Raw genomic sequence first — 67619 nt, 5'->3', positions numbered from 1 at the left:
TCTTCTTTGGGAAGATGAAACTCCCATTGCCTGATCCAACAACTGGACACCAAGCAGGGAAAGGAGCAAACCATCTCTCTTGTGTCCTGCAACAGCCCCTCACGAACAGCTCCCATGACTCTCATCTGCAACCCTCTTAGACCCTCATAGTTTGCAAGCACATGACATCAAAGGACGAGGTGCCCAGACCTTTTCTCTTCAACATGCACCACCATCACACCACGGACTTCACACTGATATCTATACATCTCTGTAAGAAGAAGGAAGACATATTTCTCTGCTCACTACTGTTCTGGGAAGAAACAGCAGGGGTCTAAAAGTGAAAGAAGAGAGGTCTTCTGGGAGACACTGAGTCAGTGAACATCTGCAGAGGGGCAATATCCCCCTCCTTACATCTTTCCTTGCACCTTCAATCTCTCCCCTCCCACCCTCCTACGGCTCTTCCCATAGCATCTCTTTTCAAGCCAAGGCACATCCAGCTCCTTTTCCAATAAGTCAACCTTAAAAGACAGGGAGTTAGCGAAACAATTCTACTAAGCTCATGCTTACACCCATTCCACCAGAAAAAAAACAACACAAAGATACCCTCACATCTCCTGCCTTTCACGCCCCCTGTAGCAGGAGCAAGGGGCACTAGCACACGGCGCATTTCTAAACCAAGCCATGCTGATAATCACAAGTAAACCTACGTACGTATGAGACCAGGGAAAGAAAAACAAAAACATACAACAGACAAGCAAGGCAAGGAAGCATTAGAAGAGCAAGTGTTGTCAGAGAAACTCCCCAGCAAGTCTTCTTGGTCTTCAACTGTGGGTGTTGAAATTCATCCCTGAGACCACCTGGAAGTCACTGAAGTCTGAAGTCTGGCCCTAAAGTCTCCCTCTGGACTACATAGTAAGGGGCAGTCATTTTAAGAAATAGTCATCGGCTCTCATCAGCAAGTTTTCTCCTATGTGGCCTGCTCATCTCCCATAAATATGAAACCCTAAGTGTAAACACCTTATCATGGGTCTCTTTCTCATGCTATGTCTTCTCGGAAATTGCAACAGATTCTCTTTAGCTTCTGCTTCATTCTCCTCACACTGAAAATTCTGTTGCACGTGGCTGAACTAAGTCTCTGCTGCAAAACAGATACTCATAGCTTCAAATGCAGAAAGCACTGTCCAGAAATGGGGGAAAGGAGCCACGGCCTTCCAGGAAACAAAGGCCTGAAAGAAAGTCTAATTAGAACTGTGAAGAAACTCTACATCGCAATGTTACAGGGAACGACAGATGGATAAAGGAGGTTTCACACCGGAATTATGAGCCATTCTACACATGCATCAGTGTTGTACATGCACAGTTATTGCACAAACACCTTTTGATTAGAGGACTACCATTGCCTTTCAGGAGAGGGAATTCAGGATCACAGCATGAATGGCACAGGCCTTGGCACCAGGCATGGAATCAAATCATGTTCTCAAGTGCATAAGCAACATGGAATTCCAATAAAGACCCGGTCATCAAAGTATCAACTCAAAGATGCCATCATCCTTCTTTAGCACATGGGCAACTTGGAAGATACATGATGCTTGAATCTTCACCTAAAGTGTAACCTGTGCTCAATAACTACCATTCACAGGAAACATCCCACAACCGGAAAGGAAACTGAGGTATCCACAACTTGGCCAGCTGGAGTCTGAGCAATGTGATATTCAAGAATAAGACACTTTCAGACTCATGTGCTGAAGGCCAGCAATACACCCTGGGAACTGACAAAACGCATGCCATGTCTCCACCAGTATACCTTCACACGCACAGCACCCCCAAGACTCTCCTCAAACCCTTCACAGATCGCATGGTTGTCAATGACCTTCATCATTTGCAGATAGATTTCCTCCAGAGAAAACTTGGACAGACACCTTCTCCTTTACCATGGACAATATTTCACTTCTCACGGTTTGTATGTGATAAGCCAAGAGCATTTCTTCCAGGGACATTTTAAGGAAACACACCTATGGAAGGCTTTCTCGTTACAGCTGAAAAATGACAGGCACATACAGGACAGTCAGACAAATATATCAGATGTGATCTTCCACACATTCTCAGAGACAAAGGCCCACCTTCCGATCATGGGAACGAGCAAGTCAAGAAGTTAACCCATGCAGAAAGGAAGGGATCACAGCATACTCTTCTACATTATGGCACTTAGGGAAGATACATAACCGAGGTGCTTAGTAGGTCATGAATGCCCCGTTTGCTCTTCCCAAAGCTCCCATCACAGCATTTGTCATAATAAGTACATAATTAAGCTGTTTAGTTAAGAACTGAGGACAACGTGCAATCACAGAGGAAGAACCTCCCAGGGCTCCCAACACAGCTGGAAAAACATGCTTTCTAGCCAAAGAAGATTTTCTTTGGGAAGATGAAACTCCCATTGCCTGATCCTACAGCTGGACACCAAGCAGGGAAAGGAGCAAACCATCTCTCTTGTGTCCTGCAACAGCCCCTCATGAACAGCTCCCATGACTCCCATCTGCAAACCTCTTTCACCCGCATAATTTGCAAGCACATGACATCAAAGGGCCAGTTGCCCAGACCTTTTCTCTTCAACATGCACCACCATCACACCACGGACTCCACACTGATATCTATACATCTCTGTAAGAAGAAGGAAGACATATTTCTCTGCTCACTGCTGTTCTGGGAAGAAACAGCAGGAGTCTCAACGTAAAAGAAGAGAGGTCTTCCAGCAACGACTGGGTCAGTGAACATCTGCAGAGGGGCAATATCCCCCTCCTTACATCTTTCCTTGCACCTTCAATCTCTCCCCTCCCGCCCTCCTACGGCTCTTCCCATAGCATCTCTTTTCAAGCCAAGGCACATCCAGCTCCTTTTCCAATAAGTCAACCTTAAAAGATGGGAAATTGGCAAAATACATCTCCCGTTTCCTCCAGTAGCCCGTCATACGCAGCCACCCAGAGACTTCCTCCAATAGACACAACTTTTACGATTCTCTTTCCTCTTCACAACAGGCAGTCAGACACTGTCAAGGGACGGGTTGTTGCCCAGCCCGTTCCTCCACCCGGTGCACAAAGATGGCAGCATGGACCAAGGCAAAGACATTTCGTTGCTCTCCACATTATCATGAAGAAACATAAAGGCTGAGAAGAGTGGAAACGATGAGCAGAAAAGTTAGACACGGGGCCATTAACATTCCTCCTCAAGCACAATTGCTGTCGGGAAGATCCCTGAATTTGCTAATAACGCAGACTTCCATTTGCTAATGATGCAAGAGCTCCATGGAGAAGAGCTAATACTGACACAAAAAAACAGTACTACACGTCAGTGGATAAAATGAGAAACGACTTGGTCTGCGATAGAAACACAGAGCCCCACTCTAACAAAACTCCAGCCAACAGTAGCCTTCTTTCTCCTGCCTCCCACATCAACTGTAAGTGTGAGCCACAATCCCACTTTCACCTCCCGGGAGCAAGAGGCACCAGCACTCAGCTAGTCTCTCAATGACACATCGCCTTCCTTGTAACTAAAGCTCCTGCGCCGGACACAGGACATGGCGGGGAAGGACAGAGAAGCAGCAGAGGGAAGTGTTGCACATACTTCAAATAACAAGCCCCAAACCCAGAAACTCCTGACAAAAATACCCTCCCACGCCTTCCATTTCCACCAACTTTAATACCGACAAAACATCAGCAGTTCCTTCATATCAGTACAAGCCATTAGTAACATCTGAAGGCTGGTCAAGGCTGGGAAAGGCTTCATACAACCACGATGAAACTCTACATCACAGTCTTACAGGGACTTATAGATGGAAAAGTGACATTTCACACAGCAATTCCTAGAAATAGGACCCCTGAGCCATGTTTGCACTTTCATGGCTACTGCTTGCAGACAAACTTGTCAGAGGAGTGCAATCCCCTTTCAGCATGCAGGGAAAGGGGTCTTGGTGTCAGTGACAGAGGCCTTGGTACTAGGCATGATACTACAGCACCGCTCAGCCAGACAGAATAATACGACTTCTTACCATGTGTATTGGGCAAGCAAGAGCATTTCTTCCATTAACGTCTGAAGGAAACACCTCCATCAATGTGTGTTTCCTATGAAAACGAGCAAGGCTAAAGGTTAAACCATGCAAAAATGAAAGGATCATGACATACTCTTCTAGATGATGGCACTTAATTTATGTAGACACATAACTGAGGTATTTAGGAGGGAATGAAAACACTGCTGGCTCCTCCCAAAGCTCCCATTATGGCACTTCTCATGAGGACATAATTCAGCTGTTAATTGAGAACATCACAACAACCTGCAAACACGCAGGAAGAACCTCGTGGGGCTCCCAGTACAGCCGGAATCATATGCCTTAGGCCAAACTTACTTGAGAAGATAAAACTCACATTGCATGAAACTACAGCTGGGCACTGAACAGGGAAAGGGGCAAACCATCTCTCTTCTGTAATTCAACAGCTCCTCGTGCGCTGCTCCACCAATTCTCATCTCCAACTCTTCATGACCTACATGGTGTTCTTTAACCCTCACAACTTGCAAGAACATCTTACCAAAAGACCAGTTCCCCAGACCACTTCCCTGTAGCATGTACCATGATCAGGCCATGGATGTACACCAGGACGGGAGGTGCATTTTCTGAGAGGTTCAGAAGCACAGAAATGATACACAAGAACTTACGCCACTTCCACTACATTTACAGCTACTTTACATCGACTTCCCCTACGAGGAAAACGGAGAGAACACCAAGGTACCCGCACTTCTCCTACCTTCAACACCAACTTGAATGCTGAACAAAAAATACAGATACGTCCCTGAATGAGCAAGAGGCACCAACACAGAGAGTCTCTGTACACGAAGCTGTGGCTCACATGACCTGCACGCAGAGAGGAAAGGCAGCGGGAAGAGGAAAAAGAGCAGACGGCCAGGAAAGGAAAGGCAGGAAAGTCTGGCCAGAGGAACTCACCGGGGCGGCGGCGGCGGGGTCCTCCCCGAGCAGCGGCGTGGGCTCCCCGGGCGGCGGCCGGGCCGGGAGGGTGTCGCAGCAGCTGCCGCCCGACAAGCGGAGCTGGCTCCTGCGCGAGTCGGCGGTGAGCGACACCTCGTGCGAATAGGAGTGCAGGAAGGCGCGGACGCCGTCGATGCCCACGAAGTGCGAGGCCGGCACGCCGCGCAAGGCGCCGCTGCCCGCCGCCAGCAGCTGCGAGCGGCGCCAGCGCCGCAGGCGCAGCGCCAGCAGCAGCAGCAGGAAGGCGAGGAAGAGGCAGGACACGGCCGCCACGGCCACCACCAGCCACCGCGTCAGGCTGCCGGCCGGCTCGCCCGGCGCCGCCGCCGCCGCCGCGCTGCCCAGCTCCGACAGCAGCTCGGCCACGCTCTCGGCCAGCACCACCGTCAGCGTGGCCGTGGCCGACAGCGCCGGCCGCCCGTGGTCCTTCACCACCACCACCAGGCTCTGCCGCGCCGCGTCGCGGGCCAGCGGGAACCGCGCCGTCCGCACCTCGCCGCTGTGCAGCCCCACGCGGAACAGCCCCGGCTCCGTCGCCTTCGCCAGCTCGTACGACAGCCACGCGTTCTGCCCCGCGTCCGCGTCCACCGCCACCACCTTGGCCACCAGCGCCCCGGGCTCCGCCGAGCGCGGCGCCAGCTCCACGCCCGACCAGCCCGCGCCCGACGCCGACGCCGACGGCGGGTACAGCACCTGCGGCGCGTTGTCGTTCTCGTCCACGATCACGAGCCGCACCGACACGTTGCTGCTCAGCGCCGGCGCGCCGCCGTCCTCCGCCCGCACCCACAGCCCCACCTCGCGCACCTCCTCGTAGTCGAAGGAGCGCAGCGCGTACAGCGCGCCCGTCTCCGCCTGCACCGACACGTAGGACGAGAGCGGCGCGCCCCGCACCCGCCCCTCCGACAGCCGGTACCGCACGCGCGCGTTCTGCCCCCAGTCCGCGTCCGCCGCCCGCACCGTCAGCACCAGCGCGCCCGCCGCGTTGTTCTCGGGCAGCCGGGCGCTGTAGCGCGCCTCCGCGAACACCGGCGCGTTGTCGTTCACGTCCAGCACCCGCAGCGCCAGCACCGCGCTGCTCCACAGCGCCGGCGACCCGCCGTCCGCCGCCCGCACCGTCACGTTGTACTCCGACACCTCCTCCCGGTCCAGCTCCCTCGCCGTCACCACGCGGTAGTAATTATCAAACGACCTCTCCAGGCGGAACGGCAGCCGCTCGGCGAGGCTGCACCGCACCTCCCCGTTCGCCCCCGAGTCCCGGTCCTGCGCGTGCACCAGGGCCACCACCGTCCCCGGCGGCGCGTCCTCAGAGATCGCGCTCAGCGCCGACGACACTGTCAGTTCGGGCGCGTTGTCGTTGACGTCCGTCACCGTGATCGCGACTTTCGCCGTGTCAGAAAGACCCCCGCCGTCCCGTGCCTGCACCTCCAGTTCGTACGAGTCGCCTTCCTCGAAGTCCAGGCTGCGCACCAGCGTGATCGCTCCCGTCTCAGAGTCCAGCTCGAACATCTGCGAGGCTTTCTCTGTGATTTTCTTCAGCGAGTATTTCACGTGCCCGTTCATCCCGGCGTCGGCGTCGGTGGCCGTGAGGGTGACGAGGGCGGAGCCCACGGGCACGTCCTCCGCCACACGCACCGTGTACTCCGCCTGGCCGAACACGGGCGCGTTGTCGTTCGCGTCCAGCACCGCCACGCGGATCCGCGCCGTGCCCGTCCGCGCCGGCTCTCCGCCGTCGCTCGCTCGCAGCACCACCTCGTGAGACGCCGCCTCCTCCCGGTCCAGCGCCTTCGCCAGCACCAGCTCGGGACGCTCCTCCCCGCCGGGGCCCGCCTGCACGGCCAGCGCGAAGTGCTCGTCGCCGCTCAGCTCGTACCTCTGCAGGGAATTCGACCCCACGTCCGGGTCGTGAGCCTCCGCCAGGGGAAACCGCGATCCCGGGGCTGTCAGCTCGCTTATCCTCTCCTCCAGCTCAATCTCCTTGAAGCTGGGCGCGTTGTCGTTAATGTCCGTGATCTCCACTTCGATTCCGTAAACCTCCATTTCCCCCTCCACTATCACCTCACAGCGCAGCACACATCGCTGCATGCTCTCGGCACAGCTGCTCTCTGTCTATCCTCTCCGCCGTCACCAAATGTCCCGTCTTCCCGTGCAGGGCGAAATACTGCGTCCTGCCTTTGTCCAAGATGCGGACGCCGCGGTCGCGGAGCGCGGGTAGCTGCAGCCCCAGGTCCTTGGCCACGTCGCCCACGAACGAGCCCTTCGGCAGCTCCTCGGGGACCGCGTAGCGCAGCTGCCCCCACGCCGCCTCCCACGCCGCCACCAGGACGCACCACAGCAGGGCTCGCTCCCGCCGGCCCCGCCGCCTCCCCGCCGCGCTCATCGCCGCCGCCGCACCGCCGGCACCGCACCACCGCCGGCACCTCCCCGCCGACCACCGACGATCCGGCGCCCGATCCGGCTCCGGCTCCCGCTTCTGCTCGCCGCTCCCGGCCGCTGCCGCCGGCCCCTCCGCCTCGCTGCAGCACGGCTCCGCACCGCGGGGACGCTCGCAGACCGCCCGGCCGCCGAGCCAGCCAGCCAGCGAGCGAGCGAGCCGGGCCGCAGCGGGCGGGGCTGCCTGCAGCGCTCCGGCCTTCCTCTCGCTCCTCCTCGGTCAACAGCGGCGCCCGCAGCCTCCGCCCGGCACTGCAGGCACCGACCGCTGCCGACCGCTGCCCGCCCGGCCTTTCCCACGGGCAGCTCGTGGGGACGGCACCGTCCCCACGGACACAAATTACGGAGCTGGGCAATCACCAACCGTATGAAGTTTAACAAGGGCAAGTGCCGGATTTTGCACCTGGGACATGGCAACCCTGGATGTACATGCAGGCTGGGGAACGAGAGGCTGGAGAGCAGCCCCGCGGGAAGGGATCTAGGGGTTCTGGTCGATGGCAAGTTGAACGTGAGCCAACAGTGTGCCCTGGCAGCCAAGAGGGCCAACCGTATCCTGGGGTGCATCAAGCACTGTATTGCCAGCCGGTCGAGGGAGGGGCTTGTCCTGCTCTGCTCTGCACTGGTGTGGCGTCATCTTGAGTATTACGTGCAGTTTTGGGCGCCACAGTACAAGAAGGATACAAAGCTACTAGAGAGTGTCCAGAGGAGAGCCACGAAGATGGTGAAGGGTTTAGAGGGGAAGCTGTACGAGGAGCGGCTGAAGTCACTTGGTCTGTTCAGCCTGGAGAAGAGGAGACTGAGGGGAGACCCCATCATGAGCTACAGCTTCCTCACAAGGGCAAGAGGAGGGGCAGGCACTGATTTCTTCTCCCTGGCAACCAGTGATAGGTTGGTTCCCAACCCGAGGGAACGGCAGGAAGATATGCCAGGGGAGGTTTAGGGTGGACATTAGGAAAAGGTTCTTGGCCCAGAGGGTGGTGGAGCACTGGAACAGGCTCCTCCGTGAGGAAGTCACGGCGCCAAGCCTGACAATATTCAGGAAGCACTTGGACAACACCCTCAGACATATGGTGTGAATTTTAGGGTTGTCCTATGCAGGGACAGGAGTTGGACTCCATGATCCTTGTGGGTGCCCTCCGACTCAGGACATTCTGTAATTCCATGATTCCCGAGCCCATCTCTTCTTTGATCCTCCAGGCCATGGCAACCTGGAGGAAGGCAGAGGCCTCCCGTGGGTGTGGTATTGCTATCGCATAAGAAAAATTACTTGCTAATCATGACATATATGTAAAGCAAAATAAGTTTTCTTGATATTACATGTAAGATATTATTAGTTTTATCCCAGTTGTCCAAAAGCACAACCCCCCCCACCAAGTTTTGTAGCTGTCATGCTTGAATGACTGGTACAAGGACAGGAAAAGAAAACAGGCTCTGAAATACCTGTGATATTCAGACCACAGAGAACCAGAGATATCAGGCTCATTAACCAAAGCAGCAGGAACTTTTCCTTAAATACTGCAGTTAATACGGAACACGCTCCAGTTTAACTACTCCACCATCACTGACTGAGACCAGATATTTAACTATTAACTCTATTCCTTTTTTCATTCCTTCATGGAGACATGGATCAGCACTTCCCATCCACACCACCAGGGGAAACCCAGGAGAAAAAGGATGGAGGTTCAGAAAGGCCCATCGATCTCCTTGGGCCCAGAAAGGATCCCTGTTAACCATTACTAACGCATACCGTTTTAGACAGCAAAAGTCTTGTAGACAAAGCTTCTCAGCTGAGCCTGAATGCGTGATTAACCAAGAAGTGTCATCACTGACTTCTTGCTCTGAGATTGCTGCTGATTATTAAAGCAGTCAACTAATTAGTAAATCTAATTAGTAATCGATGCTGATTAGTAAAGTATTCATCTTGAGTCTTCATGTTGGTAGGACACCTTTTCAACAAAATACTCTAGGAGAGCAGGAGAAGACAAGTACAGCTGCACACCCTGAACGAGAAAGACCATTTGCAAATGTGCAAATGGACTTTATTTAAATGCCTAATTGCTGACATTTTGTGAATGTGCTTGTCATTTCAGAGACGTTCTCAGGATGGCTGTAGCCTCCCCTGGTAAAACAGGCAGGCACAACAACTAGCGCAAAAAGTGGCTGAGAGACCCAATTCCTCAGTCCAGTATTACCCTGTCAATGAGATCAACCAGGTCCAAGTACTTCTAGTTGGGAAAAGGGGACAGGAAAAGAAAATACTCTGAAGAGAAAAGGCTCTGAAATACAAACGGCGATTTTTTTTCCCTCTTGACATCTCATCGTACGCCTTCGACTGGGTACGAATGAGAGATCAGGAATGGTAAAACACAAGGGAACTACCACTCATTATGGAAGGAAAACAAAAAGAGAAAGAAAGGCACAGACAAACAACGCCTGGACAAATTAACCCGTCCCACCTGGGCTACCATTCCTGCAGAAGCCTTACCCCAAAAGATGGGCGACACTCTCCTCCTTCGTCAGGGAGGAACCTGTAACTTCTCCTTTCATGGAGAAAGAACGCACCCTTCAGAAAGGAAAACTCTCCAACACCAGGCGTCAATCCCATTTCCCCAACTCCGTCATGCACAATCAGCACATCTCATTCTACACAGTAAGGATCCGCGTTCACCCTTAAAATCGGAAATACCTGTACAAAGAACTCGGAAAAATCATGCCTGGGGAAAATTTCTCCGTCCCATTACTGCTGCCATTTCTGCAGCAGCCTTCCTCCAAAAGATGAGCGGGCACTCGGCGGAAGAGAGGTACATTCACTACGGAGCAACAACCTGCAACTTCTCCACTCATGGAGCCACACGCACCTTTCCTTTGGGAAAGCAACGGCTTCCCAGCACCCATCTATCAACCAGGTTCAAGTACAGCGGTTTCCCGACTCTGTCATGTAGAATCGTCAATTTAACGGATTCACCGCTACCAGCTCAAACGAGAGTTGAGGTCAAAAGCTCTCAGGTGAACCTGAACCCGTTAGCACCGAAGAAGCAAGAAGGGCCGCCGCCAGCTGCCTGTTCAGAGCGGAAGGGGGATAGTGCGTTGCTTTCTTCACGGAGACACGGATCAGCACTTGCCATTCACGGCAGTCGGGGAAAACGCGGGGCGATAGGGACGGGGGTTGAGAAAGGCTCAAGGAGAAGAGCGAGAGAGCGCGGGCTTACAGACCTGCGGTGCGTCGGGCTCCGCGGGCGGCTCTCCCGCGCCGGCGCTGCTGCTCGGGCTCCGCTTCCCGCAGGGCGCCCCGCCCACAAGCTCCTCCGCGGGCAGGCTGGGCAGCGGCGGCGGCGGCGGCAGCCAAGCGCCCTCGGCGACGGCGACGGCGCGGCCCGGCGCCACGCACAGGTTGTAGGAGTAGGGCAAGGTGCCCTCGCAGAAGTCGGCCGGGAAGGCGGCGCCGGCCACGGAGAAGCGCTGCGCGCCCAGGCAGCGCAGCACGGCGGGCGGCCCGGCCCGGCGCACCCGCGCCAGCACGGCCAGCGCCACGCTCAGCAGGAACAGGGCGCAGAGGAGCGCCAGCGCCAGCACCAGGTAGAACTGCAGCTCCGCCGGCGAGTCCGCGCCCGCCGCCCGCTCGCTCAGCTCCGGCAGCGCCTCCTGCAAGCTCTCGGCCAGCACCACGTGCAGCGTGGCCGTGGCCGACAGCGCCGGCTGCCCGTGGTCCTTCACCACGGCCACCAGCCGCTGCTTCGCCGCGTCCCTCTCCGACACGGCCCGCGCCGTCCGCACCTCGCCGCTGTGCAGCCCCACGCGGAACAGCGCCGGCTCCGCCGCCTGCACCAGCTCGTACGACAGCCACGCGTTGCGCCCCGCGTCCGCGTCCACCGCCACCACCTTGGCCACCAGGTACCCGGCCTCGGCCGACCGCGGCACCACCTCGAACGGCGCCGGCGCCGGCGCCGGGGCCGCGCCCGCCCCCGCCGCTCCCGCCCCCGCGCCCGCCGCCGGCCACAGCACCCGCGGCGCGTTGTCGTTGCGGTCCAGCACGAAGACGCGCACCGTCGCCGTCGAGCTCCGCGCCGGCGCCCCGCCGTCCTGCGCCCGCACCGCCACCGCGAACTCGCGGCACTGCTCGTAGTCGAAGGAGCGCTGCGCGTACACCGCGCCGCTCCGCGCCTCCACCGACACGTACGGCGCCGCGCCCGCGCTGCCGCCCGCCAGCCAGTAGCTCACGCGCCCGTTGGCGCCCGCGTCCGCGTCCCGCGCGCGCACGCGCAGCACCGGCGCGCCCGCCGCGTTGTTCTCCGCCACGTAGGCGCTGTAGGCGGCCTCCTCGAACACCGGCGCGTTGTCGTTCACGTCCGACACCTCCAGCACCAGCGCCGCGCGGCTGGACAGCGCCGGGCTGCCCCGGTCCCTGGCCACCACCGTCACCCGGTGCTCGGCCGCCTGCTCCCGGTCCAGCGCCATCGCCGTCACCACCTTGTACGAGCCGCCCGACGACGCCACGATCGACAGCGGCGCCTCGCCCGACAGCTCGCACGACACCTGCCCGTTCTCCCCGGAGTCCGGGTCGTTCACGTTCAGGAGCGCCACCACCGTGCCGGCCGGCGCGTCCTCGGGCACGGGGCTCGACACCGACAACACCGTGATTTCGGGCGCGTTGTCGTTCTCGTCCGTGACGTCTATCTGCACCTTGCAGTGAGCCGTGAGCCCGCCGCCGTCCCTCGCCTCCAGGCCGAAGCTGTACTTGCTCTTCTCCTCGAAATCGAGGGCCCCCACCGTCCTGACCTCGCCGCTCTCGCTCTCGACGCTGAACAACGCGCGGACGCCCTGCGGGACGTTGCCGAAGGAGTAGGAGACCCGCCCGTTGGAGCCCGCGTCCGCATCCGTGGCCCGCACCCGCAGCACCAGCGACCCCGCCGGCAGATTCTCCCGCACTCGCGCCTCGTAGACGCTTTTACTGAACACGGGCGCGTTGTCGTTGGCGTCCGTCACGTTGACGCGAACCTGCACAGTCCCGGACCTCACGGGGTCCCCGCCGTCCGCCGCCGTCAGCACCAGCTGAAAGGAGCTCTGCTTCTCACGGTCCAACGCTCTCTCCAGCACTAATTCCGGCTGCTTGCTTCCACCCGGGCTCTCCTTCACGGCCAGAGTGAAGGACGGGTTGCTAGTGAGCTCGTAAGTCAGCAGCGAGTTGCTGCCCACGTCCGCGTCTCGGGCCATCTCCAGCGGGAAACGAGCACCGGGAAGCGTCCATTCACCGATCTCGAGGTCCAGAGCAGGCTTGCTGAAGGCCGGGGAGTTGTCGTTGATGTCCTGGATGGCCACCTCGACGTGGAACACGTTCAGCGGGTTCTGCACCAGCGCCTCGAAGCTGACAGAGCAGGACGCCGACTCGCCGCACATCTCCTCCCGGTCCAGCCTCTCGCTCACGTACAGGTTCCCGCTCTCCCCGCTCACCGTGAAGGATTTCAGCTGCCTTTTAGTGGCAGACGCCACCCGCAGCTTGCGTGCCGGCAGCTCCGCCGGGCTCAGCCCCAGGTCCCGCGCCAGCGGCCCCACCAGCGAGCCTCTGCCCAGCTCCTCGGGGATGGCGTAGCGGATCCGCTCCGACGCCGCCCCGCACCACAAGCACAGCAGCAAAGCGGGCAGCAGCACTCGCCCGCCTGCTCGCCGCCGGCTCGCCCTCTGCCTCGGCCTCGGCCTGCCCGCCATCCTCGGCAGCGCTCGCCGCGCTCCTCCCTCCTGCCGCTGCCCTCCCTCCCTGCCAGCCACTCGCCGCAGCGAGCGCAGGGGCCGCCGGCGGGCAGCGATCTCGGCGCCGGCTCGGACGCCGCTGCTCCCCGCGCCGCGCCGCCTCTCGCCTCTGCTGCCCGTGCCGCTGCCGCTCCGGCCGGCGCCGTGCGAGCGAGCAGCCTGGGGGCAGGGCGCTGCGGCGGCTCCGGCGGCGGCGGCGGCTGCGGCTCCGGCTCCGGCTCCCGCGCCGTTCCGCGTCGGCCAACAGCGGCACCCGGAGGCGCCGCGACGCCACCGCAGCCGGCTGATGGCCGCGCTCGCAGGGGCCCGGGCTTTTCACCAGGGCTTTGCGGCTGCATCCAGCTTTGGGCTCTCTCCTTCATTAGAATCAGGAATTTCAGAGGCATTGCCTTGCTGCAACTCCACAGGCGTTTAAAAGGGAGACACGCTGTCCGGTACTTTAGGTCATCTCCTTGAGTCGCTGTGAGCAGTCAGAGGGAAATCTTCACAGCAGAGCAAGAAATAAAGAAACTCAGCTGCCCTTAATGAAAATCAAGAGGGAACTATAAGAGCAAGAAATGCTATTACAGCTAGGGAAGAGTTTAAGAGTTTTTCAGCACTCTGCCAGGTATTTTGTGTTCTCCTTTCCTTACCTGGGACAAATACCAAGGAGGAAATATTCATGACGGTGTAATCCATACGTACTCACAGACAGAAGGAAGCAAAAGTCACTTCAATCCTGTCATACCAGACCTGCAAGGGGCTTCTGTCTTCCCTGTCTTTCTTCCTGCTCATGTAAGTCTCTTACCTTTGCCCCACTGTTAGTTTTTGTTGCAGGGAGCAGAACAATTACACTGAGAAATATATCACCCCAAAGGTAACGTGTGTATAGCTCTATGCTAAGACAGCAGAATGACCTTTAGTATTTTGTTTCTGATTCACAAAAGAAGTTCCTTCTTTTGCGTCTTCATACGTGAAGGGCAAAGCCATGTTGAGTCTTTTATACAGTCATAGAATGGTTTGAGTTGGATGGGACCTTGAAAGATCATCTAGTCCAACCCACAGACCATGGCCAGGGACATCCTTCACTAGACCAAATTGCTCAAAGCCCCGTCCAAATTGATCTTGAGCACTTTCAATTGTGGCACATCCACAACTTCTCTGCGAAACCTGGTGCAGTGTCTCACCACGCTCATCATAAAACATTTCTTCTTTCTCTCCAATCTAAACTTACCCCCTTCAGTTTAAAACCTTTGCTCCTTGTCCTGTCATGACAGGCCTCGGTAAAACCTCTTTCTCTGTCTTTCTCAGAAGCGCCCTTTGTATATTGAAAAGGTGCAACAAGGTCTCCCCAGAGCCTGCTCTTCTCCAGGATGAAGAACCTCAACTCTCTCAGCTCTTCTTCATAACACAGATGTTCCACAGCCCTTTGACCAATTTCATAGTCCTCCTCTGGACCTACTCTAATGGGTCCGTATCTTTCTTTTACTGTGGACCCCAGAACTGCATGCAGTACTCCAGGTGGGGCCTCACAAAAGCAGAGTGGAGGAAGAGAACCACCAGACTGCTTGTGATGCAGCCCAGGATACGATTGGCTTTCTGGGCAGCAAGTGCACGTGGCCAGCTTATGTCCCATTTGTCACCCACCAGTACTGCCAGCACTGAAAGTCCAGCCTTTCAAGGTCCCTCTAGATGCCATCCCTTGCCCCAGCAAATCATCGGCACACTCACCACCTGGACATTGAGCCATTGACTAGAACTCTGGATGCAGCCATCCAGACAGTTTCTTATCCATCTAGGCACACGGTTGTGTTAACTATGACAAGCAAGGAAATTACCATCTCTTCGGCTATACCTACCCCCCACAGAGCTCCCCTCTCTTCTCTCCAAATCTACACAACTTGCAGGTTTGCTTCTGACCTTCTCATGAGTGGCAAAAACATATCGTCAGAGGGTAACGCACTACAATCACACCAAGAAGGGAGGTACAGTTCTCTGCTCACCAACATTCTCAGAAGAAACAGAAGGCTTCTAAAGCACACAAATGATAAACGGCCAGAATATGAGACGAGAGGTCATCCAACAGAGAATGGGTCATCAAATTACTGCTTCAGGGGGAATCTCCTCCCCTCTTTTATCACACACACTGTTCCACAGAGATGCCACTTCTACTAAGCTCATGCTTACATCTATTCCCCCCAACAAAAACAGAACACAAAGATACCCTCACATCTCCTGCCTTTCACGCCCCCTGTAGCAGGAGCAAGGGGCACTAGCACACAGCGCATTGCTAAACCAAGCCATGCTGATAATCACAAGTAAACCTACGTACGTATGAGACCAGGGAAAGAAAAACAAAAACATACAACAGACAAGCAAGGCAAGGAAGCATTAGAAGAGCAAGTGTTGTCAGAGAAACTCCCCAGCAAGTCTTCTTGGTCTTCAAGTGTGGGTGTTGAAATTCATCCCTGAGACCACCTGGAAGTCATTCCTAGCAAGCTGCACATGTGGCCCTAAAGTCTCCCTCTGGACTACATAGTAAGGGGCGGTCATTTTAAGAAACAGTCAACAGCTCTCATCAGCAAGTTTCCTCCTATGTGGCCTGCTCATCTCCCATAAATATGAAACCCTAAGTGTAAACACCTTATCATGGGTCTCTTTCTCATGCTATGTCTTCTCGGAAATTGCAACAGATTCTCTTTAGCTTCTGCTTCATTCTCCTCACACTGAAAATTCTGTTGCACGTGGCTGAACTAAGTCTCTGCTGCAAAACAACACTCATAGCTTCAAATGCAGAAAGCACTGTCCAGAAATGGGGGAAAGGAGCCACGGCCTTCCAGGAAACAAAGGCCTGAAAGAAAGTCTAATTAGAACTGTGAAGAAACTCTACATCGCAATGTTACAGGGAACGACAGATGGATAAAGGAGGTTTCACACCGGAATTATGAGCCATTCTACACATGCATCAGTGTTGTACATGCACAGTTATTGCACAAACACCTTTTGATTAGAGGACTACCATTGCCTTTCAGGAGAGGGAATTCAGGATCACAGCATGAATGGCACAGGCCTTGGCACCAGGCATGGAATCAAATCATGTTCTCAAGTGCATAAGCAACATGGAATTCCAATAAAGACCCGGTCATCAAAGTATCAACTCAAAGATGCCATCATCCTTCTTTAGCACATGGGCAACTTGGAAGATACATGATGCTTGAATCTTCACCTAAAGTGTAACCTGTGCTCAATAACTACCATTCACAGGAAACATCCCACAACCGGAAAGGAAACTGAGGTATCCACAACTTGGCCAGCTGGAGTCTGAGCAATGTGATATTCAAGAATAAGACACTTTCAGACTCATGTGCTGAAGGCCAGCAATACACCCTGGGAGCTGACAAAACGCATGCCATGTCTCCACCAGTATACCTTCACACGCACAGCACCCCCAAGACTCTCCTCAAACCCTTCACAGATCGCATGGTTGTCAATGACCTTCATCATTTGCAGATAGATTTCCTCCAGAGAAAACTTGGACAGACACCTTCTCCTTTACCATGGACAATATTTCACTTCTCACGGTTTGTATGTGACAAGCAAGAGCATTTCTTCCAGGGACATTTTAAGGAAACACACCTATGAAAGGCTTTCTCGTTACAGCTGAAAAATGACAGGCACATACAGGACAGTCAGACAAATATATCAGATGTGATCTTCCACACATTCTCAGAGACAAAGGCCCACCTTCCGATCATGGGAACGAGCAAGTCAAGAAGTTAACCCATGCAGAAAGGAAGGGATCACAACATACTCTTCTACATTATGGCACTTAGGGAAGATACATAACCGAGGTGCTTAGTAGGTCATGAATGCCCCGTTTGCTCTTCCCAAAGCTCCCATCACAGCATTTGTCATAATAAGTACATAATTAAGCTGTTTAGTTAAGAACTGAGGACAACGTGCAATCACAGAGGAAGAACCTCCCAGGGCTCCCAACACAGCTGGAAAAACATGCTTTCTAGCCAAAGAAGATTTTCTTTGGGAAAATGAAACTCCCATTGCCTGATCCTACAGCTGGACACCAAGCAGGGAAAGGAGCAAACCATCTCTCTTGTGTCCTGCAACAGCCCCTCATGAACAGCTCCCATGACTCTCATCTGCAACCCTCTTAGACCCTCATAGTTTGCAAGCACATGACATCAAAGGGCCAGTTGCCCAGACCTTTTCTCTTCAACATGCACCACCATCACACCACGGACTCCACACTGATATCTATACATCTCTGTAAGAAGAAGGAAGACATATTTCTCTGCTCACTGCTGTTCTGGGAAGAAACAGCAGGAGTCTCAACGTAAAAGAAGAGAGGTCTTCCAGCAACGACTGGGTCAGTGAACATCTGCAGAGGGGCAATATCCCCCTCCTTACATCTTTCCTTGCACCTTCCACCTCTCCTCTCCTGCCCTCCTACGGCTCTTCCCATAGCATCTCTTTTCAAGCCAAGGCACATCCAGCTCCTTTTCCAATAAGTCAACCTTAAAAGATGGGAAATCGGCAAAATACATCTCCCGTTTCCTCCAGTAGCCCATCACACACAGCCACCCAGAGACTTCCTCCAATAGACACAACTTTTACGATTCTCTTTCCTCTTCACAACAGGCAGTCAGACACTGTCAAGGGACGGGTTGTTGCCCAGCCCATTCCTCCACCCGGTGTACAAAGACGGCAGCATGGACCAAGGCAAAGACATTTCGTTGCTCTCCACATTATCATGAAGAAACATAAAGGCTGAGAAGAGTGGAAACGATGAGCAGAAAAGTTAGACACGGGGCCATTAACATTCCTCCTCAAGCACAATTGCTGTCGGGAAGATCCCTGAACGTGCTAATAATGCAGACTTCCATTTGCTAATGATGCAAGAGCTCCATGGAGAAGAGCTAATACTTACACAAAAAAACAGTACTACACGTCAGTGGATAAAATGAGAAACGACTTGGTCTGCGATAGAAACACAGAGCCCCACTCTAACAAAACTCCAGCCAACAGTAGCCTTCTTTCTCCTGCCTCCCACATCAACTGTAAGTGTGAGCCACAATCCCACTTTCACCTCCCGGGAGCAAGAGGCACCAGCACTCAGCTAGTCTCTCAATGACACATCGCCTTCCTTGTAACTAAAGCTCCTGCGCCGGACACAGGACATGGCGGGGAAGGACAGAGAAGCAGCAGAGGGAAGTGTTGCACATACTTCAAATAACAAGCCCCAAACCCAGAAACTCCTGACAAAAATACCCTCCCACGCCTTCCATTTCCACCAACTTTAATACCGACAAAACATCAGCAGTTCCTTCATATCAGTACAAGCCATTAGTAACATCTGAAGGCTGGTCAAGGCTGGGAAAGGCTTCATACAACCACGATGAAACTCTACATCACAGTCTTACAGGGACTTATAGATGGAAAAGTGACATTTCACACAGCAATTCCTAGAAATAGGACCCCTGAGCCATGTTTGCACTTTCATGGCTACTGCTTGCAGACAAACTTGTCAGAGGAGTGCAATCCCCTTTCAGCATGCAGGGAAAGGGGTCTTGGTGTCAGTGACAGAGGCCTTGGTACTAGGCATGATACTACAGCACCGCTCAGCCAGACAGAATAATACGACTTCTTACCATGTGTATTGGGCAAGCAAGAGCATTTCTTCCATTAACGTCTGAAGGAAACACCTCCATCAATGTGTGTTTCCTATGAAAACGAGCAAGGCTAAAGGTTAAACCATGCAAAAATGAAAGGATCATGACATACTCTTCTAGATGATGGCACTTAATTTATGTAGACACATAACTGAGGTATTTAGGAGGGAATGAAAACACTGCTGGCTCCTCCCAAAGCTCCCATTATGGCACTTCTCATGAGGACATAATTCAGCTGTTAATTGAGAACATCACAACAACCTGCAAACACGCAGGAAGAACCTCGTGGGGCTCCCAGTACAGCCGGAATCATATGCCTTAGGCCAAACTTACTTGAGAAGATAAAACTCACATTGCATGAAACTACAGCTGGGCACTGAACAGGGAAAGGGGCAAACCATCTCTCTTCTGTAATTCAACAGCTCCTCGTGCGCTGCTCCACCAATTCTCATCTCCAACTCTTCATGACCTACATGGTGTTCTTTAACCCTCACAACTTGCAAGAACATCTTACCAAAAGACCAGTTCCCCAGACCACTTCCCTGTAGCATGTACCATGATCAGGCCATGGATGTACACCAGGACGGGAGGTGCATTTTCTGAGAGGTTCAGAAGCACAGAAATGATACACAAGAACTTACGCCACTTCCACTACATTTACAGCTACTTTACATCGACTTCCCCTACGAGGAAAACGGAGAGAACACCAAGGTACCCGCACTTCTCCTACCTTCAACACCAACTTGAATGCTGAACAAAAAATACAGATACGTCCCTGAATGAGCAAGAGGCACCAACACAGAGAGTCTCTGTACACGAAGCTGTGGCTCACATGACCTGCACGCAGAGAGGAAAGGCAGCGGGAAGAGGAAAAAGAGCAGACGGCCAGGAAAGGAAAGGCAGGAAAGTCTGGCCAGAGGAACTCACCGGGGCGGCGGCGGCGGGGTCCTCCCCGAGCAGCGGCGTGGGCTCCCCGGGCGGCGGCCGGGCCGGGAGGGTGTCGCAGCAGCTGCCGCGCGACAAGCGGAGCTGGCTCCTGCGCGAGTCGGCGGTGAGCGACACCTCGTGCGAATAGGAGTGCAGGAAGGCGCGGACGCCGTCGATGCCCACGAAGTGCGAGGCCGGCACGCCGCGCAAGGCGCCGCTGCCCGCCGCCAGCAGCTGCGAGCGGCGCCAGCGCCGCAGGCGCAGCGCCAGCAGCAGCAGCAGGAAGGCGAGGAAGAGGCAGGACACGGCCGCCACGGCCACCACCAGCCACCGCGTCAGGCTGCCGGCCGGCTCGCCCGGCGCCGCCGCCGCCGCCGCGCTGCCCAGCTCCGACAGCAGCTCGGCCACGCTCTCGGCCAGCACCACCGTCAGCGTGGCCGTGGCCGACAGCGCCGGCCGCCCGTGGTCCTTCACCACCACCACCAGGCTCTGCCGCGCCGCGTCGCGGGCCAGCGGGAACCGCGCCGTCCGCACCTCGCCGCTGTGCAGCCCCACGCGGAACAGCCCCGGCTCCGTCGCCTTCGCCAGCTCGTACGACAGCCACGCGTTCTGCCCCGCGTCCGCGTCCACCGCCACCACCTTGGCCACCAGCGCCCCGGGCTCCGCCGAGCGCGGCGCCAGCTCCACGCCCGACCAGCCCGCGCCCGACGCCGACGCCGACGGCGGGTACAGCACCTGCGGCGCGTTGTCGTTCTCGTCCACGATCACGAGCCGCACCGACACGTTGCTGCTCAGCGCCGGCGCGCCGCCGTCCTCCGCCCGCACCCACAGCCCCACCTCGCGCACCTCCTCGTAGTCGAAGGAGCGCAGCGCGTACAGCGCGCCCGTCTCCGCCTGCACCGACACGTAGGACGAGAGCGGCGCGCCCCGCACCCGCCCCTCCGACAGCCGGTACCGCACGCGCGCGTTCTGCCCCCAGTCCGCGTCCGCCGCCCGCACCGTCAGCACCAGCGCGCCCGCCGCGTTGTTCTCGGGCAGCCGGGCGCTGTAGCGCGCCTCCGCGAACACCGGCGCGTTGTCGTTCACGTCCAGCACCCGCAGCGCCAGCACCGCGCTGCTCCACAGCGCCGGCGACCCGCCGTCCGCCGCCCGCACCGTCACGTTGTACTCCGACACCTCCTCCCGGTCCAGCTCCCTCGCCGTCACCACGCGGTAGTAATTATCAAACGACCTCTCCAGGCGGAACGGCAGCCGCTCGGCGAGGCTGCACCGCACCTCCCCGTTCGCCCCCGAGTCCCGGTCCTGCGCGTGCACCAGGGCCACCACCGTCCCCGGCGGCGCGTCCTCAGAGATCGCGCTCAGCGCCGACGACACTGTCAGTTCGGGCGCGTTGTCGTTGACGTCCGTCACCGTGATCGCGACTTTCGCCGTGTCAGAAAGACCCCCGCCGTCCCGTGCCTGCACCTCCAGTTCGTACGAGTCGCCTTCCTCGAAGTCCAGGCTGCGCACCAGCGTGATCGCTCCCGTCTCAGAGTCCAGCTCGAACATCTGCGAGGCTTTCACAGAAATGGACTGAGATGAATACGTCATGTATCCGTTCATCCCGTCGTCGGCGTCGGTGGCCGTGAGGGTGACGAGGACGGAGCCCACGGGCACGTCCTCCGCCACACGCACCGTGTACTCCGCCTGGCCGAACACGGGCGCGTTGTCGTTCGCGTCCAGCACCGCCACGCGGATCCGCGCCGTGCCCGTCCGCGCCGGCTCTCCGCCGTCGCTCGCTCGCAGCACCACCTCGTGAAACGCCGCCTCCTCCCGGTCCAGCGCCTTCGCCAGCACCAGCTCGGGACGCTCCTCCCCGCCGGGGCCCGCCTGCACGGCCAGCGCGAAGTGCTCGTCGCCGCTCAGCTCGTACCTCTGCAGGGAATTCGACCCCACGTCCGGGTCGTGAGCCCTGGCCAGGAGAAACCGCGATCCCGGGGCCGTCGTCTCGCTCATTCTCAGCTCCGTTTCTGCCTCTCGGAAGCTGGGCGCGTTGTCGTTAATGTCCGTGATCTCCACTTCGATTCCGTAAACCTCCATTTCCCCCTCCACTATCACCTCACAGCGCAGCACGCATTTCTGCACCTGCCGGCACAGCTGCTCTCTGTCTATCCTCTCCGCCGTCACCAAATGTCCCGTCTTCCCGTGCAGGGCGAAATACTGCGTCCTGCCTTTGTCCAAGATGCGGACGCCGCGGTCGCGGAGCGCGGGCAGCTGCAGCCCCAGGTCCTTGGCCACGTCGCCCACGAACGAGCCCTTCGGCAGCTCCTCGGGGACCGCGTAGCGCAGCTGCCCCCACGCCGCCTCCCACGCCGCCACCAGGACGCACCACAGCAGGGCTCGCTCCCGCCGGCCCCGCCGCCTCCCCGCCGCGCTCATCGCCGCCGCCGCACCGCCGGCACCGCACCACCGCCGGCACCTCCCCGCCGACCACCGACGATCCGGCGCCCGATCCGGCTCCGGCTCCCGCTTCTGCTCGCCGCTCCCGGCCGCTGCCGCCGGCCCCTCCGCCTCGCTGCAGCACGGCTCCGCACCGCGGGGACGCTCGCAGACCGCCCGGCCGCCGAGCCAGCCAGCCAGCGAGCGAGCGAGCCGGGCCGCAGCGGGCGGGGCTGCCTGCAGCGCTCCGGCCTTCCTCTCGCTCCTCCTCGGTCAACAGCGGCGCCCGCAGCCTCCGCCCGGCACTGCAGGCACCGACCGCTGCCCGCCCGGCCTTTCCCACGGGCAGCTCGCGGGGACGGCGCCGCCCCCACGGACACATCGCTTCCCGTCCACCGGTGACGCAAAAGCCGTGGCTTTTCCCGAGACGATCTCATCTTTCAACCTGCAGGCCATCACGACCAGGAGCAAGGCAGAGGACTCCTGTGCGCGTGGTATTCCTACCGCATAAGAAAAATGTTTTTGTAATGGTGATATATGTAAAGTAGCATAATTTTTGTAAGTATGACGTGCAGAATATTACGAGTTTTATCCTATTAGTCCAAACGCACAATCCCCACCACCAAGTTTTGTAGCCGTCATGCTTGAATGGCTGATACAAGGATAGGAAAAGAAAACACCCTCTGAAACACAGAACTTGATATTCACACCCGTAACCCCAGAGAAACACAGGTATCAGGCTCATTAACCGAAGCAGCAGGAACTTTTCTTTCAATACTTCCCTTCATACAGAACACGCTACAAATTAAGTAATCTGCAATCACTGACTGAGATCAGGCATTTAAGGGCTCAAGAAGGCGGGGTCAGTCAGCTGAAACACAGACTCTAAGCCCCCTCAGCCGTACAGCTCCCGAAGAGGGGGACTTCCTCCGGCACCTGCCTTGTGCTCTGGCATTTCTCCCGACAAGACCTTCCTGGGGACACGGTACAGGAGGAGGCTCCCCTACTGCTCCAAACTCCTTCTCTCCCACCCACCCCGCTTTCAGGCTCCAGGTCACCTGATCCCTTCGCACTGATTGTACTACAACTGCCCGGGAGGCAAGAGGCACCTGCAGTGAACCTGGCCAGAGTCATCTGCTCGGCTCCATGCAAACTGCAGGGGAAATGCCTTTGCGAGCACAAGAAGAATAACAGGTACAGCTGCCTCTGCTCCTGTGCCTGTTCTGTAGCCAACACGAGCAAAAGGGAGGATGATAAGCAGCACTACGACAGAACTGATTTCTTGCAACTTCTTATTTTGCACTTGTTTTGTGGATATGCGTCTGTTTTCAACAGCATTTTTGAACTGGATGGGATCAATTGAATTGCATTGAAATGCTGGTACAGCTACAGATACAGCTAATACTGGAAAAGCAAAGTTGAAGGACTTTCATGTGGGATTTCCCTTTTTAATAGGCCACATTAATTCACAGTTTGTAGAGTTTACACACATATATAGATGTACACTCATCGAAGTAATTCTACGGCTTGAACGACCATGAAGGGCCTTTGATATTCTCAGATATCATTGCATAAAAGATTGATGCTTATTAGTGAAATTTGTATCTAATCCTTGAGTCTTTATGGTGGTAGGACACCTTTTCAACAAAATACTCTAGGAGAGCAGGAGAAGACAAGTACAGCTGCGCACTCTGAACCTTACAGACCATTTGTAAAGGTGCAAATGGACTTTATTCAAGTGCCTAATTGCTGACATTTGGCGAATGTGCTTGTCATTTCAGAGTTGTTCTCAGGATGGCTATAGCCTCCCCTGGTAAAACAGGCAGGCACAACAACTAGCGCAAAAAGTGGCTGAGAGACCCAGTTCCTCAGTCCAGTATTACCTACTAAGGATCCGCATTCATTCTTAAAATCGGAAATAACTGTACAAAGAACTCGGAAAAATCATGCCTGGGGAAAATTTCTCCGTCCCATTACTGCTGCCATTTCTGCAGCAGCCTTCCTCCAAAAGATGAGCGGGCACTCGGCGGAAGAGGGGTACATTCACTACGGAGCAACAACCTGCAACTTCTCCACTCATGGAGCCACACGCACCTTTCCTTTGGGAAAGCAACGGCTTCCCAGCACCCATCTATCAACCAGGTTCAAGTACAGCGGTTTCCCGACTCTGTCATGCAGAATCGTTAATTTAACGGATTCACCGCTACCAGCTCAAACGAGAGTTGAGGTCAAAAGCTCTCAGGTGAACCTGAACCCGTTAGCACCGAAGAAGCAAGAAGGGCCGCTGCCAGCTGCCTGTTCAGAGCAGAAGGGGGATAGTGCGTTGCTTTCTTCACGGAGACACGGATCAGCACTTGCCATTCACGGCAGTCGGGGAAAACGCGGGGCGATAGGGACGGGGGTTGAGAAAGGCTCAAGGAGAAGAGCGAGAGAGCGCGGGCTTACAGACCTGCGGTGCGTCGGGCTCCGCGGGCGGCTCTCCCGCGCCGGCGCTGCTGCTCGGGCTCCGCTTCCCGCAGGGCGCCCCGCCCACAAGCTCCTCCGCGGGCAGGCTGGGCAGCGGCGGCGGCGGCGGCAGCCAAGCGCCCTCGGCGACGGCGACGGCGCGGCCCGGCGCCACGCACAGGTTGTAGGAGTAGGGCAAGGTGCCCTCGCAGAAGTCGGCCGGGAAGGCGGCGCCGGCCACGGAGAAGCGCTGCGCGCCCAGGCAGCGCAGCACGGCGGGCGGCCCGGCCCGGCGCACCCGCGCCAGCACGGCCAGCGCCACGCTCAGCAGGAACAGGGCGCAGAGGAGCGCCAGCGCCAGCACCAGGTAGAACTGCAGCTCCGCCGGCGAGTCCGCGCCCGCCGCCCGCTCGCTCAGCTCCGGCAGCGCCTCCTGCAAGCTCTCGGCCAGCACCACGTGCAGCGTGGCCGTGGCCGACAGCGCCGGCTGCCCGTGGTCCTTCACCACGGCCACTAGCCGCTGCTTCGCCGCGTCCCTCTCCGACACGGCCCGCGCCGTCCGCACCTCGCCGCTGTGCAGCCCCACGCGGAACAGCGCCGGCTCCGCCGCCTGCACCAGCTCGTACGACAGCCACGCGTTGCGCCCCGCGTCCGCGTCCACCGCCACCACCTTGGCCACCAGGTACCCGGCCTCGGCCGACCGCGGCACCACCTCGAACGGCGCCGGCGCCGGCGCCGGGGCCGCGCCCGCCCCCGCCGCTCCCGCCCCCGCGCCCGCCGCCGGCCACAGCACCCGCGGCGCGTTGTCGTTGCGGTCCAGCACGAAGACGCGCACCGTCGCCGTCGAGCTCCGCGCCGGCGCCCCGCCGTCCTGCGCCCGCACCGCCACCGCGAACTCGCGGCACTGCTCGTAGTCGAAGGAGCGCTGCGCGTACACCGCGCCGCTCCGCGCCTCCACCGACACGTACGGCGCCGCGCCCGCGCTGCCGCCCGCCAGCCAGTAGCTCACGCGCCCGTTGGCGCCCGCGTCCGCGTCCCGCGCGCGCACGCGCAGCACCGGCGCGCCCGCCGCGTTGTTCTCCGCCACGTAGGCGCTGTAGGCGGCCTCCTCGAACACCGGCGCGTTGTCGTTCACGTCCGACACCTCCAGCACCAGCGCCGCGCGGCTAGACAGCGCCGGGCTGCCCCTGTCCCTGGCAGTGATGGTAATATTATAAGCGGTGACCTTTTCTCTGTCCAGGGCACTGGCTGTTATGAGTTTATAGGTGTTCCCTGAAGACCCTTCTAGTCTGAAAGGCAAATCGCCGTCGATGTTGCAGCTCACTTCCCCGTTATCCCCCGAGTCTCTGTCACGGACATTGATCACAGCTACAACTGTGCTCATGACGGAGTCTTCGGGTATCGGGTTTAAAATAGGCAGGAGGGAGACAGTTGGCGCATTGTCGTTCACGTCTAGAATGTCTATGTGTACTTTGGCGTGTGCACTGAGCCCGCCTCCATCCTTGCCTTCAACAGTCGCTTCATAATATTTCCCTTCTTCATAATCCAAGGGGCCTGTAACCTTCACGTCCCCTGTCCTGGAGTCCAGAGTGAAGAGCTGGCGAGCACTGTTTGCGATGTCACTGAAAGAGTAGGTAATTTCCGCATTTGTACCTTCATCGCCATCAGTAGCTTTCACCTGAAAAGCTAAGGAGCCCTTTGGCAGGTTTTCCAGCAGTCGAACTTTATAGATCTCTTTGGTGAATACTGGCAGGTTGTCATTTGCGTCGGTCACATTAATCTTAATCTGGGCAGTCCCGGATCGAACTGGATCCCCGCCATCCACGGCCGTCAGTATCAAATGGTGACTTCTCTGTTTTTCTCGATCTAAGCTTTTCTCCAGCACTAATTCCGGCTGCTTTGTCCCATCAGGACTCTCCCTCACTACAAGACTGAAGAGCGGGTTGGGGGTAAGTTGGTAGTTTTGTAATGAGTTCGCCCCAATATCGGGGTCTCTGCCACTGCTCAGTAGAAACCTGGCCCCAGGAGGCGTGGACTCGATCATTTCTATGGCAACAAATTCTCTGTCAAACTGCGGCGCATTATCATTGATATCCTGGATAGTAACGCTTACATGAAATATATTGAAAGGGTTTTCCACGACTGCCTCCAAACTGAGGACACACGGCGACACGGCCTCGCAGACGCTTTCTCGGTCTATCCTCTCGTTTACCCGCAGATTTTTATTATCTTCCCCGAGAGTGAAGTATTGCTTTTCATCACCAGAGACTATCCGCAGCTTGCGTGCCGGCAGCTCCGCCGGGCTCAGCCCCAGGTCCCGCGCCAGCGGCCCCACCAGCGAGCCTCTGCCCAGCTCCTCGGGGATGGCGTAGCGGATCCGCTCCGCCGCCGCCCGACAGCACACCGGCAGCAGCACGGCCAATAGCGCGACCCGCCCGGCGGCTGCCCGGCACTGCGCTGCCGGTCGGACCTCCATTCTCTCCTTTGCTGAAGCGTATTCTGCAGACGATTTTACATAAGGCTTTCCGAGCAGCTGAATCAGTAGCTGAGAGAAATAAATATATGAAATCCCTGTTACCAGTCGGAGGACGGGCTGAGTCGGCAGATTCCTGCTTCTCTCTACTCTGCTCCGTGCGGAGCGGCACTGCATGGGCGCCGGGGCCGGGGAGGAGCCGAAGGCGAAGCCGCTTCTCCGCCTTGGCCAACAGTGACACCCTGAGTCCGTGCGTGAGAACCGCAGTGTCCGGGAGAAAGAGAACAGCCCGAAGGTCCTGCTACGCAGGTCATTAAATCGCACTCACACGCGGGTTGGAAAATGCAGATGTTTTCACAGATTCATAGAATGGTTTGGGTTGATTGGGCCCTAAAGTTCATCTGGTTCCAACCCCCCCCGCCATGGGTAGAGACACCTTTCACTAGACCAGGTTGCTCAAAGTCCCATCCAACCTGGCCTTGAACACTTCCAGGGACGAGGCATCCACAGCTGCTCTGGGAAACCTGTTCCAGTGCCACACCACCCTGATGGTGAAGAATTTCTTCATTTCTTCTTTCTTTCGTGCCTTGTTGGTAGCACGAAACAGAAAACACGTATCTATGCTGAAATGGTGCATCTAGGAATCCCCATTGCCTGAATTTCTTACACTTGCAAGTATTCTGCAAGACAAATCCTCCCCCATTGCTCGAAGGATGTGGGGCAGGATCTCTATCTCTGCCCCACAGTGATCTTACTTGTCTCCAGGGTGAGGACGTGGGTGTGTCCCCGTTGTCATCTCCTCACCACCGTGACAGAAATGGCAGGACAGGACGAACGCTGAAGCACTGCTCATAGGTAGTGGTTTTATTTTCGATAGTTGGGAGATCCCGAGCTAGCACTTAGTTTTCCCACTCTGAACAGTGATTGCCGATGGACGAGCAAAGCTGGGAATCCCAGTCGCTGAGAAAACCACAGCGGTCACACCAGACCTACTGGATCCTACCTCTTTTGACATTCAAAACATTTTGACATCATCGTATCAGTGCCATACAACCCAACCCCGAATTTCTTCCGTCTTTGCCTCTGACAAACCACGTCCTCATCTCCTAAGCCAGCCATTACAAGACAAGAAACGGTTAGAAAACCCTCCACACTACCTACCTGGTGGAGTAGCTGTCACATATACACCAACGCTGAGTCTCTGTAGATGCCAATGTGAAGACATCCTCCTCTTCTCAGAAAGGTGTCGTTAGAAAATACGTTTTCCTGCTAACTCTGGCCATTCATCCAGCGGAGGATAACTTCTTTTCCTCCAGCTGCACCTATACACAACTCACGGTAACAAATGAATAACCTATCAGAACGAGAAGTTGGTTTGAATTTGTAGTGTTTCAGGAGCCAAGAGGCAGCAGGCATGTGGGCATCTCTATATGAGGTCAAGAGAAGGGTGTGGATATTTATATAGGGATGGGGAGACTCTGCTGAAACATGTCGGGGTCAATTCACTGCCTCCTATATGGAGACAATTGTCTATCACAACCCAGACACACATTTTCATGCATCTTTGCACACCGAAGTACCCTCCAATTCGCTGTTTCCAAGCAGAGATTGGCATCTCCTAGTTCCAGGATTTTCTCTTCCCCCTGGCACCCAAGCTGGCGGGCAACAGCACAGTTAAGTCCCAGGAGGACGCAGCTAAGAACCAGCCTGCACCAGAGAGGGAAACATTTTCTTCCTACATGCATACCATATGTGAGTTTGTGTCTGATGGATGGCAGCAGAAAGGAGTAACGACCACAAGGTTAGTTCATGTGAAGCATTAGGTTATGTCTCAGCTTACATTCCCGCCACACACAAAAGCACCTGTACAAAGTCACGATATTTTGGCAAGATCTAGGATCAGCACAAAAAAATCTGTGCAGACCTTCACCGGGAACCTTGCAGTATTATTTTCTCTCAGATTGGTAGCAGTTATTTTTATGTGCCACTAGTTTACTTTGTTTAAAATGCAACGATACAATGTGTCACCAGCTTAAATAGCAGAATAACAAACAATAGAGCAACGTAATATTATTCATTAATTATATTCCTGAAGCCCTAAAAGCCTTTTCAGTCCATGATGAAAGACCAGTAATGGAGAAAATAAGGAAGGCTGCTTCCGAGACAGTCTGTTTGGTAGATGTGCTTTCAGAACAGAATGGCATGCTTGGCAGGAAAAAATGTTTTGATACTATAAGGAAATCAAGGAATAAAATATTTTACATTCTCAAATTAACTCGCATTCCCAAATTAGACGCACGATAAACAGACTGTGACGAATAGTATTTTGCTTGAAGACATTTTCCATCTGCATTCTAGTAAATATCCTCTATTTCGATGTCTGTGCCTGTACACTAATTGACAACTACATTTGTATCGAATCCAAAGATTAAGTCACGAAGCCCAGCAGGGTGAAAAAACTCGATGAGATATCAGAAGAATTTTTCATCATGTAATACGAATCTAAATGTAGAACTGTCAGTGTCCTTACATGGGACTGATTAATTCGTTTGTTAAAGGAGGATTTCCAAGTCACCTAAGACTTGAGTGATGTTGGCTTTTGGGGTGCAAAGTTCCAAATTCTACCAGCATTTGAGAGCTGATAAAGGGGATGGTAATGAAATTCTGGGAACGGGGTACTAGGAAGACCTTAAACAATTTCAAGGAAATGTCAGAGGAAGACCTAGAGACAGAAATTTCCCTGTGCAGTTGCACATGCAACAGAACCTTTAAGCCTTACAAAAAGCTAGATACGATGAACTCTGCCCAGGCGGTACAGAACATGGCATAAAAGACACACACAGCAGACTCAGCACACGTTCAGGAGGTGACATTCAGGAGCTGGCGAACATTGTAAAACGTGATTTCCAAGCCTGAAAACCATGCACTTTGAAATGTCCATGGCTACCCTAACAATACTAACCACCGCGTAAAAAAAGGAGGGTTAACAAAAATTAACGGACCTGAAAGGAAACTTGGCTAACAATCTCGGCAAGGTGATCTCCCATAGAGACGGCTGCCTCAGGCGGCGGCCGGGCCGGGAGGGTGTCGCAGCAGCTGCCGCCCGACAAGCGGAGCTGGCTCCTGCGCGAGTCGGCGGTGAGCGACACCTCGTGCGAATAGGAGTGCAGGAAGGCGCGGACGCCGTCGATGCCCACGAAGTGCGAGGCCGGCACGCCGCGCAAGGCGCCGCTGCCCGCCGCCAGCAGCTGCGAGCGGCGCCAGCGCCGCAGGCGCAGCGCCAGCAGCAGCAGCAGGAAGGCGAGGAAGAGGCAGGACACGGCCGCCACGGCCACCACCAGCCACCGCGTCAGGCTGCCGGCCGGCTCGCCTGGCGCCGCCGCCGCGCTGCCCAGCTCCGACAGCAGCTCGGCCACGCTCTCGGCCAGCACCACCGTCAGCGTGGCCGTGGCCGACAGCGCCGGCCGCCCGTGGTCCTTCACCACCACCACCAGGCTCTGCCGCGCCGCGTCGCGGGCCAGCGGGAACCGCGCTGTCCGCACCTCGCCGCTGTGCAGCCCCACGCGGAACAGCCCCGGCTCCGTCGCCTTCGCCAGCTCGTACGACAGCCACGCGTTCTGCCCCGCGTCCGCGTCCACCACCACCACCTTGGCCACCAGCGCCCCGGGCTCCGCCGAGCGCGGCGCCAGCTCCACGCCCGACCAGCCCGCGCCCGCCGCCGACGCCGACGGCGGGTACAGCACCTGCGGCGCGTTGTCGTTCTCGTCCACGATCACAAGCCGCACCCGCCCCTCCGACAGCCGGTACCGCACGCGCGCGTTCTGCCCCCAGTCCACGTCCGCCGCCCGCACCATCAGCACCAGCGCGCCCGCCGCGTTGTTCTCGGGCAGCCGGGCGCTGTAGCGCGCCTCCGCGAACACCGGCGCGTTGTCGTTCACGTCCAGCACCCACAGCGCCAGCACCGTGCTGCTCCACAGCGCCGGCGACCCGCCGTCCGCCGCCCGCACCGTCACGTTGTACTCCGACACCTCCTCCCGGTCCACCTCCCTCGCCATCACCACGCGGTAGTAATTATCAAACGACCTCTCCAGGCGGAACGGCAGCCGCTCGGCGAGGCTGCACCGCACCTCCCCGTTCGCCCCCGAGTCCCGGTCCTGTGCGTGCACCAGGGCCACCACCGTCCCCGGCGGCGCGTCCTCAGAGATCGCGCTCAGTGCCGACGACACTGTCAGTTCGGGCGCGTTGTCATTGGCGTCCGTCACCGTGATCGCGACTTTTGCTGTGTCGAAAAGCTCTCCTCCGTCCCGTGCCTGCACCTCCAGTTCGTACGAGTCGCCTTCCTCGAAGTCCAGGCTGCGCACCAGCGTGATCGCTCCCGTCTCAGAGTCCAGCTCGAACATCTCCAGTGCCATGTCCAACACTTTCTTCAGCGAGTATTTCACGTGCCCGTTCATCCCGGCGTCGGCGTCGGTGGCTGTGAGGGTGACGAGGACGGAGCCCACGGGCACGTCCTCCGCCACACGCACCGTGTACTCCGCCTGGCCGAACACGGGCGCGTTGTCGTTCGCGTCCAGCACCGCCACGCGGATCCGCGCCGTGCCCGTCCGCGCCGGCTCTCCGCCGTCGCTCGCTCGCAGCACCACCTCGTGAAACGCCGCCTCCTCCCGGTCCAGCGCCTTCGCCAGCACCAGCTCGGGACGCTCCTCCCCGCCGGGGCCCGCCTGCACGGCCAGCGCGAAGTGCTCGTCGCCGCTCAGCTCGTACCTCTGCAGGGAATTCGACCCCACGTCCGGGTCGTGAGCCCTGGCCAGGAGAAACCGCGATCCCGGGGCCGTCGTCTCGCTCATTCTCAGCTCCGTTTCTGCCTCTCGGAAGCTGGGCGCGTTGTCGTTAATGTCCGTGATCTCCACTTCGATTCCGTAAACCTCCATTTCCCCCTCCACTATCACCTCACAGCGCAGCACGCATTTCTGCACCTGCCGGCACAGCTGCTCTCTGTCTATCCTCTCCGCCGTCACCAAATGTCCCGTCTTCCCGTGCAGGGCGAAATACTGCGTCCTGCCTCTGTCTATGATGCGGACGCCGCGGTCACGGAGCGCAGGCAGTTGCAGCCCCAGGTCCTTGGCCACGTCGCCGACGAACAAGCCCTTCGGCAGCTCCTCGGGGACCACGTAGCGCAGCTGCCCCCACGCCGCCTCCCACGCCGCCACCAGGACGCACCACAGCAGGGCTCGCTCCCGCCGGCCCCGCCGTCCTCCTCTCTCCGCCATTGCAAAGCCCGGCAGCAGCTGCCCGCTCGCCCCTCCGCCCACCGCAGCCGGCCTGCCGGTCACCGCTGTCGCCGCGCTCCTCCCGCCGAGCCTTCCCCCGAGCAGCTTGTCTCGGCTCGCTCCCACCGCGCAGCTTTAGACTCGGACCTTTCAGTCCCGCCGCTCGCTCCACGGCTCGCGGGTTCTCCGGCGGCCGCCGCACGCCCTCCGGACCAGCGTGAGCCAACAGCGCCCTTGCAGAAACGCGGCGGCGAGACGAGCACAACCCGTTTCCCACGGCACCGTGGGGCGGCGGCTCAGCCCGGCGGCACCGAGCCGCGCTCCCCGGTCGAGCAGCCGGGCGACAGCCTCCGCAGGTAGCAGCACGGCACGGCACTACGGCTCCTCGGGAATCTCAGGCTGACGACGGGGAACGCAGGCGGCTCCCAGCGAGGCTCAGGCGTGGACGCGCCTGCCGGCCGGCCAGTCCAGCGCCTCAACGGCGGGAGGGGCCGTGCGGCCCGCGTTGCCTTCCCTCTCGCCAGCGGGCTGCCAGCTGCACCGCACTTCTTCGTCCTCGCCCGCCTCAGCGCAGCTGGAGCTCTTGGGTCAGTTGGAAAGGTCACTGCCCCCACCTCACGCCTTTGCAGAGGCCTTTGCACACCCAGGGCCCCTGCTGGGGTAGCCGCCAAGTTTCCCCTGACCTCGATCGAACTGGGCCCTGCTGCAGCCAGAAGCTCAGGGCTCACAAGAGCCATACAGGCCTGCCAGCAAATCCACGATCCCCACAGTTTTACTGAATGCTCTATCGGCTGCGTCTCCAAAGCGAGGAAATGGACCCGTTCAACTTTACCTCAGCCAAGGGACAAAATGAGAGAAAAAAGCCTCCCGGCCTTTTGAAAGCTTGGACAGAGCTTTCCCAGAAAGAACATCTCCACAAAGACTCTCTCCACACAAGGCATTCAGCGGTTCTCTTTATTTCACTTTTACACACAAGGGTATCCCGGTTTACAACGGTACAGTTTATAACTGCGGCACAACACAGCGCGAAGCTTTCCAGCTATTCCCTGCCACACTGCCTGCAGTCAAGCAATCCGTTATTACACATGGGGTGACAGTCCTTCTCAAGAGGAGTAGGTAAGACAATGCTCAAAGACAGTCTGCAGGGTAGAAGGAGAAAGGGCAAAAAGGAGGATGCAAATGCTCTAACACAAACGCAGAAAATCATATCGGGACAGCTTTCCACTCCCATCAAGAAGCCTCTGAATTCCGGAACAACAAGGATGAGACCAAACTCAAGGGCCCTTTTCCAAGTTCATCTCGATTCGACCTTCAGGCACAGTCCTTTGAAGCACCTCGTGGCGTTTTCATACAATCCACTCAAAGACAATGACCATGTTCTCGCAGCTCTGTACGGTTACAGCCTGTCCCAACACCGCTAGTGCTGCCATATTTCCAAGGCAATCCCAAGGAGACAGCCCACGCAACCCTCCCCTTACGGGCCAAAGGAAGATCTTGTTGTGCGGTTTGCTGCTCTCCCTTAGAGAACGTGAGACTTCTGTATTCAAAGGGTCAAAACAGCCTTCTTGCCTGCTGAGCTGCAATTGCGTGCATCGCAACGGCTGGATGTGAGCTACTCCCTGCTTCACCGGGCAGCCTTTGTGCAGCATATGCAGACACACAACGGCTGTCCGGACAGACATAATGACCAGGGGGCAAAACACACAGAGCCCACACAGCTCAGACAGAGACATCCCGAACCCAGAGAAGAAAGAGCCCCACGCTTGCAACACATTGTAACACACTACTCACAACTTCCTTGCTTTTCTGACCTAGGACGAGGGCTACCTGCATTTCAGTAAGCATGTGATTTGTCTGCCTGACCTTGCCATCGCAGTACAGCACAGAATAAAAGGTCCACGGTCTTGCCTGACAGCGAGTGAGACAAGAACTTAGCTGGGGCCCTTGGGACTAACCCCACTCTCAAAGCATTTCAGAAATGGCTGTAGCAGAGCTGAAAGATATTATTGCCTGAGAGAGGGAGCCTTTAGGTTTTTTCTTTGTTTGTTTGTTTGTTTGTTTGTCTGTTTGTTTGTTTGTTTGGAGGGGGAGACAACCTTTCTTCTGACCTAGAACTGGAGGGAAACCGGTGACACCAATTGCAAATGCAGATTTCGTCTGGAGGAACCATTGCCACGTGTTGTAGCCCAGCTCCCTTCCGATCAGGAGGCATGAGGCCTCTGGCTGCGCTGACTCCATGCTAGTTAAAGGAAAGACTATTGAACTCTTCTGCAGAGAGCATCCCGGCGTTGTTTGGTGCCATGTCCTCCGTGGTGATAGGGCCACGGGGGAAATCTCGTTTGCCGTCAGTGCTCCCACTCGTGCCACAGTGCTGTGGTGGCAGGCTGGGGAGGATGGGCTTCAGGAACTTGAACTCGCTGTTGCCCGAGCCTGTCGTGAGGTTGATCTCGTAGCAATAGGCGTGGGACAGGGTCCCTGCAGTAGCAGCGTCAGCCAGGCCGCTCTGCAAGTTGCCAGCGCCGTGAACCACACGCCCACCCTTCAGCTCCTTTCTCTTGCACATCTTGCGAGCAACGAAGGCTGCCGTGGACGTGAGGAAGAGGAGTGAGACACAGACCAATGAAATGATTAAATAGGTTGTCAGGGAGCCGCTGTTGTCCTCTGTGGCCAGGCTGCTGTGCGGTAGGCGCATGTCTGAGAAGTCACTGAGCAGGAGTGCGCTCAGCGCCGCGGTGGCCGACAGCGGTGGCTGCCCATTGTCTCGCACCAGGACAACAAGCTTCTGCTTCACGGTGTCTCTCTCCGTCACGGACCTCCTCAGCCGCACCTCCCCACTCTGGGCACCCACCACAAAGAGCCCGGGGTCGGTGGCCCTCAGCAGGTGGTATGAGAGCCACGAGTTCTGCCCCGAGTCGGCATCCACGGCCACCACTTTGGTGATGAGGTACCCTGCCTCAGCCGACATGGGCACCAGCTCGCTGGATGGTGGGCTGCTGTCTTGCGAGGGGTACAGCACCAGCGGCGCATTGTCATTCTCATCCACCACGACAAGGCGGACGGTGACGTTGGCACTAAGGCGAGGAGACCCCGCATCGGAGGCGCTCACCAAGACCTCCATCTGCTTCACCTGCTCATAGTCCAGAGGCCGCAGCACAAACACCTGCCCGTTCTCAGAGTTCACAGAGATGCAGGAGCAGGGAGGCTGCTCTGCGGGGTGGGCTGGTGCCAGGGAATAGGTCACCTTGGCATTGGGCCCCACGTCGGCATCCGCGGCACTGACGGCTCCGACGAGCACTGTGGGGGCATTGTTCTCACGCACATGCATGGTGTACGACGTCTGGTTGAAGACAGGTGCATTGTCGTTGACATCGGAGATGTCCACCGTGAAGGTCTGGGTGGTCGTGAGAGGAGGTGACCCCACGTCTGCTGCTGTGACAGTGAGGATGTACCGTGCTGTCTCCTCCCTGTCCAGAGTGCTCACGGTCACCAGCTCATAGTAATTCTTATAGGCCGGCCGCAGGGAGAACGACAGCTGGTCTTCAAGGGCACAGGTGATCTTCCCGTTGGCGCCAGCATCTCGGTCCCTGACAGTAAAGAGGGCGACCACTGTCCCGGGTAATGCGTTCTCGGGGAGGGGGCTGCTGAAGGAATTGACCACCAGCTCTGGTGCATTGTCATTCACATCCACCACCTCCACCAACACCTTGCAGATTGACGAGAGGCCCCCGCCATCTGTGGCCCGCACGCTGAGCTCGTGATTCTGTGCTGCCTCAAAGTCCAGAGGCTTTGTGACTTTAATTTCACCGCTCCTGGGGTCAATTGCGAATGCCAAGTGGCTCTGGCCCACTGCTTGGCTGAACTGATAGGTGATGTCCCCGTTGATTCCCACGTCCCGATCGGTTGCCACCACGCTGATGACCACAGAGCCCTCCGGTGCATTTTCCAAAACCTGAGCAACGTACCGCTCCTCCGTGAAGACGGGAGCATTGTCATTTACATCTAGAACGACAATGTGGATTTGGGTGGTCCCACTCCTGGGCGGAGAGCCCCCGTCCACGGCGATGAGACTGAAACCCACCTCCGCCTGCTCCTCTCTGTCTAGAGGCATTTCCAAGACCAGTTCCACATATTTGTCTCCCTTACTGCGACTGCCAAAGGAGACACTAAAGTACTCGTTGTCGGGAGAGATGCTGTAAGCCTGGATGCTGTTGCTGCCAACATCCAGGTCCCGAGCCCCCTCCAGCGGGAAACGCGAGCCCGGGTCGCTCCTTTCCAGGATTTTAAAAGTGACTCGTTCCTCCGGGAAAACGGGCGAATGGTCGTTGACGTCCTGCACCGCCACCTCGACCCGAAAGAACTGCAGGGGGTTCGCCAGCAGGAGCTCGAAGGGGAGCGTGCAGGTAGCGGACTGCCCGCACAGCTCCTCCCGGTCCAGCCTGTCCGCCACTACGAGGCGGCCGGTGCCGCGGTCTAAGCGAAAGTGCTGCCGGCCGTCGTCCGAGGCCAGGCGGGCGCGGCGAGCCGCGAGCTGCGCCGGGGCCAGCCCCGCGTCCTCCGCCACGTTGGCTACCACGGAGCCGCTCTCCGCCTCCTCGGCTACGGAGTAGCGGATGGGCTCGGAGCGAGCGTGCGGCAGGGAGAGGAAAGCAGAGAGACAAAGCACTTGCCTTGCGATCGCCATGTCGCGGCGGCGGACAGCCTCCGTCTCGCCGATCGCCCGCGCGGTCCTCCGCCGAAAGCGGCGCCCGGCGGCGGCGCGGCGGCGCGGCGGGCGGGCGCCCTCCCTCTCGCCGAGTCCGGCTGGCGGCCCGGAGCGCGGCCGCCGTGGCCCGGCAGCGGATTGCACGGGGCACCGCTCGCCGCCGCTCGCCGCCGCTGCCCGGCTCGTCTGGGCTGGGCTGCGCTCGGCCGGGCTGGGCTCGGCCGCCTCCCCGCCCGCAGCCGCTCGGCGCCGCCTTGGCCGGGAGCACCACCCTGCGGCCCGCGGCGGGACTGCGCCCGCCGCCGCCCGCTGCCCGCGCTGCCGGCTCGCCCCGGCGCACGGACCCGCGCGCACACCGCGCCGGGGCGGGAAGCGCCGGGAAGGAGCGCCGAGAGCCCTGCGGGGCCGCCGCTCGAGTCCGAGCGCACGGGCGGCGCCGGCAGCTGCCCCGCGTCCTGCCCCGCTCCCCGCTGCCCGGAGCCCGCGGGCAGGCGGGCGCGCTTGGCTGCCGGGGCGCCAGTCCGCGCCCTTGCAGAAACGCGGCGGCGAGACGAGCACAACCCGTTTCCCACGGCACCGTGGGGCGGCGGCTCAGCCCGGCGGCACCGAGCCGCGCTCCCCGGTCGAGCAGCCGGGCGACAGCCTCCGCAGGTAGCAGCACGGCACGGCACTACGGCTCCTCGGGAATCTCAGGCTGACGACGGGGAACGCAGGCGGCTCCCAGCGAGGCTCAGGCGTGGACGCGCCTGCCGGCCGGCCAGTCCAGCGCCTCAACGGCGGGAGGGGCCGTGCGGCCCGCGTTGCCTTCCCTCTCGCCAGCGGGCTGCCAGCTGCACCGCACTTCTTCGTCCTCGCCCGCCTCAGCGCAGCTGGAGCTCTTGGGTCAGTTGGAAAGGTCACTGCCCCCACCTCACGCCTTTGCAGAGGCCTTTGCACACCCAGGGCCCCTGCTGGGGTAGCCGCCAAGTTTCCCCTGACCTCGATCGAACTGGGCCCTGCTGCAGCCAGAAGCTCAGGGCTCACAAGAGCCATACAGGCCTGCCAGCAAATCCACGATCCCCACAGTTTTACTGAATGCTCTATCGGCTGCGTCTCCAAAGCGAGGAAATGGACCCGTTCAACTTTACCTCAGCCAAGGGACAAAATGAGAGAAAAAAAAGCCTCCCGGCCTTTTGAAAGCTTGGACAGAGCTTTCCCAGAAAGAACATCTCCACAAAGACTCTCTCCACACAAGGCATTCAGCGGTTCTCTTTATTTCACTTTTACACACAAGGGTATCCCGGTTTACAACGGTACAGTTTATAACTGCGGCACAACACAGCGCGAAGCTTTCCAGCTATTCCCTGCCACACTGCCTGCAGTCAAGCAATCCGTTATTACACATGGGGTGACAGTCCTTCTCAAGAGGAGTAGGTAAGACAATGCTCAAAGACAGTCTGCAGGGTAGAAGGAGAAAGGGCAAAAAGGAGGATGCAAATGCTCTAACACAAACGCAGAAAATCATATCGGGACAGCTTTCCACTCCCATCAAGAAGCCTCTGAATTCCGGAACAACAAGGATGAGACCAAACTCAAGGGCCCTTTTCCAAGTTCATCTCGATTCGACCTTCAGGCACAGTCCTTTGAAGCACCTCGTGGCGTTTTCATACAATCCACTCAAAGACAATGACCATGTTCTCGCAGCTCTGTACGGTTACAGCCTGTCCCAACACCGCTAGTGCTGCCATATTTCCAAGGCAATCCCAAGGAGACAGCCCACGCAACCCTCCCCTTACGGGCCAAAGGAAGATCTTGTTGTGCGGTTTGCTGCTCTCCCTTAGAGAACGTGAGACTTCTGTATTCAAAGGGTCAAAACAGCCTTCTTGCCTGCTGAGCTGCAATTGCGTGCATCGCAACGGCTGGATGTGAGCTACTCCCTGCTTCACCGGGCAGCCTTTGTGCAGCATATGCAGACACACAACGGCTGTCCGGACAGACATAATGACCAGGGGGCAAAACACACAGAGCCCACACAGCTCAGACAGAGACATCCCGAACCCAGAGAAGAAAGAGCCCCACGCTTGCAACACATTGTAACACACTACTCACAACTTCCTTGCTTTTCTGACCTAGGACGAGGGCTACCTGCATTTCAGTAAGCATGTGATTTGTCTGCCTGACCTTGCCATCGCAGTACAGCACAGAATAAAAGGTCCACGGTCTTGCCTGACAGCGAGTGAGACAAGAACTTAGCTGGGGCCCTTGGGACTAACCCCACTCTCAAAGCATTTCAGAAATGGCTGTAGCAGAGCTGAAAGATATTATTGCCTGAGAGAGGGAGCCTTTAGGTTTTTTCTTTGTTTGTTTGTTTGTTTGTTTGTTTGTCTGTTTGTTTGTTTGTTTGGAGGGGGAGACAACCTTTCTTCTGACCTAGAACTGGAGGGAAACCGGTGACACCAATTGCAAATGCAGATTTCGTCTGGAGGAACCATTGCCACGTGTTGTAGCCCAGCTCCCTTCCGATCAGGAGGCATGAGGCCTCTGGCTGCGCTGACTCCATGCTAGTTAAAGGAAAGACTATTGAACTCTTCTGCAGAGAGCATCCCGGCGTTGTTTGGTGCCATGTCCTCCGTGGTGATAGGGCCACGGGGGAAATCTCGTTTGCCGTCAGTGCTCCCACTCGTGCCACAGTGCTGTGGTGGCAGGCTGGGGAGGATGGGCTTCAGGAACTTGAACTCGCTGTTGCCCGAGCCTGTCGTGAGGTTGATCTCGTAGCAATAGGCGTGGGACAGGGTCCCTGCAGTAGCAGCGTCAGCCAGGCCGCTCTGCAAGTTGCCAGCGCCGTGAACCACACGCCCACCCTTCAGCTCCTTTCTCTTGCACATCTTGCGAGCAACGAAGGCTGCCGTGGACGTGAGGAAGAGGAGTGAGACACAGACCAATGAAATGATTAAATAGGTTGTCAGGGAGCCGCTGTTGTCCTCTGTGGCCAGGCTGCTGTGCGGTAGGCGCATGTCTGAGAAGTCACTGAGCAGGAGTGCGCTCAGCGCCGCGGTGGCCGACAGCGGTGGCTGCCCATTGTCTCGCACCAGGACAACAAGCTTCTGCTTCACGGTGTCTCTCTCCGTCACGGACCTCCTCAGCCGCACCTCCCCACTCTGGGCACCCACCACAAAGAGCCCGGGGTCGGTGGCCCTCAGCAGGTGGTATGAGAGCCACGAGTTCTGCCCCGAGTCGGCATCCACGGCCACCACTTTGGTGATGAGGTACCCTGCCTCAGCCGACATGGGCACCAGCTCGCTGGATGGTGGGCTGCTGTCTTGCGAGGGGTACAGCACCAGCGGCGCATTGTCATTCTCATCCACCACGACAAGGCGGACGGTGACGTTGGCACTAAGGCGAGGAGACCCCGCATCGGAGGTGCTCACCAAGACCTCCATCTGCTTCACCTGCTCATAGTCCAGAGGCCGCAGCACAAACACCTGCCCGTTCTCAGAGTTCACAGAGATGCAGGAGCAGGGAGGCTGCTCTGCGGGGTGGGCTGGTGCCAGGGAATAGGTCACCTTGGCATTGGGCCCCACGTCGGCATCCGCGGCACTGACGGCTCCGACGAGCACTGTGGGGGCATTGTTCTCACGCACATGCATGGTGTACGACGTCTGGTTGAAGACAGGTGCATTGTCGTTGACATCGGAGATGTCCACCGTGAAGGTCTGGGTGGTCGTGAGAGGAGGTGACCCCACGTCTGCTGCTGTGACAGTGAGGATGTACCGTGCTGTCTCCTCCCTGTCCAGAGTGCTCACGGTCACCAGCTCATAGTAATTCTTATAGGCCGGCCGCAGGGAGAACGACAGCTGGTCTTCAAGGGCACAGGTGATCTTCCCGTTGGCGCCAGCATCTCGGTCCCTGACAGTAAAGAGGGCGACCACTGTCCCGGGTAATGTGTTCTCGGGGAGGGGGCTGCTGAAGGAATTGACCACCAGCTCTGGTGCATTGTCATTCACATCCACCACCTCCACCAACACCTTGCAGATTGACGAGAGGCCCCCGCCATCTGTGGCCCGCACGCTGAGCTCGTGATTCTGTGCTGCCTCAAAGTCCAGAGGCTTTGTGACTTTAATTTCACCGCTCCTGGGGTCAATTGCGAATGCCAAGTGGCTCTGGCCCACTGCTTGGCTGAACTGATAGGTGATGTCCCCGTTGATTCCCACGTCCCGATCGGTTGCCACCACGCTGATGACCACAGAGCCCTCCGGTGCATTTTCCAAAACCTGAGCAACGTACCGCTCCTCCGTGAAGACGGGAGCATTGTCATTTACATCTAGAACGACAATGTGGATTTGGGTGGTCCCACTCCTGGGCGGAGAGCCCCCGTCCACGGCAATGAGACTGAAACCCACCTCCGCCTGCTCCTCTCTGTCTAGAGGCATTTCCAAGACCAGTTCCACATATTTGTCTCCCTTACTGCGACTGCCAAAGGAGACACTAAAGTACTCGTTGTCGGGAGAGATGCTGTAAGCCTGGATGCTGTTGCTGCCAACATCCAGGTCCCGAGCCCCCTCCAGCGGGAAACGCGAGCCCGGGTTGCTCGTTTCCAGGATTTTAAAAGTGACTCGTTCCTCCGGGAAAACGGGCGAATGGTCGTTGACGTCCTGCACCGCCACCTCGACCCGAAAGAACTGCAGGGGGTTCGCCAGCAGGAGCTCGAAGGGGAGCGTGCAGGTAGCGGACTGCCCGCACAGCTCCTCCCGGTCCAGCCTGTCCGCCACTACGAGGCGGCCGGTGCCGCGGTCTAAGCGAAAGTGCTGCCGGCCGTCGTCCGAGGCCAGGCGGGCGCGGCGAGCCGCGAGCTGCGCCGGGGCCAGCCCCGCGTCCTCCGCCACGTTGGCTACCACGGAGCCGCTCTCCGCCTCCTCGGCTACGGAGTAGCGGATGGGCTCGGAGCGAGCGTGCGGCAGGGAGAGGAAAGCAGAGAGACAAAGCACTTGCCTTGCGATCGCCATGTCGCGGCGGCGGACAGCCTCCGTCTCGCCGATCGCCCGCGCGGTCCTCCGCCGAAAGCGGCGCCCGGCGGCGGCGCGGCGGCGCGGCGGGCGGGCGCCCTCCCTCTCGCCGAGTCCGGCTGGCGGCCCGGAGCGCGGCCGCCGTGGCCCGGCAGCGGATTGCACGGGGCACCGCTCGCCGCCGCTCGCCGCCGCTGCCCGGCTCGTCTGGGCTGGGCTGCGCTCGGCCGGGCTGGGCTCGGCCGCCTCCCCGCCCGCAGCCGCTCGGCGCCGCCTTGGCCGGGAGCACCACCCTGCGGCCCGCGGCGGGACTGCGCCCGCCGCCGCCCGCTGCCCGCGCTGCCGGCTCGCCCCGGCGCACGGACCCGCGCGCACACCGCGCCGGGGCGGGAAGCGCCGGGAAGGAGCGCCGAGAGCCCTGCGGGGCCGCCGCTCGAGTCCGAGCGCACGGGCGGCGCCGGCAGCTGCCCCGCGTCCTGCCCCGCTCCCCGCTGCCCGGAGCCCGCGGGCAGGCGGGCGCGCTTGGCTGCCGGGGCGCCAGTCCGCGCCCTTGCAGAAACGCGGCGGCGAGACGAGCACAACCCGTTTCCCACGGCACCGTGGGGCGGCGGCTCAGCCCGGCGGCACCGAGCCGCGCTCCCCGGTCGAGCAGCCGGGCGACAGCCTCCGCAGGTAGCAGCACGGCACGGCACTACGGCTCCTCGGGAATCTCAGGCTGACGACGGGGAACGCAGGCGGCTCCCAGCGAGGCTCAGGCGTGGACGCGCCTGCCGGCCGGCCAGTCCAGCGCCTCAACGGCGGGAGGGGCCGTGCGGCCCGCGTTGCCTTCCCTCTCGCCAGCGGGCTGCCAGCTGCACCGCACTTCTTCGTCCTCGCCCGCCTCAGCGCAGCTGGAGCTCTTGGGTCAGTTGGAAAGGTCACTGCCCCCACCTCACGCCTTTGCAGAGGCCTTTGCACACCCAGGGCCCCTGCTGGGGTAGCCGCCAAGTTTCCCCTGACCTCGATCGAACTGGGCCCTGCTGCAGCCAGAAGCTCAGGGCTCACAAGAGCCATACAGGCCTGCCAGCAAATCCACGATCCCCACAGTTTTACTGAATGCTCTATCGGCTGCGTCTCCAAAGCGAGGAAATGGACCCGTTCAACTTTACCTCAGCCAAGGGACAAAATGAGAGAAAAAAAGCCTCCCGGCCTTTTGAAAGCTTGGACAGAGCTTTCCCAGAAAGAACATCTCCACAAAGACTCTCTCCACACAAGGCATTCAGCGGTTCTCTTTATTTCACTTTTACACACAAGGGTATCCCAGTTTACAACGGTACAGTTTATAACTGCGGCACAACACAGCGCGAAGCTTTCCAGCTATTCCCTGCCACACTGCCTGCAGTCAAGCAATCCGTTATTACACATGGGGTGACAGTCCTTCTCAAGAGGAGTAGGTAAGACAATGCTCAAAGACAGTCTGCAGGGTAGAAGGAGAAAGGGCAAAAAGGAGGATGCAAATGCTCTAACACAAACGCAGAAAATCATATCGGGACAGCTTTCCACTCCCATCAAGAAGCCTCTGAATTCCGGAACAACAAGGATGAGACCAAACTCAAGGGCCCTTTTCCAAGTTCATCTCGATTCGACCTTCAGGCACAGTCCTTTGAAGCACCTCGTGGCGTTTTCATACAATCCACTCAAAGACAATGACCATGTTCTCGCAGCTCTGTACGGTTACAGCCTGTCCCAACACCGCTAGTGCTGCCATATTTCCAAGGCAATCCCAAGGAGACAGCCCACGCAACCCTCCCCTTACGGGCCAAAGGAAGATCTTGTTGTGCGGTTTGCTGCTCTCCCTTAGAGAACGTGAGACTTCTGTATTCAAAGGGTCAAAACAGCCTTCTTGCCTGCTGAGCTGCAATTGCGTGCATCGCAACGGCTGGATGTGAGCTACTCCCTGCTTCACCGGGCAGCCTTTGTGCAGCATATGCAGACACACAACGGCTGTCCGGACAGACATAATGACCAGGGGGCAAAACACACAGAGCCCACACAGCTCAGACAGAGACATCCCGAACCCAGAGAAGAAAGAGCCCCACGCTTGCAACACATTGTAACACACTACTCACAACTTCCTTGCTTTTCTGACCTAGGACGAGGGCTACCTGCATTTCAGTGAGCATGTGATTTGTCTGCCTGACCTTGCCATCGCAGTACAGCACAGAATAAAAGGTCCACGGTCTTGCCTGACAGCGAGTGAGACAAGAACTTAGCTGGGGCCCTTGGGACTAACCCCACTCTCAAAGCATTTCAGAAATGGCTGTAGCAGAGCTGAAAGATATTATTGCCTGAGAGAGGGAGCCTTTAGGTTTTTTCTTTGTTTGTTTGTTTGTTTGTTTGTTTGTTTGTTTGTTTGTTTGTCTGTTTGTCTGTTTGTTTGTTTGGAGGGGGAGACAACCTTTCTTCTGACCTAGAACTGGAGGGAAACCGGTGACACCAATTGCAAATGCAGATTTCGTCTGGAGGAACCATTGCCACGTGTTGTAGCCCAGCTCCCTTCCGATCAGGAGGCATGAGGCCTCTGGCTGCGCTGACTCCATGCTAGTTAAAGGAAAGACTATTGAACTCTTCTGCAGAGAGCATCCCGGCGTTGTTTGGTGCCATGTCCTCCGTGGTGATAGGGCCACGGGGGAAATCTCGTTCGCCGTCAGTGCTCCCACTCGTGCCACAGTGCTGTGGTGGCAGGCTGGGGAGGATGGGCTTCAGGAACTTGAACTCGCTGTTGCCCGAGCCTGTCGTGAGGTTGATCTCGTAGCAATAGGCGTGGGACAGGGTCCCTGCAGTAGCAGCGTCAGCCAGGCCGCTCTGCAAGTTGCCAGCGCCGTGAACCACACGCCCACCCTTCAGCTCCTTTCTCTTGCACATCTTGCGAGCAACGAAGGCTGCCGTGGACGTGAGGAAGAGGAGTGAGACACAGACCAATGAAATGATTAAATAGGTTGTCAGGGAGCCGCTGTTGTCCTCTGTGGCCAGGCTGCTGTGCGGTAGGCGCATGTCTGAGAAGTCACTGAGCAGGAGTGCGCTCAGCGCCGCGGTGGCCGACAGCGGTGGCTGCCCATTGTCTCGCACCAGGACAACAAGCTTCTGCTTCACGGTGTCTCTCTCCGTCACGGACCTCCTCAGCCGCACCTCCCCACTCTGGGCACCCACCACAAAGAGCCCGGGGTCGGTGGCCCTCAGCAGGTGGTATGAGAGCCACGAGTTCTGCCCCGAGTCGGCATCCACGGCCACCACTTTGGTGATGAGGTACCCTGCCTCAGCCGACATGGGCACCAGCTCGCTGGATGGTGGGCTGCTGTCTTGCGAGGGGTACAGCACCAGCGGCGCATTGTCATTCTCATCCACCACGACAAGGCGGACGGTGACGTTGGCACTAAGGCGAGGAGACCCCGCATCGGAGGCGCTCACCAAGACCTCCATCTGCTTCACCTGCTCATAGTCCAGAGGCCGCAGCACAAACACCTGCCCGTTCTCAGAGTTCACAGAGATGCAGGAGCAGGGAGGCTGCTCTGCGGGGTGGGCTGGTGCCAGGGAATAGGTCACCTTGGCATTGGGCCCCACGTCGGCATCCGCGGCACTGACGGCTCCGACGAGCACTGTGGGGGCATTGTTCTCACGCACATGCATGGTGTACGACGTCTGGTTGAAGACAGGTGCATTGTCGTTGACATCGGAGATGTCCACCGTGAAGGTCTGGGTGGTCGTGAGAGGAGGTGACCCCACGTCTGCTGCTGTGACAGTGAGGATGTACCGTGCTGTCTCCTCCCTGTCCAGAGTGCTCACGGTCACCAGCTCGTAGTAATTCTTATAGGCCGGCCGCAGGGAGAACGACAGCTGGTCTTCAAGGGCACAGGTGATCTTCCCGTTGGCGCCAGCATCTCGGTCCCTGACAGTAAAGAGGGCGACCACTGTCCCGGGTAATGCGTTCTCGGGGAGGGGGCTGCTGAAGGAATTGACCACCAGCTCTGGTGCATTGTCATTCACATCCACCACCTCCACCAACACCTTGCAGATTGACGAGAGGCCCCCGCCATCTGTGGCCCGCACGCTGAGCTCGTGATTCTGTGCTGCCTCAAAGTCCAGAGGCTTTGTGACTTTAATTTCACCGCTCCTGGGGTCAATTGCGAATGCCAAGTGGCTCTGGCCCACTGCTTGGCTGAACTGATAGGTGATGTCCCCGTTGATTCCCACGTCCCGATCGGTTGCCACCACGCTGATGACCACAGAGCCCTCCGGTGCATTTTCCAAAACCTGAGCAAGGTACCGCTCCTCCGTGAAGACGGGAGCATTGTCATTTACATCTAGAACGACAATGTGGATTTGGGTGGTCCCACTCCTGGGCGGAGAGCCCCCGTCCACGGCGATGAGACTGAAACCCACCTCCGCCTGCTCCTCTCTGTCTAGAGGCATTTCCAAGACCAGTTCCACATATTTGTCTCCCTTACTGCGACTGCCAAAGGAGACACTAAAGTACTCGTTGTCGGGAGAGATGCTGTAAGCCTGGATGCTGTTGCTGCCAACATCCAGGTCCCGAGCCCCCTCCAGCGGGAAACGCGAGCCCGGGTTGCTCGTTTCCAGGATTTTAAAAGTGACTCGTTCCTCCGGGAAAACGGGCGAATGGTCGTTGACGTCCTGCACCGCCACCTCGACCCGAAAGAACTGCAGGGGGTTCGCCAGCAGGAGCTCGAAGGGGAGCGTGCAGGTAGCGGACTGCCCGCACAGCTCCTCCCGGTCCAGCCTGTCCGCCACTACGAGGCGGCCGGTGCCGCGGTCTAAGCGAAAGTGCTGCCGGCCGTCGTCCGAGGCCAGGCGGGCGCGGCGAGCCGCGAGCTGCGCCGGGGCCAGCCCCGCGTCCTCCGCCACGTTGGCTACCACGGAGCCGCTCTCCGCCTCCTCGGCTACGGAGTAGCGGATGGGCTCGGAGCGAGCGTGCGGCAGGGAGAGGAAAGCAGAGAGACAAAGCACTTGCCTTGCGATCGCCATGTCGCGGCGGCGGACAGCCTCCGTCTCGCCGATCGCCCGCGCGGTCCTCCGCCGAAAGCGGCGCCCGGCGGCGGCGCGGCGGCGCGGCGGGCGGGCGCCCTCCCTCTCGCCGAGTCCGGCTGGCGGCCCGGAGCGCGGCCGCCGTGGCCCGGCAGCGGATTGCACGGGGCACCGCTCGCCGCCGCTCGCCGCCGCTGCCCGGCTCGTCTGGGCTGGGCTGCGCTCGGCCGGGCTGGGCTCGGCCGCCTCCCCGCCCGCAGCCGCTCGGCGCCGCCTTGGCCGGGAGCACCACCCTGCGGCCCGCGGCGGGACTGCGCCCGCCGCCGCCCGCTGCCCGCGCTGCCGGCTCGCCCCGGCGCACGGACCCGCGCGCACACCGCGCCGGGGCGGGAAGCGCCGGGAAGGAGCGCCGAGAGCCCTGCGGGGCCGCCGCTCGAGTCCGAGCGCACGGGCGGCGCCGGCAGCTGCCCCGCGTCCTGCCCCGCTCCCCGCTGCCCGGAGCCCGCGGGCAGGCGGGCGCGCTTGGCTGCCGGGGCGCCAGTCCGCGCCCTTGCAGAAACGCGGCGGCGAGACGAGCACAACCCGTTTCCCACGGCACCGTGGGGCGGCGGCTCAGCCCGGCGGCACCGAGCCGCGCTCCCCGGTCGAGCAGCCGGGCGACAGCCTCCGCAGGTAGCAGCACGGCACGGCACTACGGCTCCTCGGGAATCTCAGGCTGACGACGGGGAACGCAGGCGGCTCCCAGCGAGGCTCAGGCGTGGACGCGCCTGCCGGCCGGCCAGTCCAGCGCCTCAACGGCGGGAGGGGCCGTGCGGCCCGCGTTGCCTTCCCTCTCGCCAGCGGGCTGCCAGCTGCACCGCACTTCTTCGTCCTCGCCCGCCTCAGCGCAGCTGGAGCTCTTGGGTCAGTTGGAAAGGTCACTGCCCCCACCTCACGCCTTTGCAGAGGCCTTTGCACACCCAGGGCCCCTGCTGGGGTAGCCGCCAAGTTTCCCCTGACCTCGATCGAACTGGGCCCTGCTGCAGCCAGAAGCTCAGGGCTCACAAGAGCCATACAGGCCTGCCAGCAAATCCACGATCCCCACAGTTTTACTGAATGCTCTATCGGCTGCGTCTCCAAAGCGAGGAAATGGACCCGTTCAACTTTACCTCAGCCAAGGGACAAAATGAGAGAAAAAAAAGCCTCCCGGCCTTTTGAAAGCTTGGACAGAGCTTTCCCAGAAAGAACATCTCCACAAAGACTCTCTCCACACAAGGCATTCAGCGGTTCTCTTTATTTCACTTTTACACACAAGGGTATCCCGGTTTACAACGGTACAGTTTATAACTGCGGCACAACACAGCGCGAAGCTTTCCAGCTATTCCCTGCCACACTGCCTGCAGTCAAGCAATCCGTTATTACACATGGGGTGACAGTCCTTCTCAAGAGGAGTAGGTAAGACAATGCTCAAAGACAGTCTGCAGGGTAGAAGGAGAAAGGGCAAAAAGGAGGATGCAAATGCTCTAACACAAACGCAGAAAATCATATCGGGACAGCTTTCCACTCCCATCAAGAAGCCTCTGAATTCCGGAACAACAAGGATGAGACCAAACTCAAGGGCCCTTTTCCAAGTTCATCTCGATTCGACCTTCAGGCACAGTCCTTTGAAGCACCTCGTGGCGTTTTCATACAATCCACTCAAAGACAATGACCATGTTCTCGCAGCTCTGTACGGTTACAGCCTGTCCCAACACCGCTAGTGCTGCCATATTTCCAAGGCAATCCCAAGGAGACAGCCCACGCAACCCTCCCCTTACGGGCCAAAGGAAGATCTTGTTGTGCGGTTTGCTGCTCTCCCTTAGAGAACGTGAGACTTCTGTATTCAAAGGGTCAAAACAGCCTTCTTGCCTGCTGAGCTGCAATTGCGTGCATCGCAACGGCTGGATGTGAGCTACTCCCTGCTTCACCGGGCAGCCTTTGTGCAGCATATGCAGACACACAACGGCTGTCTGGACAGACATAATGACCAGGGGGCAAAACACACAGAGCCCACACAGCTCAGACAGAGACATCCCGAACCCAGAGAAGAAAGAGCCCCACGCTTGCAACACATTGTAACACACTACTCACAACTTCCTTGCTTTTCTGACCTAGGACAAGGGCTACCTGCATTTCAGTAAGCATGTGATTTGTCTGCCTGACCTTGCCATCGCAGTACAGCACAGAATAAAAGGTCCACGGTCTTGCCTGACAGCGAGTGAGACAAGAACTTAGCTGGGGCCCTTGGGACTAACCCCACTCTCAAAGCATTTCAGAAATGGCTGTAGCAGAGCTGAAAGATATTATTGCCTGAGAGAGGGAGCCTTTAGGTTTTTTCTTTGTTTGTTTGTTTGTTTGTTTGTTTGTTTGTTTGTTTGTCTGTTTGTCTGTTTGTTTGTTTGGAGGGGGAGACAACCTTTCTTCTGACCTAGAACTGGAGGGAAACCGGTGACACCAATTGCAAATGCAGATTTCGTCTGGAGGAACCATTGCCACGTGTTGTAGCCCAGCTCCCTTCCGATCAGGAGGCATGAGGCCTCTGGCTGCGCTGACTCCATGCTAGTTAAAGGAAAGACTATTGAACTCTTCTGCAGAGAGCATCCCGGCGTTGTTTGGTGCCATGTCCTCCGTGGTGATAGGGCCACGGGGGAAATCTCGTTCGCCGTCAGTGCTCCCACTCGTGCCACAGTGCTGTGGTGGCAGGCTGGGGAGGATGGGCTTCAGGAACTTGAACTCGCTGTTGCCCGAGCCTGTCGTGAGGTTGATCTCGTAGCAATAGGCGTGGGACAGGGTCCCTGCAGTAGCAGCGTCAGCCAGGCCGCTCTGCAAGTTGCCAGCGCCGTGAACCACACGCCCACCCTTCAGCTCCTTTCTCTTGCACATCTTGCGAGCAACGAAGGCTGCCGTGGACGTGAGGAAGAGGAGTGAGACACAGACCAATGAAATGATTAAATAGGTTGTCAGGGAGCCGCTGTTGTCCTCTGTGGCCAGGCTGCTGTGCGGTAGGCGCATGTCTGAGAAGTCACTGAGCAGGAGTGCGCTCAGCGCCGCGGTGGCCGACAGCGGTGGCTGCCCATTGTCTCGCACCAGGACAACAAGCTTCTGCTTCACGGTGTCTCTCTCCGTCACGGACCTCCTCAGCCGCACCTCCCCACTCTGGGCACCCACCACAAAGAGCCCGGGGTCGGTGGCCCTCAGCAGGTGGTATGAGAGCCACGAGTTCTGCCCCGAGTCGGCATCCACGGCCACCACTTTGGTGATGAGGTACCCTGCCTCAGCCGACATGGGCACCAGCTCGCTGGATGGTGGGCTGCTGTCTTGCGAGGGGTACAGCACCAGCGGCGCATTGTCATTCTCATCCACCACGACAAGGCGGACGGTGACGTTGGCACTAAGGCGAGGAGACCCCGCATCGGAGGCGCTCACCAAGACCTCCATCTGCTTCACCTGCTCATAGTCCAGAGGCCGCAGCACAAACACCTGCCCGTTCTCAGAGTTCACAGAGATGCAGGAGCAGGGAGGCTGCTCTGCGGGGTGGGCTGGTGCCAGGGAATAGGTCACCTTGGCATTGGGCCCCACGTCGGCATCCGCGGCACTGACGGCTCCGACGAGCACTGTGGGGGCATTGTTCTCACGCACATGCATGGTGTACGACGTCTGGTTGAAGACAGGTGCATTGTCGTTGACATCGGAGATGTCCACCGTGAAGGTCTGGGTGGTCGTGAGAGGAGGTGACCCCACGTCTGCTGCTGTGACAGTGAGGATGTACCGTGCTGTCTCCTCCCTGTCCAGAGTGCTCACGGTCACCAGCTCATAGTAATTCTTATAGGCCGGCCGCAGGGAGAACGACAGCTGGTCTTCAAGGGCACAGGTGATCTTCCCGTTGGCGCCAGCATCTCGGTCCCTGACAGTAAAGAGGGCGACCACTGTCCCGGGTAATGCGTTCTCGGGGAGGGGGCTGCTGAAGGAATTGACCACCAGCTCTGGTGCATTGTCATTCACATCCACCACCTCCACCAACACCTTGCAGATTGACGAGAGGCCCCCGCCATCTGTGGCCCGCACGCTGAGCTCGTGATTCTGTGCTGCCTCAAAGTCCAGAGGCTTTGTGACTTTAATTTCACCGCTCCTGGGGTCAATTGCGAATGCCAAGTGGCTCTGGCCCACTGCTTGGCTGAACTGATAGGTGATGTCCCCGTTGATTCCCACGTCCCGATCGGTTGCCACCACGCTGATGACCACAGAGCCCTCCGGTGCATTTTCCAAAACCTGAGCAAGGTACAGCTCCTCCGTGAAGATGGGAGCATTGTCATTTACATCTAGAACGACAATGTGGATTTGGGTGGTCCCACTCCTGGGCGGAGAGCCCCCGTCCACGGCGATGAGACTGAAACCCACCTCCGCCTGCTCCTCTCTGTCTAGAGGCATTTCCAAGACCAGTTCCACATACTTCTTCCCCTTACTGCGACTGCCAAAAGAGACACTAAAGTACTCGTTGTCGGGAGAGATGCTGTAAGCCTGGATGCTGTTGCTGCCAACATCCAGGTCCCGAGCCCCCTCCAGCGGGAAACGCGAGCCCGGGTTGCTCGTTTCCAGGATTTTAAAAGTGACTCGTTCCTCCGGGAAAACGGGCGAATGGTCGTTGACGTCCTGCACCGCCACCTCGACCCGAAAGAACTGCAGGGGGTTCGCCAGCAGGAGCTCGAAGGGGAGCGTGCAGGTAGCGGACTGCCCGCACAGCTCCTCCCGGTCCAGCCTGTCCGCCACTACGAGGCGGCCGGTGCCGCGGTCTAAGCGAAAGTGCTGCCGGCCGTCGTCCGAGGCCAGGCGGGCGCGGCGAGCCGCGAGCTGCGCCGGGGCCAGCCCCGCGTCCTCCGCCACGTTGGCTACCACGGAGCCGCTCTCCGCCTCCTCGGCTACGGAGTAGCGGATGGGCTCGGAGCGAGCGTGCGGCAGGGAGAGGAAAGCAGAGAGACAAAGCACTTGCCTTGCGATCGCCATGTCGCGGCGGCGGACAGCCTCCGTCTCGCCGATCGCCCGCGCGGTCCTCCGCCGAAAGCGGCGCCCGGCGGCGGCGCGGCGGCGCGGCGGGCGGGCGCCCTCCCTCTCGCCGAGTCCGGCTGGCGGCCCGGAGCGCGGCCGCCGTGGCCCGGCAGCGGATTGCACGGGGCACCGCTCGCCGCCGCTCGCCGCCGCTGCCCGGCTCGTCTGGGCTGGGCTGCGCTCGGCCGGGCTGGGCTCGGCCGCCTCCCCGCCCGCAGCCGCTCGGCGCCGCCTTGGCCGGGAGCACCACCCTGCGGCCCGCGGCGGGACTGCGCCCGCCGCCGCCCGCTGCCCGCGCTGCCGGCTCGCCCCGGCGCACGGACCCGCGCGCACACCGCGCCGGGGCGGGAAGCGCCGGGAAGGAGCGCCGAGAGCCCTGCGGGGCCGCCGCTCGAGTCCGAGCGCACGGGCGGCGCCGGCAGCTGCCCCGCGTCCTGCCCCGCTCCCCGCTGCCCGGAGCCCGCGGGCAGGCGGGCGCGCTTGGCTGCCGGGGCGCCAGTCCGCGCCCTTGCAGAAACGCGGCGGCGAGACGAGCACAACCCGTTTCCCACGGCACCGTGGGGCGGCGGCTCAGCCCGGCGGCACCGAGCCGCGCTCCCCGGTCGAGCAGCCGGGCGACAGCCTCCGCAGGTAGCAGCACGGCACGGCACTACGGCTCCTCGGGAATCTCAGGCTGACGACGGGGAACGCAGGCGGCTCCCAGCGAGGCTCAGGCGTGGACGCGCCTGCCGGCCGGCCAGTCCAGCGCCTCAACGGCGGGAGGGGCCGTGCGGCCCGCGTTGCCTTCCCTCTCGCCAGCGGGCTGCCAGCTGCACCGCACTTCTTCGTCCTCGCCCGCCTCAGCGCAGCTGGAGCTCTTGGGTCAGTTGGAAAGGTCACTGCCCCCACCTCACGCCTTTGCAGAGGCCTTTGCACACCCAGGGCCCCTGCTGGGGTAGCCGCCAAGTTTCCCCTGACCTCGATCGAACTGGGCCCTGCTGCAGCCAGAAGCTCAGGGCTCACAAGAGCCATACAGGCCTGCCAGCAAATCCACGATCCCCACAGTTTTACTGAATGCTCTATCGGCTGCGTCTCCAAAGCGAGGAAATGGACCCGTTCAACTTTACCTCAGCCAAGGGACAAAATGAGAGAAAAAAAGCCTCCCGGCCTTTTGAAAGCTTGGACAGAGCTTTCCCAGAAAGAACATCTCCACAAAGACTCTCTCCACACAAGGCATTCAGCGGTTCTCTTTATTTCACTTTTACACACAAGGGTATCCCGGTTTACAACGGTACAGTTTATAACTGCGGCACAACACAGCGCGAAGCTTTCCAGCTATTCCCTGCCACACTGCCTGCAGTCAAGCAATCCGTTATTACACATGGGGTGACAGTCCTTCTCAAGAGGAGTAGGTAAGACAATGCTCAAAGACAGTCTGCAGGGTAGAAGGAGAAAGGGCAAAAAGGAGGATGCAAATGCTCTAACACAAACGCAGAAAATCATATCGGGACAGCTTTCCACTCCCATCAAGAAGCCTCTGAATTCCGGAACAACAAGGATGAGACCAAACTCAAGGGCCCTTTTCCAAGTTCATCTCGATTCGACCTTCAGGCACAGTCCTTTGAAGCACCTCGTGGCGTTTTCATACAATCCACTCAAAGACAATGACCATGTTCTCGCAGCTCTGTACGGTTACAGCCTGTCCCAACACCGCTAGTGCTGCCATATTTCCAAGGCAATCCCAAGGAGACAGCCCACGCAACCCTCCCCTTACGGGCCAAAGGAAGATCTTGTTGTGCGGTTTGCTGCTCTCCCTTAGAGAACGTGAGACTTCTGTATTCAAAGGGTCAAAACAGCCTTCTTGCCTGCTGAGCTGCAATTGCGTGCATCGCAACGGCTGGATGTGAGCTACTCCCTGCTTCACCGGGCAGCCTTTGTGCAGCATATGCAGACACACAACGGCTGTCTGGACAGACATAATGACCAGGGGGCAAAACACACAGAGCCCACACAGCTCAGACAGAGACATCCTGAACCCAGAGAAGAAAGAGCCCCACGCTTGCAACACATTGTAACACACTACTCACAACTTCCTTGCTTTTCTGACCTAGGACGAGGGCTACCTGCATTTCAGTAAGCATGTGATTTGTCTGCCTGACCTTGCCATCGCAGTACAGCACAGAATAAAAGGTCCACGGTCTTGCCTGACAGCGAGTGAGACAAGAACTTAGCTGGGGCCCTTGGGACTAACCCCACTCTCAAAGCATTTCAGAAATGGCTGTAGCAGAGCTGAAAGATATTATTGCCTGAGAGAGGGAGCCTTTAGTTTTTTTCTTTGTTTGTTTGTTTGTTTGTTTGTTTGTTTGTTTGTTTGTCTGTTTGTCTGTTTGTTTGTTTGGAGGGGGAGACAACCTTTCTTCTGACCTAGAACTGGAGGGAAACCGGTGACACCAATTGCAAATGCAGATTTCGTCTGGAGGAACCATTGCCACGTGTTGTAGCCCAGCTCCCTTCCGATCAGGAGGCATGAGGCCTCTGGCTGCGCTGACTCCATGCTAGTTAAAGGAAAGACTATTGAACTCTTCTGCAGAGAGCATCCCGGCGTTGTTTGGTGCCATGTCCTCCGTGGTGATAGGGCCACGGGGGAAATCTCGTTCGCCGTCAGTGCTCCCACTCGTGCCACAGTGCTGTGGTGGCAGGCTGGGGAGGATGGGCTTCAGGAACTTGAACTCGCTGTTGCCCGAGCCTGTCGTGAGGTTGATCTCGTAGCAATAGGCGTGGGACAGGGTCCCTGCAGTAGCAGCGTCAGCCAGGCCGCTCTGCAAGTTGCCAGCGCCGTGAACCACACGCCCACCCTTCAGCTCCTTTCTCTTGCACATCTTGCGAGCAACGAAGGCTGCCGTGGACGTGAGGAAGAGGAGTGAGACACAGACCAATGAAATGATTAAATAGGTTGTCAGGGAGCCGCTGTTGTCCTCTGTGGCCAGGCTGCTGTGCGGTAGGCGCATGTCTGAGAAGTCACTGAGCAGGAGTGCGCTCAGCACCGCGGTGGCCGACAGCGGTGGCTGCCCATTGTCTCGCACCAGGACAACAAGCTTCTGCTTCACGGTGTCTCTCTCCGTCACGGACCTCCTCAGCCGCACCTCCCCACTCTGGGCACCCACCACAAAGAGCCCGGGGTCGGTGGCCCTCAGCAGGTGGTATGAGAGCCACGAGTTCTGCCCCGAGTCGGCATCCACGGCCACCACTTTGGTGATGAGGTACCCTGCCTCAGCCGACATGGGCACCAGCTCGCTGGATGGTGGGCTGCTGTCTTGCGAGGGGTACAGCACCAGCGGCGCATTGTCATTCTCATCCACCACGACAAGGCGGACGGTGACGTTGGCACTAAGGCGAGGAGACCCCGCATCGGAGGCGCTCACCAAGACCTCCATCTGCTTCACCTGCTCATAGTCCAGAGGCCGCAGCACAAACACCTGCCCGTTCTCAGAGTTCACAGAGATGCAGGAGCAGGGAGGCTGCTCTGCGGGGTGGGCTGGTGCCAGGGAATAGGTCACCTTGGCATTGGGCCCCACGTCGGCATCCGCGGCACTGACGGCTCCGACGAGCACTGTGGGGGCATTGTTCTCACGCACATGCATGGTGTACGACGTCTGGTTGAAGACAGGTGCATTGTCGTTGACATCGGAGATGTCCACCGTGAAGGTCTGGGTGGTCGTGAGAGGAGGTGACCCCACGTCTGCTGCTGTGACAGTGAGGATGTACCGTGCTGTCTCCTCCCTGTCCAGAGTGCTCACGGTCACCAGCTCGTAGTAATTCTTATAGGCCGGCCGCAGGGAGAACGACAGCTGGTCTTCAAGGGCACAGGTGATCTTCCCGTTGGCGCCAGCATCTCGGTCCCTGACAGTAAAGAGGGCGACCACTGTCCCGGGTAATGCGTTCTCGGGGAGGGGGCTGCTGAAGGAATTGACCACCAGCTCTGGTGCATTGTCATTCACATCCACCACCTCCACCAACACCTTGCAGATTGACGAGAGGCCCCCGCCATCTGTGGCCCGCACGCTGAGCTCGTGATTCTGTGCTGCCTCAAAGTCCAGAGGCTTTGTGACTTTAATTTCACCGCTCCTGGGGTCAATTGCGAATGCCAAGTGGCTCTGGCCCACTGCTTGGCTGAACTGATAGGTGATGTCCCCGTTGATTCCCACGTCCCGATCGGTTGCCACCACGCTGATGACCACAGAGCCCTCCGGTGCATTTTCCAAAACCTGAGCAAGGTACAGCTCCTCCGTGAAGATGGGAGCATTGTCATTTACATCTAGAACGACAATGTGGATTTGGGTGGTCCCACTCCTGGGCGGAGAGCCCCCGTCCACGGCGATGAGACTGAAACCCACCTCCGCCTGCTCCTCTCTGTCTAGAGGCATTTCCAAGACCAGTTCCACATACTTCTTCCCCTTACTGCGACTGCCAAAAGAGACACTAAAGTACTCGTTGTCGGGAGAGATGCTGTAAGCCTGGATGCTGTTGCTGCCAACATCCAGGTCCCGAGCCCCCTCCAGCGGGAAACGCGAGCCCGGGTTGCTCGTTTCCAGGATCTTAAAAGTGACTCGTTCCTCCGGGAAAACGGGCGAATGGTCGTTGACGTCCTGCACCGCCACCTCGACCCGAAAGAACTGCAGGGGGTTCGCCAGCAGGAGCTCGAAGGGGAGCGTGCAGGTAGCGGACTGCCCGCACAGCTCCTCCCGGTCCAGCCTGTCCGCCACTACGAGGCGGCCGGTGCCGCGGTCTAAGCGAAAGTGCTGCCGGCCGTCGTCCGAGGCCAGGCGGGCGCGGCGAGCCGCGAGCTGCGCCGGGGCCAGCCCCGCGTCCTCCGCCACGTTGGCTACCACGGAGCCGCTCTCCGCCTCCTCGGCTACGGAGTAGCGGATGGGCTCGGAGCGAGCGTGCGGCAGGGAGAGGAAAGCAGAGAGACAAAGCACTTGCCTTGCGATCGCCATGTCGCGGCGGCGGACAGCCTCCGTCTCGCCGATCGCCCGCGCGGTCCTCCGCCGAAAGCGGCGCCCGGCGGCGGCGCGGCGGCGCGGCGGGCGGGCGCCCTCCCTCTCGCCGAGTCCGGCTGGCGGCCCGGAGCGCGGCCGCCGTGGCCCGGCAGCGGATTGCACGGGGCACCGCTCGCCGCCGCTCGCCGCCGCTGCCCGGCTCGTCTGGGCTGGGCTGCGCTCGGCCGGGCTGGGCTCGGCCGCCTCCCCGCCCGCAGCCGCTCGGCGCCGCCTTGGCCGGGAGCACCACCCTGCGGCCCGCGGCGGGACTGCGCCCGCCGCCGCCCGCTGCCCGCGCTGCCGGCTCGCCCCGGCGCACGGACCCGCGCGCACACCGCGCCGGGGCGGGAAGCGCCGGGAAGGAGCGCCGAGAGCCCTGCGGGGCCGCCGCTCGAGTCCGAGCGCACGGGCGGCGCCGGCAGCTGCCCCGCGTCCTGCCCCGCTCCCCGCTGCCCGGAGCCCGCGGGCAGGCGGGCGCGCTTGGCTGCCGGGGCGCCAGTCCGCGCCCTTGCAGAAACGCGGCGGCGAGACGAGCACAACCCGTTTCCCACGGCACCGTGGGGCGGCGGCTCAGCCCGGCGGCACCGAGCCGCGCTCCCCGGTCGAGCAGCCGGGCGACAGCCTCCGCAGGTAGCAGCACGGCACGGCACTACGGCTCCTCGGGAATCTCAGGCTGACGACGGGGAACGCAGGCGGCTCCCAGCGAGGCTCAGGCGTGGACGCGCCTGCCGGCCGGCCAGTCCAGCGCCTCAACGGCGGGAGGGGCCGTGCGGCCCGCGTTGCCTTCCCTCTCGCCAGCGGGCTGCCAGCTGCACCGCACTTCTTCGTCCTCGCCCGCCTCAGCGCAGCTGGAGCTCTTGGGTCAGTTGGAAAGGTCACTGCCCCCACCTCACGCCTTTGCAGAGGCCTTTGCACACCCAGGGCCCCTGCTGGGGTAGCCGCCAAGTTTCCCCTGACCTCGATCGAACTGGGCCCTGCTGCAGCCAGAAGCTCAGGGCTCACAAGAGCCATACAGGCCTGCCAGCAAATCCACGATCCCCACAGTTTTACTGAATGCTCTATCGGCTGCGTCTCCAAAGCGAGGAAATGGACCCGTTCAACTTTACCTCAGCCAAGGGACAAAATGAGAGAAAAAAAGCCTCCCGGCCTTTTGAAAGCTTGGACAGAGCTTTCCCAGAAAGAACATCTCCACAAAGACTCTCTCCACACAAGGCATTCAGCGGTTCTCTTTATTTCACTTTTACACACAAGGGTATCCCGGTTTACAACGGTACAGTTTATAACTGCGGCACAACACAGCGCGAAGCTTTCCAGCTATTCCCTGCCACACTGCCTGCAGTCAAGCAATCCGTTATTACACATGGGGTGACAGTCCTTCTCAAGAGGAGTAGGTAAGACAATGCTCAAAGACAGTCTGCAGGGTAGAAGGAGAAAGGGCAAAAAGGAGGATGCAAATGCTCTAACACAAACGCAGAAAATCATATCGGGACAGCTTTCCACTCCCATCAAGAAGCCTCTGAATTCCGGAACAACAAGGATGAGACCAAACTCAAGGGCCCTTTTCCAAGTTCATCTCGATTCGACCTTCAGGCACAGTCCTTTGAAGCACCTCGTGGCGTTTTCATACAATCCACTCAAAGACAATGACCATGTTCTCGCAGCTCTGTACGGTTACAGCCTGTCCCAACACCGCTAGTGCTGCCATATTTCCAAGGCAATCCCAAGGAGACAGCCCACGCAACCCTCCCCTTACGGGCCAAAGGAAGATCTTGTTGTGCGGTTTGCTGCTCTCCCTTAGAGAACGTGAGACTTCTGTATTCAAAGGGTCAAAACAGCCTTCTTGCCTGCTGAGCTGCAATTGCGTGCATCGCAACGGCTGGATGTGAGCTACTCCCTGCTTCACCGGGCAGCCTTTGTGCAGCATATGCAGACACACAACGGCTGTCCGGACAGACATAATGACCAGGGGGCAAAACACACAGAGCCCACACAGCTCAGACAGAGACATCCCGAACCCAGAGAAGAAAGAGCCCCACGCTTGCAACACATTGTAACACACTACTCACAACTTCCTTGCTTTTCTGACCTAGGACGAGGGCTACCTGCATTTCAGTAAGCATGTGATTTGTCTGCCTGACCTTGCCATCGCAGTACAGCACAGAATAAAAGGTCCACGGTCTTGCCTGACAGCGAGTGAGACAAGAACTTAGCTGGGGCCCTTGGGACTAACCCCACTCTCAAAGCATTTCAGAAATGGCTGTAGCAGAGCTGAAAGATATTATTGCCTGAGAGAGGGAACCTTTAGTTTTTTTCTTTGTTTGTTTGTTTGTTTGTTTGTTTGTTTGTTTGTTTGTTTGTTTGTTTGTCTGTTTGTCTGTTTGTTTGTTTGGAGGGGGAGACAACCTTTCTTCTGACCTAGAACTGGAGGGAAACCGGTGACACCAATTGCAAATGCAGATTTCGTCTGGAGGAACCATTGCCACGTGTTGTAGCCCAGCTCCCTTCCGATCAGGAGGCATGAGGCCTCTGGCTGCGCTGACTCCATGCTAGTTAAAGGAAAGACTATTGAACTCTTCTGCAGAGAGCATCCCGGCGTTGTTTGGTGCCATGTCCTCCGTGGTGATAGGGCCACGGGGGAAATCTCGTTCGCCGTCAGTGCTCCCACTCGTGCCACAGTGCTGTGGTGGCAGGCTGGGGAGGATGGGCTTCAGGAACTTGAACTCGCTGTTGCCCGAGCCTGTCGTGAGGTTGATCTCGTAGCAATAGGCGTGGGACAGGGTCCCTGCAGTAGCAGCGTCAGCCAGGCCGCTCTGCAAGTTGCCAGCGCCGTGAACCACACGCCCACCCTTCAGCTCCTTTCTCTTGCACATCTTGCGAGCAACGAAGGCTGCCGTGGACGTGAGGAAGAGGAGTGAGACACAGACCAATGAAATGATTAAATAGGTTGTCAGGGAGCCGCTGTTGTCCTCTGTGGCCAGGCTGCTGTGCGGTAGGCGCATGTCTGAGAAGTCACTGAGCAGGAGTGCGCTCAGCGCCGCGGTGGCCGACAGCGGTGGCTGCCCATTGTCTCGCACCAGGACAACAAGCTTCTGCTTCACGGTGTCTCTCTCCGTCACGGACCTCCTCAGCCGCACCTCCCCACTCTGGGCACCCACCACAAAGAGCCCGGGGTCGGTGGCCCTCAGCAGGTGGTATGAGAGCCACGAGTTCTGCCCCGAGTCGGCATCCACGGCCACCACTTTGGTGATGAGGTACCCTGCCTCAGCCGACATGGGCACCAGCTCGCTGGATGGTGGGCTGCTGTCTTGCGAGGGGTACAGCACCAGCGGCGCATTGTCATTCTCATCCACCACGACAAGGCGGACGGTGACGTTGGCACTAAGGCGAGGAGACCCCGCATCGGAGGCGCTCACCAAGACCTCCATCTGCTTCACCTGCTCATAGTCCAGAGGCCGCAGCACAAACACCTGCCCGTTCTCAGAGTTCACAGAGATGCAGGAGCAGGGAGGCTGCTCTGCGGGGTGGGCTGGTGCCAGGGAATAGGTCACCTTGGCATTGGGCCCCACGTCGGCATCCGCGGCACTGACGGCTCCGACGAGCACTGTGGGGGCATTGTTCTCACGCACATGCATGGTGTACGACGTCTGGTTGAAGACAGGTGCATTGTCGTTGACATCGGAGATGTCCACCGTGAAGGTCTGGGTGGTCGTGAGAGGAGGTGACCCCACGTCTGCTGCTGTGACAGTGAGGATGTACCGTGCTGTCTCCTCCCTGTCCAGAGTGCTCACGGTCACCAGCTCATAGTAATTCTTATAGGCCGGCCGCAGGGAGAACGACAGCTGGTCTTCAAGGGCACAGGTGATCTTCCCGTTGGCGCCAGCATCTCGGTCCCTGACAGTAAAGAGGGCGACCACTGTCCCGGGTAATGCGTTCTCGGGGAGGGGGCTGCTGAAGGAATTGACCACCAGCTCTGGTGCATTGTCATTCACATCCACCACCTCCACCAACACCTTGCAGATTGACGAGAGGCCCCCGCCATCTGTGGCCCGCACGCTGAGCTCGTGATTCTGTGCTGCCTCAAAGTCCAGAGGCTTTGTGACTTTAATTTCACCGCTCCTGGGGTCAATTGCGAATGCCAAGTGGCTCTGGCCCACTGCTTGGCTGAACTGATAGGTGATGTCCCCGTTGATTCCCACGTCCCGATCGGTTGCCACCACGCTGATGACCACAGAGCCCTCCGGTGCATTTTCCAAAACCTGACCAACGTAGACTTTCTGGGTGAAGATGGGAGCATTGTCATTTACATCTAGAACGACAATGTGGATTTGGGTGGTCCCACTCCTGGGCGGAGAGCCCCCATCCACGGCGATGAGACTGAAACCCACCTCCGCCTGCTCCTCTCTGTCTAGAGGCATTTCCAAGACCAGTTCCACATATTTGTCGTCCTCACTCTGACTGCCAAAAGAGACACTAAAGTACTCGTTGTCGGGAGAGATGCTGTAAGCCTGGATGCTGTTGCTGCCAACATCCAGGTCCCGAGCCCCCTCCAGCGGGAAACGCGAGCCCGGGTTGCTCGTTTCCGGGATCTTAAAAGTGACTCGTTCCTCCGGGAAAACGGGCGAATGGTCGTTGACGTCCTGCACCGCCACCTCGACCCGAAAGAACTGCAGGGGGTTCGCCAGCAGGAGCTCGAAGGGGAGCGTGCAGGTAGCGGACTGCCCGCACAGCTCCTCCCGGTCCAGCCTGTCCGCCACTACGAGGCGGCCGGTGCCGCGGTCTAAGCGAAAGTGCTGCCGGCCGTCGTCCGAGGCCAGGCGGGCGCGGCGAGCCGCGAGCTGCGCCGGGGCCAGCCCCGCGTCCTCCGCCACGTTGGCTACCACGGAGCCGCTCTCCGCCTCCTCGGCTACGGAGTAGCGGATGGGCTCGGAGCGAGCGTGCGGCAGGGAGAGGAAAGCAGAGAGACAAAGCACTTGCCTTGCGATCGCCATGTCGCGGCGGCGGACAGCCTCCGTCTCGCCGATCGCCCGCGCGGTCCTCCGCCGAAAGCGGCGCCCGGCGGCGGCGCGGCGGCGCGGCGGGCGGGCGCCCTCCCTCTCGCCGAGTCCGGCTGGCGGCCCGGAGCGCGGCCGCCGTGGCCCGGCAGCGGATTGCACGGGGCACCGCTCGCCGCCGCTCGCCGCCGCTGCCCGGCTCGTCTGGGCTGGGCTGCGCTCGGCCGGGCTGGGCTCGGCCGCCTCCCCGCCCGCAGCCGCTCGGCGCCGCCTTGGCCGGGAGCACCACCCTGCGGCCCGCGGCGGGACTGCGCCCGCCGCCGCCCGCTGCCCGCGCTGCCGGCTCGCCCCGGCGCACGGACCCGCGCGCACACCGCGCCGGGGCGGGAAGCGCCGGGAAGGAGCGCCGAGAGCCCTGCGGGGCCGCCGCTCGAGTCCGAGCGCACGGGCGGCGCCGGCAGCTGCCCCGCGTCCTGCCCCGCTCCCCGCTGCTCGGAGCCCGCGGGCAGGCGGGCGCGCTTGGCTGCCGGGGCGCCAGTCCGCGCCCTTGCAGAAACGCGGCGGCGAGACGAGCACAACCCGTTTCCCACGGCACCGTGGGGCGGCGGCTCAGCCCGGCGGCACCGAGCCGCGCTCCCCGGTCGAGCAGCCGGGCGACAGCCTCCGCAGGTAGCAGCACGGCACGGCACTACGGCTCCTCGGGAATCTCAGGCTGACGACGGGGAACGCAGGCGGCTCCCAGCGAGGCTCAGGCGTGGACGCGCCTGCCGGCCGGCCAGTCCAGCGCCTCAACGGCGGGAGGGGCCGTGCGGCCCGCGTTGCCTTCCCTCTCGCCAGCGGGCTGCCAGCTGCACCGCACTTCTTCGTCCTCGCCCGCCTCAGCGCAGCTGGAGCTCTTGGGTCAGTTGGAAAGGTCACTGCCCCCACCTCACGCCTTTGCAGAGGCCTTTGCACACCCAGGGCCCCTGCTGGGGTAGCCGCCAAGTTTCCCCTGACCTCGATCGAACTGGGCCCTGCTGCAGCCAGAAGCTCAGGGCTCACAAGAGCCATACAGGCCTGCCAGCAAATCCACGATCCCCACAGTTTTACTGAATGCTCTATCGGCTGCGTCTCCAAAGCGAGGAAATGGACCCGTTCAACTTTACCTCAGCCAAGGGACAAAATGAGAGAAAAAAAGCCTCCCGGCCTTTTGAAAGCTTGGACAGAGCTTTCCCAGAAAGAACATCTCCACAAAGACTCTCTCCACACAAGGCATTCAGCGGTTCTCTTTATTTCACTTTTACACACAAGGGTATCCCGGTTTACAACGGTACAGTTTATAACTGCGGCACAACACAGCGCGAAGCTTTCCAGCTATTCCCTGCCACACTGCCTGCAGTCAAGCAATCCGTTATTACACATGGGGTGACAGTCCTTCTCAAGAGGAGTAGGTAAGACAATGCTCAAAGACAGTCTGCAGGGTAGAAGGAGAAAGGGCAAAAAGGAGGATGCAAATGCTCTAACACAAACGCAGAAAATCATATCGGGACAGCTTTCCACTCCCATCAAGAAGCCTCTGAATTCCGGAACAACAAGGATGAGACCAAACTCAAGGGCCCTTTTCCAAGTTCATCTCGATTCGACCTTCAGGCACAGTCCTTTGAAGCACCTCGTGGCGTTTTCATACAATCCACTCAAAGACAATGACCATGTTCTCGCAGCTCTGTACGGTTACAGCCTGTCCCAACACCGCTAGTGCTGCCATATTTCCAAGGCAATCCCAAGGAGACAGCCCACGCAACCCTCCCCTTACGGGCCAAAGGAAGATCTTGTTGTGCGGTTTGCTGCTCTCCCTTAGAGAACGTGAGACTTCTGTATTCAAAGGGTCAAAACAGCCTTCTTGCCTGCTGAGCTGCAATTGCGTGCATCGCAACGGCTGGATGTGAGCTACTCCCTGCTTCACCGGGCAGCCTTTGTGCAGCATATGCAGACACACAACGGCTGTCCGGACAGACATAATGACCAGGGGGCAAAACACACAGAGCCCACACAGCTCAGACAGAGACATCCCGAACCCAGAGAAGAAAGAGCCCCACGCTTGCAACACATTGTAACACACTACTCACAACTTCCTTGCTTTTCTGACCTAGGACGAGGGCTACCTGCATTTCAGTAAGCATGTGATTTGTCTGCCTGACCTTGCCATCGCAGTACAGCACAGAATAAAAGGTCCACGGTCTTGCCTGACAGCGAGTGAGACAAGAACTTAGCTGGGGCCCTTGGGACTAACCCCACTCTCAAAGCATTTCAGAAATGGCTGTAGCAGAGCTGAAAGATATTATTGCCTGAGAGAGGGAACCTTTAGTTTTTTTCTTTGTTTGTTTGTTTGTTTGTTTGTTTGTTTGTCTGTTTGTCTGTTTGTTTGTTTGGAGGGGGAGACAACCTTTCTTCTGACCTAGAACTGGAGGGAAACCGGTGACACCAATTGCAAATGCAGATTTCGTCTGGAGGAACCATTGCCACGTGTTGTAGCCCAGCTCCCTTCCGATCAGGAGGCATGAGGCCTCTGGCTGCGCTGACTCCATGCTAGTTAAAGGAAAGACTATTGAACTCTTCTGCAGAGAGCATCCCGGCGTTGTTTGGTGCCATGTCCTCCGTGGTGATAGGGCCACGGGGGAAATCTCGTTCGCCGTCAGTGCTCCCACTCGTGCCACAGTGCTGTGGTGGCAGGCTGGGGAGGATGGGCTTCAGGAACTTGAACTCGCTGTTGCCCGAGCCTGTCGTGAGGTTGATCTCGTAGCAATAGGCGTGGGACAGGGTCCCTGCAGTAGCAGCGTCAGCCAGGCCGCTCTGCAAGTTGCCAGCGCCGTGAACCACACGCCCACCCTTCAGCTCCTTTCTCTTGCACATCTTGCGAGCAACGAAGGCTGCCGTGGACGTGAGGAAGAGGAGTGAGACACAGACCAATGAAATGATTAAATAGGTTGTCAGGGAGCCGCTGTTGTCCTCTGTGGCCAGGCTGCTGTGCGGTAGGCGCATGTCTGAGAAGTCACTGAGCAGGAGTGCGCTCAGCGCCGCGGTGGCCGACAGCGGTGGCTGCCCATTGTCTCGCACCAGGACAACAAGCTTCTGCTTCACGGTGTCTCTCTCCGTCACGGACCTCCTCAGCCGCACCTCCCCACTCTGGGCACCCACCACAAAGAGCCCGGGGTCGGTGGCCCTCAGCAGGTGGTATGAGAGCCACGAGTTCTGCCCCGAGTCGGCATCCACGGCCACCACTTTGGTGATGAGGTACCCTGCCTCAGCCGACATGGGCACCAGCTCGCTGGATGGTGGGCTGCTGTCTTGCGAGGGGTACAGCACCAGCGGCGCATTGTCATTCTCATCCACCACGACAAGGCGGACGGTGACGTTGGCACTAAGGCGAGGAGACCCCGCATCGGAGGCGCTCACCAAGACCTCCATCTGCTTCACCTGCTCATAGTCCAGAGGCCGCAGCACAAACACCTGCCCGTTCTCAGAGTTCACAGAGATGCAGGAGCAGGGAGGCTGCTCTGCGGGGTGGGCTGGTGCCAGGGAATAGGTCACCTTGGCATTGGGCCCCACGTCGGCATCCGCGGCACTGACGGCTCCGACGAGCACTGTGGGGGCATTGTTCTCACGCACATGCATGGTGTACGACGTCTGGTTGAAGACAGGTGCATTGTCGTTGACATCGGAGATGTCCACCGTGAAGGTCTGGGTGGTCGTGAGAGGAGGTGACCCCACGTCTGCTGCTGTGACAGTGAGGATGTACCGTGCTGTCTCCTCCCTGTCCAGAGTGCTCACGGTCACCAGCTCATAGTAATTCTTATAGGCCGGCCGCAGGGAGAACGACAGCTGGTCTTCAAGGGCACAGGTGATCTTCCCGTTGGCGCCAGCATCTCGGTCCCTGACAGTAAAGAGGGCGACCACTGTCCCGGGTAATGCGTTCTCGGGGAGGGGGCTGCTGAAGGAATTGACCACCAGCTCTGGTGCATTGTCATTCACATCCACCACCTCCACCAACACCTTGCAGATTGACGAGAGGCCCCCGCCATCTGTGGCCCGCACGCTGAGCTCGTGATTCTGTGCTGCCTCAAAGTCCAGAGGCTTTGTGACTTTAATTTCACCGCTCCTGGGGTCAATTGCGAATGCCAAGTGGCTCTGGCCCACTGCTTGGCTGAACTGATAGGTGATGTCCCCGTTGATTCCCACGTCCCGATCGGTTGCCACCACGCTGATGACCACAGAGCCCTCCGGTGCATTTTCCAAAACCTGACCAACGTAGACTTTCTGGGTGAAGATGGGAGCATTGTCATTTACATCTAGAACGACAATGTGGATTTGGGTGGTCCCACTCCTGGGCGGAGAGCCCCCATCCACGGCGATGAGACTGAAACCCACCTCCGCCTGCTCCTCTCTGTCTAGAGGCATTTCCAAGACCAGTTCCACATATTTGTCGTCCTCACTCTGACTGCCAAAAGAGACACTAAAGTACTCGTTGTCGGGAGAGATGCTGTAAGCCTGGATGCTGTTGCTGCCAACATCCAGGTCCCGAGCCCCCTCCAGCGGGAAACGCGAGCCCGGGTTGCTCGTTTCCGGGATCTTAAAAGTGACTCGTTCCTCCGGGAAAACGGGCGAATGGTCGTTGACGTCCTGCACCGCCACCTCGACCCGAAAGAACTGCAGGGGGTTCGCCAGCAGGAGCTCGAAGGGGAGCGTGCAGGTAGCGGACTGCCCGCACAGCTCCTCCCGGTCCAGCCTGTCCGCCACTACGAGGCGGCCGGTGCCGCGGTCTAAGCGAAAGTGCTGCCGGCCGTCGTCCGAGGCCAGGCGGGCGCGGCGAGCCGCGAGCTGCGCCGGGGCCAGCCCCGCGTCCTCCGCCACGTTGGCTACCACGGAGCCGCTCTCCGCCTCCTCGGCTACGGAGTAGCGGATGGGCTCGGAGCGAGCGTGCGGCAGGGAGAGGAAAGCAGAGAGACAAAGCACTTGCCTTGCGATCGCCATGTCGCGGCGGCGGACAGCCTCCGTCTCGCCGATCGCCCGCGCGGTCCTCCGCCGAAAGCGGCGCCCGGCGGCGGCGCGGCGGCGCGGCGGGCGGGCGCCCTCCCTCTCGCCGAGTCCGGCTGGCGGCCCGGAGCGCGGCCGCCGTGGCCCGGCAGCGGATTGCACGGGGCACCGCTCGCCGCCGCTCGCCGCCGCTGCCCGGCTCGTCTGGGCTGGGCTGCGCTCGGCCGGGCTGGGCTCGGCCGCCTCCCCGCCCGCAGCCGCTCGGCGCCGCCTTGGCCGGGAGCACCACCCTGCGGCCCGCGGCGGGACTGCGCCCGCCGCCGCCCGCTGCCCGCGCTGCCGGCTCGCCCCGGCGCACGGACCCGCGCGCACACCGCGCCGGGGCGGGAAGCGCCGGGAAGGAGCGCCGAGAGCCCTGCGGGGCCGCCGCTCGAGTCCGAGCGCA

The 67619-nt window shown here is 58.9% G+C and overlaps 9 protein-coding genes and 2 pseudogenes across 9 annotated transcripts; all 11 read right to left on the bottom strand.

Moving 5' to 3' along the window:
• Nucleotides 1–4873: 4873 nt before the first annotated feature.
• On the bottom strand, nucleotides 4874–7531 carry LOC104011918 (protocadherin gamma-A2 pseudogene; annotated as a pseudogene).
• Nucleotides 7532–10485: 2954 nt separating this feature from the next.
• On the bottom strand, nucleotides 10486–13308 carry LOC104008565 (protocadherin gamma-B5). Its single transcript, XM_009464225.2, has one exon. The coding sequence runs from the start codon at nucleotides 13145–13147 to the stop codon at nucleotides 10622–10624; it is 2526 nt and encodes an 841-aa protein (XP_009462500.2). The 5' UTR covers nucleotides 13148–13308; the 3' UTR covers nucleotides 10486–10621.
• Nucleotides 13309–19683: 6375 nt separating this feature from the next.
• On the bottom strand, nucleotides 19684–22591 carry LOC148055516 (protocadherin gamma-A2 pseudogene; annotated as a pseudogene).
• Nucleotides 22592–24613: 2022 nt separating this feature from the next.
• LOC104021223 (protocadherin gamma-B6) lies at nucleotides 24614–27251 on the bottom strand. Its single transcript, XM_009474735.2, has one exon. The coding sequence runs from the start codon at nucleotides 27119–27121 to the stop codon at nucleotides 24614–24616; it is 2508 nt and encodes an 835-aa protein (XP_009473010.2). The 5' UTR covers nucleotides 27122–27251.
• A 2860-nt stretch (nucleotides 27252–30111) lies between these two features.
• Nucleotides 30112–37155, bottom strand: LOC148055515 (uncharacterized). The gene is made up of 3 exons (XM_087759945.1): nucleotides 34629–37155; nucleotides 33008–33091; nucleotides 30112–32440 (listed from the first exon to the last, which is right to left on the bottom strand). The coding sequence occupies exons 1-3, from the start codon at nucleotides 37067–37069 to the stop codon at nucleotides 30112–30114; spliced, it is 4854 nt and encodes a 1617-aa protein (XP_087616071.1). The 5' UTR covers nucleotides 37070–37155.
• A 1163-nt stretch (nucleotides 37156–38318) lies between these two features.
• Nucleotides 38319–42158, bottom strand: LOC104011919 (protocadherin beta-15-like). Its single transcript, XM_009464230.2, has one exon. It carries the CDS (start codon nucleotides 42070–42072, stop codon nucleotides 39631–39633), a length of 2442 nt encoding a protein of 813 aa, XP_009462505.2. The 5' UTR covers nucleotides 42073–42158; the 3' UTR covers nucleotides 38319–39630.
• Nucleotides 42159–43380: 1222 nt separating this feature from the next.
• LOC148055514 (protocadherin beta-15-like) lies at nucleotides 43381–47180 on the bottom strand. Its single transcript, XM_087760061.1, has one exon. The coding sequence runs from the start codon at nucleotides 47092–47094 to the stop codon at nucleotides 44653–44655; it is 2442 nt and encodes an 813-aa protein (XP_087616187.1). The 5' UTR covers nucleotides 47095–47180; the 3' UTR covers nucleotides 43381–44652.
• A 1163-nt stretch (nucleotides 47181–48343) lies between these two features.
• Nucleotides 48344–52199, bottom strand: LOC148055513 (protocadherin beta-15-like). Its single transcript, XM_087760060.1, has one exon. It carries the CDS (start codon nucleotides 52111–52113, stop codon nucleotides 49672–49674), a length of 2442 nt encoding a protein of 813 aa, XP_087616186.1. The 5' UTR covers nucleotides 52114–52199; the 3' UTR covers nucleotides 48344–49671.
• A 1162-nt stretch (nucleotides 52200–53361) lies between these two features.
• Nucleotides 53362–57217, bottom strand: LOC148055512 (protocadherin beta-15-like). The gene has a single exon (XM_087760059.1). The coding sequence runs from the start codon at nucleotides 57129–57131 to the stop codon at nucleotides 54690–54692; it is 2442 nt and encodes an 813-aa protein (XP_087616185.1). The 5' UTR covers nucleotides 57132–57217; the 3' UTR covers nucleotides 53362–54689.
• A 1162-nt stretch (nucleotides 57218–58379) lies between these two features.
• LOC104011921 (protocadherin beta-15-like) lies at nucleotides 58380–62247 on the bottom strand. Its single transcript, XM_087760057.1, has one exon. The coding sequence runs from the start codon at nucleotides 62159–62161 to the stop codon at nucleotides 59720–59722; it is 2442 nt and encodes an 813-aa protein (XP_087616183.1). The 5' UTR covers nucleotides 62162–62247; the 3' UTR covers nucleotides 58380–59719.
• Nucleotides 62248–63409: 1162 nt separating this feature from the next.
• Nucleotides 63410–67257, bottom strand: LOC148055511 (protocadherin beta-15-like). The gene has a single exon (XM_087760056.1). The coding sequence runs from the start codon at nucleotides 67169–67171 to the stop codon at nucleotides 64730–64732; it is 2442 nt and encodes an 813-aa protein (XP_087616182.1). The 5' UTR covers nucleotides 67172–67257; the 3' UTR covers nucleotides 63410–64729.
• Nucleotides 67258–67619: the final 362 nt, after the last annotated feature.

The sequence above is a fragment of the Nipponia nippon genome, unplaced genomic scaffold, assembly GCF_047370975.1.
Source record: "Nipponia nippon isolate SJK-2023a ecotype South Korea unplaced genomic scaffold, ASM4737097v1 scaffold_21, whole genome shotgun sequence".
Taxonomy (NCBI): Eukaryota; Metazoa; Chordata; class Aves; order Pelecaniformes; family Threskiornithidae; genus Nipponia; species Nipponia nippon.
This window is presented reverse-complemented; position numbering and strand designations above follow the sequence as displayed.

What these genes read in the sequence shown, in the direction of transcription:
- LOC104011921 (XM_087760057.1), bottom strand. Translation starts at nt 62,161, where the DNA reads ATGGCGATCGCAAGGCAAGTGCTTTGTCTCTCTGCTTTCCTCTCCCTG.
- LOC148055515 (XM_087759945.1), bottom strand. Translation starts at nt 37,069, where the DNA reads ATGGCGATCGCAAGGCAAGTGCTTTGTCTCTCTGCTTTCCTCTCCCTG. An exon ending in AATAGTCTTTCCTTTAACTA is followed by an intron (nt 33,092 to 34,628) that starts GCATGGAGTCAG and finishes TTCTGGCTGCAG; the next exon opens with CAGGGCCCAGTTCGATCGAG. An exon ending in GCAAAGGCCTCTGCAAAGGC is followed by an intron (nt 32,441 to 33,007) that starts GTGAGGTGGGGG and finishes GGTGACCGGCAG; the next exon opens with GCCGGCTGCGGTGGGCGGAG.
- LOC148055514 (XM_087760061.1), bottom strand. Translation starts at nt 47,094, where the DNA reads ATGGCGATCGCAAGGCAAGTGCTTTGTCTCTCTGCTTTCCTCTCCCTG.
- LOC148055511 (XM_087760056.1), bottom strand. Translation starts at nt 67,171, where the DNA reads ATGGCGATCGCAAGGCAAGTGCTTTGTCTCTCTGCTTTCCTCTCCCTG.
- LOC104011919 (XM_009464230.2), bottom strand. Translation starts at nt 42,072, where the DNA reads ATGGCGATCGCAAGGCAAGTGCTTTGTCTCTCTGCTTTCCTCTCCCTG.
- LOC148055513 (XM_087760060.1), bottom strand. Translation starts at nt 52,113, where the DNA reads ATGGCGATCGCAAGGCAAGTGCTTTGTCTCTCTGCTTTCCTCTCCCTG.
- LOC104008565 (XM_009464225.2), bottom strand. Translation starts at nt 13,147, where the DNA reads ATGGCGGGCAGGCCGAGGCCGAGGCAGAGGGCGAGCCGGCGGCGAGCA.
- LOC104021223 (XM_009474735.2), bottom strand. Translation starts at nt 27,121, where the DNA reads ATGGAGGTCCGACCGGCAGCGCAGTGCCGGGCAGCCGCCGGGCGGGTC.
- LOC148055512 (XM_087760059.1), bottom strand. Translation starts at nt 57,131, where the DNA reads ATGGCGATCGCAAGGCAAGTGCTTTGTCTCTCTGCTTTCCTCTCCCTG.